The sequence below is a fragment of the Scyliorhinus torazame genome, chromosome 13 (genome assembly GCF_047496885.1).
Source record: "Scyliorhinus torazame isolate Kashiwa2021f chromosome 13, sScyTor2.1, whole genome shotgun sequence".
NCBI lineage: Eukaryota > Metazoa > Chordata > Chondrichthyes > Carcharhiniformes > Scyliorhinidae > Scyliorhinus > Scyliorhinus torazame.
Genome location: NC_092719.1, coordinates 176,624,417 through 176,695,312, shown reverse-complemented (window position 1 = coordinate 176,695,312; position 70,896 = coordinate 176,624,417). Strand labels below are relative to the sequence as shown.

Below are 70,896 nucleotides of genomic sequence, written 5' to 3'. Positions count from 1 at the left end.
CTTCATTGGCTGGGGCATTGAGTATAAGAATTGGCCAGTCATGTTGCAGCTGTATAGAACATTAGTTAGGCCACACTTGGAGTATAGTGTTCAATTCTGGTCGCCACACTACCAGAAGGATGTGGAGGCTTTAGAGAGGGTGCAGAAGAGATTTACCAGGATGCTGCCTGGTATGGAGGGCATTAGCTATGAGGAGCGGTTGAATAAACTCGGTTTGTCCTCACTGGAACAACGGAGGTTGAGTGGCGACCTGATAGAGGTCTACAAAATTATGAGGGGCATAGACAGAGTGGATAGTCAGAGGGTTTTCCCCAGGGTAGGGGGGTCAATTACTAGGGGGCATAGATTTAAGGTGCGAGGGGCAAGGTTTAGAGTAGATGTATGAGGCAAGTTTTTTACACAGAGGGTAGTGGATGCCTGGAACTCGCTACTGGAGGAGGTGTGGAAGCAGGGACGATAGTGACATTTAAGGGGCATCTTGACAAATACATGAATAAGATGGGAATAGAGGGATACGGACCCAGGAAGTGTAGAAGATTGTAGTTTAGTCTGGCAGCATGGTCGGCACGGGCTTGGAGGGCCGAAGGGCCTGTTCCTGTGCTGTACTTTTCTTTGTTCTTTGTTCTTTGAAGTGAAAAAAATCACTGCTTTAAAACTCATCTGAGCAATACAGCTGCTGGTTCAGGCAGAGGAAGCAGCACCTGTCAATTCCCGGAACTAGAAAACTAGTCAACTGGGTTTAAACTCCCTCAGATCTTTGATCTGCAAACCTTTCATTCATTTCTCCCAGGCCCATCGGAACCTGTTCGACCTGGTTCCAATGACCACAGTCCCTTCTCCCACCACACTCCTGTTCACTAGGCAACCTACACTTGCTAGTGTGGAGGCCCCTGCCCAGGCCCCCGCCTCCTCCTAATGCCCTCCCCCATGCCCAGTCCCTAAAGACACAAGACAAACAATTTTAACCAGTGCAAAATACCGTGCCCCTGAAAACCGCCATAACCCCAAATTTCATTAATCTCCTACCCGCTGTACCCCATACCGCAGGATGCACTACCCGTCCCCACCAACCCAAAAACCAAACCCCCACCTGTTCCCCTCCCTCATATAAAACAAATAAACATCCTTTTTAAAAAAATATATATATTTTATTCAGAATTTTGTGGCCAAACATAACAGTACATAGTTTTCTTTTGAACAACAACAAAGCAATATAAATAACCGTGGCCAATTTTAAACAAATAAATAAATAATATATAATCATAAACAAAACTGAGTGGCAACTGCCTTGTCAAAACTAGTTACTCTTCAAAGATACAATCCAACAATCCAATATACATTACCTATAACAAGTGTCTATACATATACAATGACATCCCTGAGAGTCCGTCCGGTTCCTCCCACCCCCCCCCCCCCCCCCCCCCCACCCCCCGGTTGCTGCTGTTGTCTTCTTCTTTTCCATTCCCTCTATCTTTCTGTGAGGTAGTCGACAAATGGTTGCCACCGCCTGGTGAACCCTTGAGCCGAACCCCTTAATACGAACTTGATCCGTTCTAACTTTATGAACCCTGCCATGTCGTTTATCCAGGTCTCCACACCCGGGGGTTTGGCCTCCTTCCACATTAACAATATCCTGCGCCGGGCTACTAGGGACGCAAAGGCCAAAACATCAGCCTCTCTCGCCTCCTGCACTCCCGGCTCTTCTGCAACCCCGAATATAGCCAACCCCCAGCTTGGTTCGACCCGGACCCCCACCACCTTCGAAAGCACCTTTGCCACCCCCACCCAGAACCCCTGTAGTGCCGGGCATGACCAGAACATGTGGGTGTGATTCGCTGGGCTTCTCGAGCACCTCCCACACCTATCCTCTATCCCCAAAAATTTACTGACCGTGCTCCAGTCATATGCGCCCTGTGTAGAACCTTGAATTGTATCAGGCTTAGCCTGGCACACGAGGACGATGAGTTTACCCTACATAGGGCGTCAGCCCACAGCCCCTCCTCAATTTCCTCCCCCAGCTCTTCTTCCCATTTCCCTTTCAGCTCATCTACCATGATCTCCCCCTCGTCCCTCATTTCCCTATATATATCCGACACCTTACCATCCCCCACCCATGTCTCTGGATCACTCTATCCTGCACCCCCTGCGTCGGGAGCTGCGGGAATTCCCTCACCGGTTGCCTCGCGAAAGCCCTCAGTTGCATATACCGAAATGCATTCCCTTGGGGCAACCCATATTTTTCCGTCAGAGCACCCAGACTCGCAAACGTCCCATCTACGAACAGATCTCTCAATTGTACTACCCCAGCTCTTTGCCATGCTCCAAATCCCCCATCCATTCTCCCCGGAACAAACCTATGGTTATTTCTTATCGGGGACCGCTCTGAGGCTCCCGTCCTTCCCCTATGCCGTCTCCACTGCCCCCAAATTTTCAACGTAGCCACCACCACCGGGCTTGTGGTGCATTTCTTCGGTGAGAACGGCAACGGCGCCGTCACCATTGCTTGTAGGCTAGTCCCCCTGCAGGACGCCCTCTCCAATCTCTTCCACGCCGCTCCCTCCCCTTCTCCCATCCACTTACACACCATTGAAACATTGGCGGCCCAGTAATAGTCGTTTAGGCTCGGTAGTGCCAACCCCCCCCTGTCCCTACTACGCTGCAAAAATCCCCTCACTCTCGGGGTCTTCCCGGCCCACACAAAACTCATAATACTCTTCTCGATTCTCTTGAAAAAAGCCTTCGTGACCACCACCGGGAGGCACTGAAACACAAAAAGGAATCTCGGGAGGACCACCATTTTAACCGCCTGCACCCTACCTGCCAGTGACAGGGACACCGTGTCCCATCTCTTAAAGTCCTCCTCCATCTGTTCCACCAACCGCGTTAAATTAAGCCTGTGTAATGTACCCCAATTCTTGGCTACCTGGATCCCCAAGTACCGGAAGTCCCTTGTTGCCTTCTTCAACGGTAAATCCTCTATTTCCCTGCTCTGCTCCCCTGGATGCACCACAAACAACTCACTTTTCCCCATGTTCAATTTATACCCTGAAAAATCCCCAAACTCCCCAAGTATCCGCATTATCTCTGGCATCCCCTCCGCCGGGTCCGCCACATACAACAACAAATCATCCGCATATAAAGATACCCGGTGTTCTTCTCCTCCCCTGAGTACTCCCCTCCACTACCTGGAACCCCTCAATGCTATGGCCAGGGGCTCAATCGCCAATGCAAACAATAAAGGGGACAGAGGACATCCCTGCCTCGTCCCTCTATGGAGCCGAAAGTAATCAGACCCCCTTCCATTCGTGACCACACTCGCCATCGGAGCCCTATACAGCAACTGTACCCATCTGATATACCCATCTCCAAAGCCAAATCTCCTCAGCAGCTCCCACAAATAATCCCACTCCACTCTATCAAATGCTTTCTCGGCATCCATCGCCACCATTATCTCCGCTTCCTCCTCTGGTGGGGGCATCACCATTACCCCTAGCAGCCTCCGTATATTTGTGTTCAGCTCTCTCCCCTTCACAAACCCAGTTTGATCCTCATGAACCACCCCCGGGACACAATCCTCTATCCTCATTGCCATTACCTTGGCCAGAATCTTAGCATCCACATTCAGGAGGGAAATGGGCCTATAGGACCCGCATTGCAGCGGGTCTTTTTCCTTCTTTAGGAGGAGCGATATCGTTGCCTCTGACATAGTCGGGGGCAGCTGCCCCCTTTCCCTCGCCTCATTAAAGGTTCTCATCAGTAGCAGGGCCAGCAAGTCCATATATTTCCTATAGAATTCCACTGGGAATCCGTCTGGTCCCAGGGCCTTCCCCGCCTGCATGCTTCCAATCCCTTTCACTACTTCCTCTGTCTCAATCTGTGCTCCCGTTCCCACCCTCTCCTGCTCCTCCACCTTAGGAAATTCCAGCTGATCCAGAAAGCACATCATTCTCTCCTTCCCTTCCGGGGGCTGAGCTTCATATAATCTTTCATAAAATGCCTTGAACACTCCATTCACTCTCTCCGCTCTCCGCTCCATCTCTCCCTCCTCATCTCTCACCCCCCCTATCTCCCTCGCTGCTCCCCTTTTCCTCAGTTGGTGGGCCAGCAACCTGCTCGCCTTCTCCCCATATTCATACTGTACACCCTGTGCCTTCCTCCATTGTGCCTCTGCCTTACCCGTAGTCAACAAGTCAAATTCTACATGTAGCCTTTGCCTTTCCCTGTACAGTTCCTCCTCCGGTGCCTCCGCATATTGCCTGTCCACCCTCAAAAGTTCTTTCAACAACCGCTCCCTTTCCCTACCCTCCTGCTTTCCTTTATGTGCCCTGATAGATATCAGCTCCCCTCTAACCACAGCCTTCAACGCCTCCCAGACCACTCCCACCTGAACCTCCCCATTGTCATTGAGTTCCAAGTACCTTTCAATACACCCCCTCACCCTTAAACACCCCCCCTCATCTGCCAATAATCCCATGTCCATTCTCCAGGGTGGGTGCTGTTTTTTTCCTCCCCTATCTCCAGGTCCACCCAATGTGGAGCGTGGTCCGAAATAGCTATAGCCGTATACTCCGTCCCCGTCACCTTCGGGATTAGTGCCCTTCCCAAAACAAAAAAGCCTATCCGTGAATAGACTTTGTGGACATAGGAGAAAAACGAAAACTCCTTACTCCTAGGTCTACCAAATCTCCAGGGGTCTACTCCTCCCATCTGCTCCATAAAGTCCTTGAGCACCGTAGCTGTAGCCGGCCTCCTTCCGGTCCTGGACCTCGATCTGTCCAGCCCTGGGTCCAGCACCGTATTAAAATCTCCACCCATTACCAACTTTCACGCCTCTAGGTCCGGGATGCGTCCCAACATACGCCTCATAAAATTGGCATCATCCCAGTTCGGGGCATATACGTTCACTAAAACCACCGCCTCCCCTTGCAATCTGCCACTCACCATCACGTATCTGCCCCCACTATCCGCCACTATGGTCTTTGCCTCAAACATTACCCGCTTCCCCACTAATATAGCCACCCCCCTGTTTTTTGCGTCTAGCCCCGAATGAAACACCTGCCCCACCCATCCTTTGCGAAGTCTGACCTGGTCTATCAGTTTCAGATGCGTCTCCTGCAGCATAACCACATCTGCCTTAAGTTTTTTTAGGTGTGCGAGTACCCGTGCCCTCTTAATCGGCCCGTTCAGCCCTCTCACATTCCACGTGATCAGCCGAGTTGGGGGGCTCTTTACCCCCCCCCCTTGTCGACTAGCCATCTCCTTTTTCAATCCAGCTCCTCTCCCGGTTCCCACGTAGCCGTATCTCCCCCCAACGGCGCCCTCCCGACCCGACCACCCCACCCCATACCAGCTCCCCCTTCTCCCCAGCAGCAGCAACCCAGTTAACCCCTCCCCCCCCGCTAGATCCCTTTCTAGCGTAATTGCACCCCCCATGTTGCTCCCAGAAGTCAGCAAACTCTGGCCGACCTCGGCTTCCCCCCGTGACCTCGGCCCCCACTGTGCGAGGCCCCCTCCTTCCTGCTTCCCTGTTCCCGCTATGATTACCATAGCGCGGGAACAAAGCCCGCGCTACCCATTTGGCCCCGCCCCCAATGGCCGGCGCCCCCAGCCCCCCATCTTCCCTCCCCCCCTCCCCCACGACATGGGGAAGAGAGAAAAGTTACAGGGTCACAGGATTAACAACTTCGGAAATCATCTCTTCCCCCATTTCCCCCCCCTTCACCCCACGTAATCACCCCACCACTTTGTCCCAAACGTTCTTTTTCTAGCCCGCTTGTTCCAGTTTCTCCTCGACAATAAATGTCCACGCCTCTTCTGCCGTTTTAAAGTAGTGGTGTTTCCCTTGATGTGTGACCCACAGTCTTGCCGGCTGCAGCATTCCAAATTTAACCTTCTTTTTGTGCAGCACCGCCTTGGCCCGATTAAAGCTTGCCCTCCTTCTCGCCACCTCCGCACTCCAATCTTGATATACGCGGATCACCGCGTTGTCCCACCTACTGCTCCGGGTTTTCTTTGCCCATCTGAGGACCATCTCTCTGTCCTTATATCGGAGAAATCTCACCACTATGGCTCGAGGAATTTCTCCAGCCCTCGGTCTTCGCGCCATAACATTATAAGCTCCCTCCACCTCCAACGGGCCCGTCGGGGCCTCTGATCCCATTAACGAATGAAGCATCGTGCTCACATATGCCCCGACGTCCGCCCCTTCTGCGCCTTCGGGCAGACCAAGAATCCTTAAATTCTTCCTCCTCGCATTATTCTCCAGCACCTCCAGCCTTTCCACACACCTTTTGTGTTGTGCCTCGTGGACCTCTGTCTTCACCACCAGGCCCTGTATTTCGTCCTCATTCTCAGCAGCCTTTGCCTTCACGACCCGGAGCTCCTGCTCCTGGGTCTTTTGCTCCTCCTTTAGCCCTTCAATCGCCTGTAATATCGGGGCCAACAGCTCCTTCTTCATCTCCTTTTTAAGTTCTTCCACGCAGCGCCGCAGGAACTCTTGTTGGTCAGGGCCCCATATTAAACTGCCACCTTCCGACGCCATCTTGCTTTGTGCCTGCCTTCCTGGCCGCTGCTCTAGAGGATCCACTGCAATCTGGCCACTTTTCTCTCCTTTTTCCATCCGTGTCCAGGGGGGATTCCCTTCTGGTTTACCGCACAGTGCTTTTAGCCGTTAAAATTGCCGTTGGGGCTCCTATTAAGAGCCCAAAAGTCCGTTCCACCAGGAGCTGCCGAAACATGCGACTTAGCTGGTCATCGCCGCACCCGGAAGTCCACAAATAAACATCCTTAAACAACAAGCAAGAAATGAAACTATATACAGAATTTCAACCCGCTTCCCTCAGTTCAAAGCCAAACCCCAGTCCCATTTCTCATTTTAACTCTAAACCTTCAGCCTTCACGGGTGCCTCCACCATCTCAAAGTAGAAGTCCCTCGAATTATAGGTCACCCTCAGCTTCACTGGGTAGACCACGCCAAGCCTCACACCTTTTCTGTAGAGTGCCGCTTTCACCCGACTGATCACCTTCTCGCCAGCTCCACAGTTAAATTAAATCCTGGAATATACAAATACCAACTCCTTCACACCTCATCTCATGCCTTTGTTTCTCCCAACTCAGGACCTTCTCCTTAACATGGTATTTATGAAAACAAGTTATGCCCGCCCTTGGCGGCTCATTTGTTATGGCTTAGGCCTGAGCGACCAGTGAGCCCTGTCCAGCTCGTACCGGGCGGGTTCTTCCCCCACCCCCAGTTACTCAGCCAGCATCTTTGTGAAGTACTCAGTTGGCCTCGGGCCCTCCACCAACTCGGGCAAGTCCACAATTCTTAAATTCTGCTGCCTCGACCTGTTCTCCATGTTCTCCACCTCGGCTCTCTGTCCTTTGTTGGCCTCCACCACCCTCCGCAGCTCATCACCCATCGAGGTGAACGGGTCACGATTTTGCTTCAGAGCTTCTTCCACCCTCAACTTCTCTCCTTGCTCCTGTACCTCGGCCGATGTCTTCCAACACCGCCGCCTTCACCGGAGCCATCGCCTCCTCCACCAACTCCTTCATCGCTGCCATCATCTCTTTACACATCGCCTCCATATGCTTGGCAAACTGCTTTTCGAACTCTCGAGCCATCACCTCGGCCAAAGTCTCTACTGTGAAGAGAGCGGCCCACCCAGCGACCCAGTAGCGACCCAGTCTCCGACACCTTTCCTGCAGCCGGGCTCGACGGTGAACTTTCTCTTGCCCATTCTTCCCGACGGCTTTTTTTCTGGTTCTTCAAATTTCCCCTCCTTCCTTATATCTTCCTGCACTAGCTGATCCAAAAACTGCCCATGGGACCGGGAATTAAATTAAAAAAAACAGCTTCGAGCAGGAGCCACCCAACATGGGATTGTCATCTATATGCTGTCACCGGAAGGCCCCTCATATTTCATCTTCTATCCCTTTTTGCTTTTTTAGTTGCCTTCTACTTGCTTTTAAAGGCGTCCCAATACTTTGGCTTTCCACTCGCCACATCGTACGCTTTTTCTTTTGTTTTTATGCTATTCCTGAATTTCTGCTGTGCCTCCCGAATAACCCCCAAAACCTTCTGCCTTTGCTGTTCCACCGTCTTCCCTGCTGGGCTCCCCTTCCAATCAACTCAGCAGCTCCTCCCTTATGTCTTTGTAGTTACCTTTATTCAATTGTAAAACCATTATATCTGATTCCAGCTTCCCCCTCTCAAACTTTAGGATACATTCTATCATATTGTGGTCAGTGCTCTTAAGGGTTCCTTCACCTTAAATTCCCCAATCAAGTCTGCCACATTATGCATCACAAAATCCAGAATTGCTTGTGTCCTCGTGGGCTCTACCACAAGTTGCTCTAAAAAACATCTCATAGACATTCCACAAATTCCTTTCCTTGGGATCACTACCAACCTGATTTTCCCCATCCATCTGCATATTGAAATCCCCCATGATTATTATAACATTGCCTTTCTTATATGCCTTTTCAATCTCTTGATTTATTTTCTACCCCACATCCTGACTACGGCTAGGTGGTCTGTACATAACTCTCATCAGGGTCTTTTTTCCTTCGCAATTCTTCAACTCTACCCACACAAATGTTACTCCTTCCGAACATTTCAGCAGTCAAGGGCATTCAGCCTCTGATCTCCGGGTAAGCGTTCTCCAAGGCGGCCTTCAGGACGCGCAACAAAGCAGAATCGCCGAGCAGAAACTTATAGCCAAGTTCCGTACACATGAGTGCGGCCTCAACCGGGACCTGGGATTCATGTCGCATTACATTCATCCCCCACCATCTGGCCTGCGAAATCCTACCAACTGTCCTGGTTTGACACAATTCACACCTCTTTAACCTGGGGTTATCCCATCTCTGGATCTGTAAAGATTTAATCACCTGCTAATGGTCGCATTCCAAGCATTGTTTGGCATCTTTGAATCTGGCTATATATGTGTTTCTGGAACATACCTCTTCATTCACCTGAGGAAGGAGCAGCGCTCCGAAAGCTAGTGACATCGAAACAAACCTGTTGGACTTTAACCTGGTGTTGTAAGACTTCGTACTGTGCTCACCCCAGTCCAACGCCGGCATCTCCACATCATGGCTACCATCCTTCCGACCCGATTTTGCTTCTTGCTATCGATTTCACTGTGCCCACTGTGTTTTCCCTTTGATGTTATTCAATCTAAATAACCCCTTGGACCAGGCTTTTAGCATATCAGTGTAAATTGTATTCTTATCTCTCCACTTTGAACTCACCTCTTCTACAGTTCTAACACCTAATTCATTGCTCTATTGTTCCCACTCCATTCACTTAGATAGACACTTGTTTTCCTGCTGTTCAGATAATCCACCTAACAAACCCTGTGCAAATAGATGCCCTCTTATCAATTTCTCTTTTGTCCCATTCTTCAAAATTTGTTTTACCCAAATATCTTTAAACCTTTATTTGACTCAATTCTTAAATCTTAGTTTTCTTCAAAGATCTTGACAGTGGTTAAGATAAAGAAGGCTCCTGGCAGGAAAGGCAAGTCCACGATTGTGGGGGGCTTTAGAAGAGCAAAGACCTGGACTCTTGTACCATCAGATCCTTTCCCCAAAGGAAGGCCTCTCTGGTTTAATGACTTCACCTGATGGAGTGATGCAGCAGGGGCATAAAAATTCCACTGGTGTCTCCTGTTGCCTCCTCGGTTATGAAGGGACAGGCAAGAAAGTGGAGTTGAGGCCACAATCATATCAGCCCTGCTTTTATCAAATGGTGGGGCAGGCTCGGTGGGTTGAATGGCTGACTCCTACTCCCATTTCTTACCATCTTATGAGCTTCTACAGGGAAAACTGTCTAGGCCTCCATTCATTTGCTGTTTGTGGGACCTTGCGGAGTTGTTGCCATGGTTGCCGAAAATGGGCAGCACAGTAGCACAGTGGTTAGCACTGTTGCTTCACAGCACCAGGGACCTGGGTTCGATTCCCGGCTTGGGTCACTGTCTGTGCAGAGTCTGCATGTTCTCCCCGTATCTGCGTGTGTTTCCTCTGGCTGCTCCGGTTTCCTACCACAAGTCCCGAAAGATGTGCATTTTAGGTGAAGTGGATATTCTGAATTCTCCTTCAGTGTATCCGAACAGGTGCCGGAGTGTGGCGACTAGGGGATTTTCACAGTAACTTCATTGCAGTGTTAATGTAAGCCTACTTGTGACAATAATGAAGATTATTATTATTATTATTAATAACAAAAGTGACTGCACTTGGAAACTACCTCACTAATTATAAAGTACTTTGAGACATCTCAAGAACAAGTAAGTCACTATATTTAATGCAAATTCCTTTCTTTGAAAGAAACAGTTGGTGATTACGGAACGGATAATAAGATTGGTTAGGATAAACATACAAAGTTGTAAAAAAGGAAATGAGAAAAGTTTAAAGAAGGGATGAGGGGAAAGTAAAAGCCAATTAAAAATTTTTTTTAATCAGCACATTTGCAGCAAGAGGATTGTCAAGGTAGAGGTAGAGCCACTAAGCAATGAAGGTGGCACATTTTTAATGAAGAATATAGGGACTAGCAGAAATAATAACTAAATATTTTCCCCAAGTATTCATAGAGGGGAGTGTGAAACTATCATTGCCTCTCTATTGAGTTAAATGTCTGGTTAACAGGGTAGCACGGTGGTGCCAGTGGATAGCATTGCTGCCTCATGGCACTGAGGTCCCAGGTTCGATTCCGGCTCTGGGTCACTGTCCGTGTGGAGTTTGCACATTCTCCCCGTGTTTGCGTGGGTTTTGCCCCCACAACCCAAAGATGTGCAGGATAGGTGGATTGGCCATGCTAAATTGCCCCCTTAATTGGAAAAAATTAATTGGACACTCTAAAATTTAAAAACAAATGTCTGGTGAACAGCCTACAAAGAAGAAATTTAACTGGGAACAAAACAGTATAAAGATGATTTTCGGAGGCATGATTTTGTCAATAGAGTATAGAGATTGTCGAAATAGAGTTAAGAGGGAAATCAGGAGGGCAAAAAGGGGACATGAAATTGCTTTGGCAAATAATGCAAGGGAGAATCCAAAGAGATTCTACAGATACATAAAGGGGAAAAGAGTAACTAGGGACAGAGTAGGGCCTCTTAAGGATCAACAAGGGCATTTATGTGCAGAGCCACAAGAGTTGGGTGAGATCCTGAATGAATATTTCTCATCGGTATTCACGGTGGAGAAAGGCATGGATGTTAGGAAACTAAGGGAAATAAATAGTGATGTCTTGAGAAGTGTGCATATTACAGAGGAGGAGGTGCTGGAAGTCTTAAAGCGCATCAAGGTAGATAAATCCCCGGGACCTGATGAAATGTATCCCAGGATGTTGTGGGAGGCTAGGGAGGAAATTGCGGGTCCCCTAACCGAGATATTTGAATCATCGGCAGCCACAGGTGAGGTGCCTGAAGATTGGAGAGTGGCGAATGTTGTGCCCTTGTTTAAGAAGGGCAGCAGGGAAAAGCCTGGGAACTACAGACCGGTGAGCCTAACGTCTGTAGTAGGTAAGTTGCTAGAAGGTATTCTGAGAGACAGGATCTACAAGCATTTAGAGAGGCAAGGACTGATTCGGGGCAGTCAGCATGGCTTTGTGCGTGGAAAATCATGTCTCACAAATTTGATTGAGTTTTTTGAGGGAGTGACCAAGAAGGTAGATGAGGGTAGTGCAGTAGACGTTGTCTACATGGACTTTAGCAAAGCCTTTGACAAGGTACCGCATGGTAGGTTGTTGCAGAAGGTTAAAGCTCACGGGATCCAGGGTGAGGTTGCCAATTGGATTCAAAATTGGCTGGACGACAGAAGGCAGAGGGTGGTTGTAGAGGGTTGTTTTTCAAACTGGAGGCCTGTGACCAGTGGTGTGCCTCAGGGATCGGTGCTGGGTCCACTGTTATTTGTGATTTATATTAATGATTTGGATGAGAATTTAGGAGGCATGGTTAGTAAGTTTGCAGATGACACCAAGATTGGTGGCATAGTGGATAGTGAAGAAGGTTATCTAGGATTGCAACGGGATCTTGATCAATTAGGCCAGTGGGCCGACGAATGGCAGATGGAGTTTAATTTAGATAAATGTGAGGTGATGCATTTTGGCAGATCGAATCAGGCCAGGACCTACTCAGTTAATGGTATGGCGTTGGGGAGAGTTATAGAACAAAGAGATCTAGGAGTACAGGTTCATAGCTCCTTGAAGGTGGAGTCGCAGGTGGACAGGGTGGTGAAGAAGGCATTCGGCATGCTTGGTTTCATTGGTCAGAACATTGAATATAGGAGTTGGGACGTCTTGTTGAAGTTGTACAAGACATTGGTACGGCCACACTTGGAATACTGTGTGCAGTTCTGGTCACCCTATTATAGAAAGGATATTATTAAACTAGAAAGAGTGCAGAAAAGATTTACTAGGATGTTGCCGGGACTTGATGGTTTGAGTTATAAGGAGAGGCTGGATAGACTGGGACTTTTTTCCCTGGAGCGTAGGAGGCTTAGGGGTGATCTTATAGAGGTCTATAAAATAATGAGGGGCATAGATAAGGTAGATAGTCAACATCTTTTCCCAAAGGTAGGGGAGTCTAAAACTAGAGGGCATAGGTTTAAGGTGAGAGGGGAGAGATTCAGAAGGGCCCAGAGGGGCAATTTCTTCACTCAGAGGGTAGTGAGTGTCTGGAATGGGCTGCCAGAGGTAGTAGTAGAAGCGGGTACAATTGTGTCTTTCAAAAAGCATTTAGATGGTTACATGGGTAAGATGGGTATAGAGGGTTATGGGCCAAGTGCGGGCAACTGGGACTAGCTTAATGGTAAAAAACTGGGCGGCATGGACTGGTTGGGCCGAAGGGCCTGTTTCCATGCTGTAAACTTCTATGATTCTATGATTCTATAATTGTGCCAATGCAAATATGGATGCAAAGCCCATGGAAGCACTGGCAAGTGAGAGGAGAAGTTTCAGATTTTAAACAAGAAGTGGCGGGTGTTTGAAAAATTCCATTTGAGGTTGAGACCCCAGAGTCAGTTATCAACTTATAGCTGACTCCAGGGCAGTACGGTGGTGCAGTGGGTTAGCCCTGCTGCCTCATGGTGCCAAGGTCCCAGGTTCAATCCCGGCTCTGGGGTCACTGTCTGTGTGGAGTTTGCACATTCTCCCCGTGTTTGCATGGGTTTTGCCCTCACAACCCAAAGATGTGCAGGATATTGGATTGGCCATGCTAAATTGCCCCTTAATTGTTTCCCCTGGTTGGGAGTATAGAACTAGAGGGCACAATTTCAAAATAAGAGGAACGCCACTTAGGACCGATTAAGGAGTAACGTTTTAATCAGAGGGTCGTGAATCTTTAGAATTCTCTATCCCAGAGTGCTGTGGAAGCTCAGTCATTGAGTATGTCCAAAGTAGAGATTGACAGATTTCTAACAACAAAGGGATAGTGTTGGGCAAAAGGCATTGAAGTGGACGATCAGCCATATTATAAATTTATTTTAAAAAACTTATAGCTGTCTACAAATTAAAAGACTACACTGCTGCAGCTGACCTGTGATACCACACTAAAAACATGCCAAAAGCCTATGAGCTGTCAGCATTCTAGAGTAGTATCTCCCAGCAGTATCCAGTGCTGAATAAAACAAGTATTATATTGCTATTGCCCTCCAAAGCGACCAAATGAATGTGCAAGGTTGGATCTTCTGTTTTCATTAAGATGAAGACTGCACCTGATATGCACATTGCCCTCTCCCCCTGTGAACCAGACTGGATTGAGATTGTGAGGACCAAGCAGGCTCCCCTTTCGGATTAAAGGTAAGTGAACGTGACGTGTGTCCCGAAGGTCAGCCAGTTGGCAAAAGTGGGTCCCGGGAAAAAAGTTTGAAAACTATGGCTTAGTGCCATTCCCTGTACCCCTGCATATTGTTTCTATTAAAGAAATCAGCTAATGCACTGTTGAATGCCTCGATTGAACCTGTCTCCACCACACTTCCAGGCTGTGCATTCCAGACCTGAACCACTCAGTGTGATTTGTTTTCTCAAATCACATTTGCTTCTTTTGCAAATCACTTAAAATCTTAGCATTCTTGTTCTTGTTCCTTTTCCATTTGGGAACAGTTTCTCTCTGTCTACTCTGTCCAGCCCCCTCATCATTTTGAACATCTCTCTCAAATCTCCTCGTAGACATCTCTCCAAGAATAACAACCCCAACCTCTTCTTGTAAACCTCTTATATACTCTCTCCAATACACTCACATCGATCCTACAACATAGCACCCAAAGCTGCGCACAATGTTTCAGCTGAGGTCGAACTAGTGACTTGTATAAGCTCAGCATAACCTCCTTGCTCTTGTACTCTATTCACTTATTAATAAAGCCCAGAATACCATATGCTCGCTCCACCAATTCTGTCACCTTCAATGATCTATGCACATAAACAACAAGATCCCTCTGCTCCGTATGAATTTTACCACTTACTTTATATTGTCTCTCTCATATTTTATAATGGGCAAGTGAGCTATGTTGACAGTATGTCGTGAGACATTCCTGTCTTTTGTTAATGAAACTTTTAGTGCCAAAAGTTAATTGTCTCTGAATAAGGATATATGCAAACCCGGAATTTTTCTTTGGTGGATACCTTTCGAGATGGTGCTAAGGGGACACTTAACCCCAACCCCTTCTTAGAGATCACTTGCAACATGGCCCTCTTTTCCTCTGGGAGCCATATGGGCATCATTTCAGTGCTCATCCTATAGAGAGAATACGCTCAGTGGGCTTATTGTGATCTCTGGAGGTAGTGTCGTGCAAGTGTCAATCTAGCATTTTGCAGCATCCTTGTGTGTGTCCACTGCACCATGCATGTGCCTCCTGACAGAGCTAGTTATTTCCTCCACCTGCTGGGCTCCGATGTTCCATCAAATGCACTTTCCATTTGCCTGTGACCCAAGGGAGACTGAGAGTTGTCACTCACTGTGGCAGAGTGAAGAGAGCACTGGATCCAGGTTCTCTGGATGATGCTATGGCTGCTGATCTCTCTGCGATATCTACCCAGGCTTTCTAGATTGGCTGGTGTGTCTGCTCCTTCATTCCTGAGGAAAGAGACATCTTGCCTTACCACAGCAGCTGGAAGGATACATTGGTGGCATGGTGGCACAGTGGTTAGTACTGCTGCCTCACAGCTCCAGGGTCCCAGGTTCAAGTCTGGCCTGAGGTGACTATGTGGTGATTGCAATTTCTCCTGTGTCTGCGTGGGTTTCCTCCAGGTGCTCCTGTTTCCTCCCACAATCCAAAGGTGTGCAGGTTAGGTGGATTGGCCATGCTAAATTGCCCTTTAGTGTCCAAAAGGTTAAGTCGGGTTACTGGGTTACATGGATAGGGTGGAAGCCTGGGCCGACTCAATGGGCCGAATAGCCTTCTTCTGCACTGTAAATTCTATGATTCAGTGATAACATGCAGGGGGTCATTACAGACCTGTGTGCAAGTTGTTGCACAGGCACAGCGGGTCCCTCAAGCATCAAATTATTCTTGGCGGGGGTGGAGGGGGAGGTGGAAGGGGAGGGGGGGGGGGGGGGGGGCTGTCGGGGAGGCATGCTGTGCTGTGGAGCCGGTGGGATGCTTGTGTTGTGATTGGTTAATAAGGGGATTGATCAAGTGGCCTGAAGGATGACAAAGGGTTGCTGCACTTTAGAAGGGGCCGCTCTGATTTTGCTGAGAAGGATTGCAATGCTCTTTTAACTCAAAAGTATTTCAGTACTTCGTACCGAGCTGACGCTGTATGGGCTGCGAGACTGCCAGCACTTTCTTCCAGGTCACATCCAGGTTTGATGCCCCTTAACAGAATCTGGGATTCAATATTTAAAGTAATTGTGAACAGTTTATATAACAGTTGAGACAAATAAATCCTGAAGGAGAAGTTGTAAAACCTAGATACTGGATTCACTGTTAAAAGTGGAGCGGAAGCTTTGTTTAGAAGAGTAATCTGGAAAACCTGGACTGGAATTTTGAATGCAAACCACTGATGGAAAGCATTGTTGTGAAGGAAGATTTTAAAGTGTGTTTTTGGAGTGGAGTTCAGAAACTCTCATGTGACAATCATCTAGGGAGACTTTGAGAAGAAATCCACGAACATTTACTTGGATTCAGAGTGGAGAGTATATTTGACTGCAGCCAATCTGTGTGCCTAAAGGGACTTTGGGTTACTGAAAATTGTCGTTTAAGATGTACTTTGTAATCCATGTTAATCTTAAAATCTACGTGCATTTGTTAAAATATGGGAGTATAATCCAACTTTTCATCTTTAATAAAATATTTGTTTCTTGTAATTAAAACTATTTAACAGCCCTGCGGCTCTGTTCCTCGACACTGTCTGAACAAAATGTAAATGTTAGTCTTTTGAACCAGGGTTCAAGTCTGGGATCTTCCAGTCCAGATTTACCATCAACTGGGATCATAACAATATAATTAGTCAAACCTTAATTCTCTTTGACAAGTTAAATGAAAGTTCTTGGGCGCAATTCTCTGATAATGGGGCTGTGTCCCCACCCCCGCAAGAAATCGGGCAAATCACTCTGGACTTTCTCCGTTTTGTCGGGGGCTTGCAGGGCCGTGGGGTAGTCCTTGTAGCTCCGTCTGCCGATACTGGGCCCTGCACTTTCGTCACGGGTCCGCGCAACATGGTGGACCCACACAGCGGGCCGGCCCCGACACTATAGGCCCCCCCAGATCACGCGTGCCCACCGACCAATGGCCTCCGATCGTGAGTCTGGCCGTCTTGGAGCCCCGGTGATGGATCCCCCCGCCACCCCCACCAGGGCGGCCGTGGACTGAGTCCGCAGCCGCCACTCCGAGTGCCCGCTGGGTGGTACCATGAGTAAACCTCACCGGTGGGAACTCGGCCAGTTGGCGGTGAAGAATCGCCATGGTGGCCTCTTTCAATGGCCCCGACCGGCGCCGCGTTGACTGCGGGTCTGACGCCCCATTCTCCGCCCCCGCGCTGAGCGCGATTACGGCACGGAGGCTCGGAGAATCCCGGCCCTTGTGTGGAAAGTCAGTACATACCTCCTCAACAATAAAGTAGTTGGTTTTCTGTACGTCTTTATTTGACATCGTCATTTTCAGGACTTATTTAGAATGACAGCAAAAACACGTCACTTCAAAGTATAAAGCAGATTATCTACAATATAATTTGAGATTTAATACAATTTATAATGTTACACCAGTGCGCTGTTTATATGACCAATATATCCAAAAATAGAAAATCTAATCACCTCCCATTGATATTCAGCGACATATCATCACTGAATCATCGACATATGGAGGTTAATGGTGATCAGAAGTATAACTGGGCGAGTTGAATAAGATGGTGGCTGCAAAAGTGGGTTTGAGGTTTGCAATTCTGTGGTGAACAACTCATCACCTGACTTCCCAAAGACTCCTGTAATGCACAAGTCAGAAGCGTAATGGAATACTCTATATTTTCCTGGATGAGTGCAACTTCAGCAATCAACAGGTTTGTCACCATCCACTCTCCAATTCATGCATTATCCTGATATAGGCCGGTTTAGCTCAGAGGGCTAGACAGCTGGTTTGTAATGCAGAACAAGGCCAGCAGCGCGGGTTCAATTCCTCTACCGGCTTAGGCGACTAGGGGCTTTTCACAGTAACTTCATACAAGTGGCAATAAAAAATTTGTTGTTGTTTGAAAGTTCCTTTGCAATCGCTGGGTCAAGTTCCTGGAGCTTCCTCCCTCAAAGGACTGTGTGTATACCTACACCATAAGCACTCCAGCAGTTTAAGAAGCGGCTCACTACCACCTGCGCAAGGGTAGTTAGAGATCGCAATAAATGTTGGCATTGGCAGTGAAACGTGCCCACATCCCATGAATTAGTTAAAAAATAATTAAGTGCACCAATATGAAATTAGTCTGTTAAAAATATTATTTTAGAAGGTTGTGCTACGATTATGAGGGGCATAGAGTAGACAGGAAAAGACTTTCCTCCTTGGTGGAGGAGTCAATGACCAGGGAGCATAGATTTAAGGTAAGGGGCAGGAGGTTTAGAGGGAATATCCAGAAGGTGGTGGGAGTTTGGAATTCGCTGCCTGAAAGGGTGTTGGAGGCAGTGACAGACCCTCACAACATTTAAGAAGTATTTAGATGTACGCTTGCGATCCCAAGGCTATGGGCCAAGCGCTGGAAAATGGGATTAGATTAGTTAGGTAGTTGCTTTTGACCGGCACAGGGTCTTTTCTGTGCTGTATGAGTCTGTGACTGATTACAGGAGTGAAGTTTCTAACTAACTATACAATGGTTCCCTCTAGTGGCACAGGAGTTAAAATGATCCCAAACAACAAGGTTAATGAGAAAAGGAATGGGAAAATAAATACAAACAGCATAACATTGTACTAAGTGTCAATGTAAACTGGTATAATTCATAAAAGGTATTTTAAGATGCCCCTTGAAAGAAAATTAGGATCAATGCCCCATCAAAGAATATCACAGGCACCAGACTAACCCAGAACTCCTGGTCAAGGAATCATTGGTTCATAACCAAGTAGGATCATAAAATCAGCTTGCTGAACTGACTTACATCATCAAACAAGGATTATATATATATATATATACTAGTACTTACATTAGCAATCTCCCATTAGGATGTGAACAAGTTACTGAGAGTGAATTTAATAATAATTTCTCGCCAATTATCAAAGAAGAAGTCAGACCTCTTCTACTTAACTTAATTATAGAATAATCATTGTCTGCACTTAAACATCGAGGCCTCGAATTTCCTGTGATGGTTTAATTAATAAGTAATACCAAAATTTAGTTTTTTTGCGTATCTTATTAATATTATGAAATGTAAAAAGCAGCGTAAGCAAGTGGGAATCAGTGTAAACAATTAGGGCCTGAGGAAAATGCAAAACTCACACCATATATTCCTCCAAGTGTGTAAATTAAAGCTTAAAGCCAGCTAAGCATCATTTATGTCCATCAGACATTGTGGGATAGAGGTTTTGCTTATTTTCACTAACAAAATCAGCACAATCAATGGCGTAATTGATGCAAAAGGTTCATGAATATTAAACAATAAGTGAGTTACATTGTGTTTTCCACAATATTCAATGCTGGTTTGGGATCAAAATCACCCACAAATTGATATGCCCATCAGTTAAGCAAGGTATGACTTATCCAGGAGTTAGACCAAGATTTTTCCATCCAACTATCCAGGTACGGCAGGACGGTCTGAAGTCTCCAACTCTAATTCCTTTTACAGAGGGTTCTGGGGAGCAAGGGAACTGTCCTCTGAAAGTTTAAACGTCTTGGGCATTCCTGATTATGGAGTCATTGTGCCTCTGGGTTACCAGGTTGGCTGAACAGGGCTATTGTATTAGGCTCTTTGAGAGCTTCATTCAGCATTGATTTTCCTGTGGCATTGTCTGTTGCTGTCGCTGCTTTGGGGCTGCATTGATGTTGATCACAGAATGGATTAGATGGTGACCCATCCAGCAATCGTCGACTCCTGTCATGGTACGGGTGATATACAAGTCCTTACCGTAACTCGCTTGGACAATGATGCAGTCGAGCAGGTACCACTGCTTGGAGTGGGGATGTTGCCATGAGGCCTGGTACTTGTTTCTCTGACAGAACAAGGTGTTGGTTATGACAAGGCTGTGTTCTATGCATTTTGCCAGGAGCAGGGTACCGTTGGTGTTGGATTTACCTTTCCCCTCTCTGTCTATTACACCTCTCCAGAGATCTTTTTTCTTTCCCACTCTGGCATGGAAGTCGTTGTGGAGGAACAGCTTGTTGCCCATTGGTACTCGGCCAAGGATTGTTCGAGACTGGAGTAAACTTCGTCTGCAGCTTCCCATGTTGGGGTGTATGCATCGAGGTTGGTAGTGCACAGGCTGTAGGCTAGGTTGAGCTGAAGGGTCATGAGGCGTTAGTTTATCCTTCAAGGGGAGTCTCTGAGCCAGCCAACTAGTTTGTTCTTAATGGTGAAGCCAACCCTGTGGAGGTGGCGATATTCTTCAGGTCTACCTTTCCAGAAGAGGGTGCAACTGTCACCTTGTTCTTTTAGCTGGCTTTCCCCTGCCTGCAGGGTCATACTTAGGGTGGTGATGTCAAACCGCCTGATTTCCCGGGCAAAGCTAGCAGTATACTGTTCCAGTCTGTCGCGGTTGTTGTCCTGATATTTCAGGTCCTGAACTTTACTTTAAGGGGTGGAAGATGTCGGTGCTTGAGTTCTTTTAACATGGGCTGGCCACTGCATCCCAGCTACCACATGGGCTTAACGGTGACTCGGGGTCCAAAACAACTGGAGACCAACCTCCGCTGTATGTACAAGCATACATACTCCTACTGTCTTTCTTTCTCCTTCCCGCAGGACCTCTCTCCCTGGGAATCATGAAGTGCAGTGGCATGAACTCAAGCCAGTTAGGGAAGGAAATCTGCCATCCTTACCTGGTCAGGCCATTTGGGCAAAGGTTTGGCAGATGGAGTATGATGTGGGAAATTTGAAGTTCTGCACTTGGGCAGGAGCTATAATGGAGCTGAACATTATGTAAATGGATAGACTGCAGAAAGCTACAGTACAGAGGGATGGATTTTGAGGTCCTCAGGCATAAATCACAAAACGCTAGCATGCTGGTTCAGCAAATAGGGAAGGCAAACGGAATGCTGGCCTTTATTTCAAAGGGAAGTTTGCTAAAACTATAAAAGAGCAGATCACACCTGGAAATACTATGACGTTTTGGTCCCTTTGTCTAAAGAAAGATATACTGGTATTGGAGGCAATCCAGAAAAGATTATCTCGCTTGTTCCCGGGTATGGAGGGATTTTCTAATGGGGAAAGGTTGAGTAGGATATGATGGGGAGATGAGATAAGGATCTACCCCAATTCTTCAATGGTAAGAGATTAGAAAGTGTAGATGTACAAAGGGACCTGGTCTAGTCGCCAATATGAAAGCAATTAAGAAGGCAAATGGAATGTTAACTTTTGGTCGGAACAGGATTTGAATACAGGATTATTGAATTCTTGCTTCAATTATATAGGAGCCTGGTTGGACCACAGCTGAAGTAGTGTGTGCAGTTTTGGTCCCCTTACATCAGAAAGGATATTGTTGCCATAGAGGGAGTGCAACAAAGGTTTACCAGACTTGTTCCCAGAATGGCAGGACTGTCCTACGAAGAAACATTGAGAAAACTGGGCGTGTACTCTCCAGAGTTTCGAAGGATGAGAGGCGATCTCATTGAAACCTACCAAACAATTTAAAGTACTGATGGTGAGGGCAGCACGGTGGCGCAGTGGTTAGCATTGCTGCCTCACAGCGGCGAGGTCCCAGGTTCGATCCCAGCTCTGGGTCACTTGCGTGTGGAGTTTGCACATTCTCCCCGTGTTTGCATTGGTTATTCCCCCACAACCCACAGATGTGCAGGGTAGGTGGATTGGCCACGCTAAATTGCCCCTTAATCGGAAAAATGAATTGGGTACTCTAAATTCTTTTTTTTTTTTTTAAAAGGACTGATGGTGGTTGCAGGTATGGTGTTACCCCTGGTTGGGAGTATAGAACTAGAGGGCACAATTTCAAAATAAGAGGGATGCCATTGAGGACCGATTAAGCCGTAACGTTTTAATCAGAGGGTCATGAATCTTTAAAATTCTCTATCCCAGATTGCTGTGGAAGCTCAGTCATTGAGTATGTCCAAAGTAGAGATTGACAGATTTCTAACTACCAATGACAAAGGGATGTGGGGATAGTGTTGGGCAAAAGGCATTGAAGTGGACAATCAGCCATGATCATATTGAATTGTGGAGCAGACTCGATGGGCTGAATGGCCTTCTTCTGTTCCTATGCACGTGGATCCTATGGACTTTGCTTCTCCAACACCAGCACAAAGCTTTGTATAATGCCACTGCATCTTGACACAAGTATATTTCCAGCCAGTTGTCTTCAAAATGAAGATGGGAATAATGTTTTATTTGTAACCTGATTGTTTTACCCATAGCTTAAAAAAAAAAGTAGCTAAACTCTAAGCCAAGACCCCATAAGTGGACTGGGAGTATGAACAAAAATAACCTGCAGCTGCTGGGATATTGGTACTTCATTGCAAGATATCCCTTGTCTGCCGAAGGAAAACTAAAGGCTATCTGGTTGAAATCATTTCAAAGAGGGCAGCACTGTAGCACAGTGGTTAGCACTGTTGCTTCACAGCTCCAGGATCCCAGGTTGGATTCCTGGCATGGGTCAGTGTATGCAGAGCCTGCACGTTCCCCCTGTGTCTGCGTGGGTTTCCTCCGGGTGCTCCAGTTTTCTCCCGCAAGTCCCGAAAGAAATGCTGTTAGGTAATTTGGACATTCTGAATTCTCCCTCTGTGTACCCGAACAGGCGCCGGAATGTGTCGACTAGGGGCTTTTCACAGTAACTTACAGTAATGTAAGCCTACTTGTGACAATGAAGATTATTATTATATGGGTGTCTGAAACAACAAAACAGCAAATCATCTCTTCCAACACAGTAATTTTAAATATAAATAATAATTCGTAAATAGTTTGATAAATGCGCTTACATTTTTTAAATTTAGGACAAATGTGAGTTAGGCAAACCTTTATTTATAATGAATACAAAATATACAAATGGAGTTTGGTAGAAGCTGCATATATTCATTTGCAGGATCTGGTGTGTTGCAAACAAAAATAACTTGTCTAGGCATCGTGCCTTTTTTTCCAACTAAACAAAAGCTTAAGAGATAACTGTTCCCTTTTGCATTATCCATGGCAATGCCTCTACCAGAGTCCACTTGCCCATCAATAAAGCACGCTTTTCTCATACAGTATAAATTTTTTGTATCTGTTGAAATTTGGTATTCTTACGATTCTGTCCTGACGAGTGAAAGACAAAGAGCTTAGACAGCACGGGTGGGATTCTCCGCCGTGAGTTCGCCTCGCTACCGCTGTCAGCGAGGACGGAGTTTGGCACCCAGCCAAATCTCCATTCACTGCAGCGGGAACGGAGAATCCCACCGGGGTGAATCTCCGTGTCTCTTCTATCAGCAATACAAAATATTTGCACAGTAACAGCATCATCGGGAAAATGGTTTTGTAGCAGTGACATGACTTTGGATAAACTCTTCCTCTTCATTTTAAAAAAAATACTGTACATATAACTGCAGACCTTTTAATAAATTCAGTAACAATTTTACAATTGTATCATTTTCTTACAATAAAAGGACAACAAACAAAATTAATATATGTCCAAGCTTTCAGAAAAATCAGTCACAAACATTTATTTTGTCAGGGTCATTATGGATAGGACCTTTCACCATACAAATGGTGCTCTCTCCCGCAGCATGCGCACTCCAAACCGTTGCCACTCACGCTGATGTACCCACAGTTCCTGTGTTGTATCTAGACAAGCCAGAACAGCACCACCTTTCCATGCTATCAAGCGTGGATCCATGTCCTAATGATAAAAGATAAAAGACTCAGCTTAAGAATCTCTCCAACAGATTGGTGAAAGGCATCTTAAAACTGTACCGTATTGCTCTGCATTTTCTAGAAACACTTTTGGAATGTTTTAAAGCTCAGTGAATGTCAAAGAGAATAAAAATAACAGAGTAAACAGAGATGCAGATTTTCCAACAAATTCTATTTTGGATATGCAACTTAATTCCTAAAGACCAACATATTTTCACCAGAGGATGATAGAAAGGCTGCTTTTTCTTCTTGAGACAAAGCACAGGATTTGCTCCCACTAATACATCCACTCAGACTCTCAAAATTAAAAAAATCCTCCAAAACTAAGATTGTGCATATTAACCTCTCGTGTCGCATCTTATTTTAAAAAATTTATTGTACCCAATTCACTTTTTCTAATTAAGGGGCAATTTAGCATGGCCAATCCACCTACCCTGCACATCTTTTGGGTTGTGGGGGCGAAACCCACACAAACACGGGGAGAATGGACAGCACGGTAGCATAGTGGTTAGCACAATTGCTTCACAGCTCCAGAGTCCCAGGTTCGATTCCCAGCTTGGGTCACTGTCTGTGCGGAGTTTGCACGTTCTCCCCGTGTGCGCGTGGGTTTCCTCCGGGTGCTCCGGTTTCCTCACACAGTCCAAAATTAGAGTTCCTAACGGAAGCTTGACTTTCATTTACCCCATTGGCAGTGCTAAATTGCCCTTAGTGTCCAAAAAGTGCCCTTAGTGGGGTTACTGGGTTATGGGGATAGGGTGGAGGTGTGGACTTGGGTAGGGTGCTCTTTCTAAGAGCCGGTGCAGACTCGATGGGCCGAATGGCCTCCTTCTGCACTGTAATTCTATGAATGTGCAAACTCCGCACGGACAGTGACCCAGAGCCGGGATCGAACCTGGGACCTCAGTGCCGTGAAGCAGCCATGCTAACCACTGTGCCACCGTGCTGCCTTCGTCCGGCATCTTGAATGCCTTTTGGAAATCTATGTATACTACATCTACTGGCTGTCATTTATCTCTGCTACTAGTTGCAGATTCAAAAACCTCCAACAAATTTGTCAAACAAAATTTCCGTTTCTTAAAAAATATTGACACTATGATTTTCTAAATGCACATTAAGACTTCCTCCATAATAGATTCTTGAGATATTACCTAGGGCAGTCATTTTTTTCATGAGTTAACTTACACAACAAGAGTATTTAGGAAGAGTTAGTAGGGAGGGACTGACAAAAGCAAGAACAGAAATGGGAAGACAAAAGATAAGACACGGTACAAAAGGGAAGAAAAGGGCACAACAAAGATGATAACAGTGGAAAGCGAGGTGTGGAGGGTATTAAATGCAGGAATCATTCTACAGACAAGAATGATTTATTTGTATTTTGCTCAGGTTTGTAGAGGTGCTGGAGAAACTGCTCTGGGTGCAGAGCATTATTCTATTCTTTTACAGCATCAGGCTGCAAAATTTAGAGTGGGGAGAGAAAACTAAGATTATTGGATGTAGCATTTGTAACAGAGGGCTCAACTTTGAGATGAGGAGATGGTAACCAATATAGATGATTATTTTACACCATCAGGATGCTCGTTACAATCGTCTCAAAATACATGGGGTAAAAACTTAGGATTTAATGCTTCAGAATGCATGACAAACGTGTATACAGAGGTGGAATATGCATTAATTGAAGTCGACAGGATTTTCCATCCTCTAAATTGGATGAATGTGGTTCTCCGTAAAGCCTGTGTGCAGGTAGGCTAGGTACAAATGATAAAGTAATTTCTAAATTTTAAAATGAGGTTTCCAGAAGTCCAAATGGGTGCTGCTCTGTCCTTAGGTTTAAAGTGCAACATTGGGGCACAATTTGCATATTTAAAAAGCTCCACTCAAACTCTTGGTGGATATTCTTGCTGCCAATAACTTAAAATTTAGGCATATCAGAGCAAGGAAGGATGGGTAAAATTCCCACTCCATTTTAATTGCCCCACACGCCACATAGTTTCCAATAGGTGGGCAAGTTAAAGTAGATTCTGTCACTGAGATGAGCTGGCATGTGGGCAACTAAATTCACTGGGAGTGCTGATTTGCGATATCATTAGGTACATTCTGCAGAACATTCAAAATTATGCAGTGGGGTAAATGAAAGTCAAGCTTCCGTTAGGAACTCTAATTATTGATGCAGTTGGATTCATTTAGAAATGCTGTTCCAGTAAAATTAATCTGTATCCAAGACAAGAAATACATTTCAGAATAATCTGTGATTCTACAAGCTGGAGTTGTGGAACTTGGCATTAAATTATAGTGGATTAAAGGTCCTCAAATATGGGCAGCAGTCTGCTTCACGCGCCGAGGTCCCAGGTTCTATCTCGGCCCTGGGTCACTGTCTGTGTGGAGCTTGCATATTCTCCTTGAGTTTGCATGGGTTTCACCCCCACAACCCAAATATGTGCAGGGTAGGTGGATTGGCCACGCTAAATTGCCCCTTAAAAACATTGTTTTAAAAAGAAAGGTCCTCAAATATTTAGAAATATTCATATGTGAGATTCAAAATGATCAAAGATTTTTTTAAAGAACATGGAACTTTTTGTTCACTGTATATTTAACAAGGGAGTAGCAATGACTTCCCTCACCAGCCAAAACCTGCAGGGTGCATCAGCCAAAGCCAAAAGAAGCCGAATGCGGTACATTTTAGATATTTTCCTCAAGATTTCCTGATGTGTCAGGAGGATTCGCCAGCCATAACTCTGACCTTAAGCAAGGGATGTTCCTTAGAATCTCGGCTGCTGACCTCCTGCTGTTAGGACAGCTGTTCTCTGATATTTTGATCGGGAAGTCAGCAAGCAGAATGCTAACAGGAGTCATGCCTGCTTGCTGTGTGTCGCTTGTTTTGCCCAGGAGTTAAAATGATTCTCACCTTTTCACTTGCGGGTGACTCTATAGGACAAATGCTGAAGTCACCATCGGTCAGCTGAAGACTTTGATGACGTTATGGGAAGACAGTGGCGTAATGTTAATTTCACCGGACGAGTAGTCCAGAGGCTGAGGCTAATGATCAGGGGCCAGGGGTTCAATTCCCACCATGGCAGCTTGTGAAACTTAAATTCAATTAATAAATCTGGAATTATAAAACTAGTCTCAGTAATGTTGCCCATGAAATCATTGTCGGTTATTGTAAAAGCCCATCTGTTTCAATAATGTCCGTCTGGGAAGGAAACCTGCCATCCTGAGACTCCAGATCCACAGCATTGTGGTTGACTCTTAACTTGCGCCTCAGCTCAAGGGCAATTAAGGATGGGCAACAAATGCTGGTGTTGCCAGCGGCACCCACATCCTATTAAAGAATAAATGTAAAACTGTGCGTCTTTGATGGCCTTCTCACCTGTCGGTAATCTAGATCAGCCAGAGATTTAATCTAACCTCTTAATAACAATACCATATTGGTACAACATTATTTTTCTCACCTTGGGTCTTGTGATAACTTCAACATTCTCTACTATTCTGCGGAATGAAGGTGGCATCTTATTGAGAATTCTGTGTTGTAAAAATTCTTGAGTCCCATGGAACATTAGGCCTCCTCCAACCACCAAAATGGAACTGTACATTTTCTTTTTTGTTTCATCCGAGCCTGAAAGTGTACATGGTTTTCTTATGTAATGCACAGTAACAAGATAATATTAAGATAGCACGGGGTTTTGATTGATTCTTTCCCAAATTATATAAGGAGCTTGTTCAAAATAACCTTATCGAATTAATCCATTAAACTTGAGATGTCAGACAGAATCCGGAGCTTGATTGCTCCATAAGACAGCATCTACAAGAAGAGAGTATCACTCATTTCGATAAGTCAATTTAAACATACTTAAATGACTCCAACAGCTCTTTGTTGAAGTACAGAATCATAGAACCACCCAGCACAGAAGGTGACCATTTGGTGCATTGGCAACAAAAAGCATGACCACCAATGTTGGAGCATGGTCAACAGCTGGAATTGGAGAAGCGGAGATACCTTGTAGCATTGTGGGACTGGGGGGTGTCGCCATCTCAGATGGCCACCTGCAAAGGACCATGGGAATTATGGCCAACCCAGGAGTCAGACACACTCAGAGCTTGTGTGTGTATTTACAACCCAGATAGCTAGACGCGATCGAAACCCCTGCTCGTTTGCATTCTAATGGTCCATTTCCCCAGAACAAAAGGACTGTACTCAGGTAACCGATACAGATGCAGACTAACCGGCGCCACTCCCTTTGCTAAGAAAGCCCAAACAGCCAAGGTCAATGACCGCTCAGGACATGCCCAGCCATCAAGGCATCCGCCCCTTTATTGGCCAAAATTGAAGGCAGTGACCGAAGCCTGTCAAATTATTGGGTCCAAAGCTGAGGACCGCCCCAAAGAGCGCGAAGTCCCAGAGGGATAAAAAGAGACACAGCCACGTGTTCGGTCTCTCTTGGCCCCGGCCTACGCCTAAAACCAAGTGTATCATTACGACCAGAAGACAAGTTCAAGACCAACGATCGCTACCAGACGGATGAGCCCAGCAGAAACGAAGCCACTTCTTCTACCCAGCCACGCAAGATCCAAACAAAAGCCTTGTTCATCTGCAAAGAGCCGGTTGCCCTGAAGTCAAGTGGGATCAAGTGGATCCCTTGAAGAGTATAGAGATTGTCGAAATAGAGTTCAGAGGGAAATCAGGAGGGCAAAAAGGGGACATGAAATTGCTTTGGCAAATAATGCAAGGGAGAATCCAAAGAGATTCTACAAATACATAAAGGGGAAAAGAGTAACTAGGGACAGAGTAGGGCCTCTTAAGGATCAACAAGGGCATCTATGTGCAGAGCCACAAGAGTTGGGTGAGATCCTGAATGAATATTTCTCATCGGTATTCACGGTGGAGAAAGGCATGGATGTTAGGAAACTAAGGGAAATAAATAGTGATGTCTTGAGAAGTGTGCATATTACAGAGGAGGAGGTGCTTAAGTCTTAAAGCGCATCAAGGTAGATAAATCCCTGGGACCTGATGAAATGTATCCCAGGGTGTTGTGGGAGGCTAGGGAGGAAATTGCGGGTCCCCTAACAGAGATATTTGAATCATCGGCAGCCACAGGTGAGGTGCCTGAAGATTGGAGAGTGGCGAATGTTGTGCCCTTGTTTAAGAAGGGCAGCAGGGAAAAGCCTGGGAACTACAGACCGGTGAGCCTAACGTCTGTAGTAGGTAAGTTGCTAGAAGGTATTCTGAGAGACAGGATCTACAAGCATTTAGAGAGGCAAGGACTGATTCGGGGCAGTCAGCGTGGCTTTGTGCGTGGAAAATCATGTCTCTCAAATTTGATTGAGTTTTTTGAGGGGGTGACCAAGAAGGTAGATGAGGGCAGTGCAGTAGACGTTGTCTACATGGACTTTAGCAAAGCCTTTGACAAGGTACCGCATGGTAGGTTGTTGCAGAAGGTTAAAGCTCACGGGATCCAGGGTGAGGTTGCCAATTGGATTCAAAATTGGCTGGACGACAGAAGGCAGAGGGTGGTTGTAGAGGGTTGTTTTTCAAACTGGAGGCCTGTGACCAGTGGTGTGGCTCAGGGATCGGTGCTGGGTCCACTGTTATTTGTGATTTATATTAATGATTTGGATGAGAATTTAGGAGGCATGGTTAGTAAGTTTGCAGATGACACCAAGATTGGTGGCACAGTGGATAGTGAAGAAGGTTATCTAGGATTGCAACGGGATCTTGATCAATTAGGCCAGTGGGCCGACGAATGGCAGATGGAGTTTAATTTAGATAAATGTGAGGTGATGCATTTTGGCAGATCGAATCAGGCCAGGACCTACTCAGTTAATGGTATGACGTTGGGGAGAGTTATAGAACAAAGAGATCTAGGAGTACAGGTTCATAGCTCCTTGAAGGTGGAGTCGCAGGTGGACAGGGTGGTGAAGAAGGCATTCGGCATGCTTGGTTTCATTGGTTAGAACATTGAATACAGGAGTTGGGACGTCTTGTTGAAGTTGTACAAGACATTGGTATGGCCACACTTGGAATACTGTGTGCAGTTCTGGTCACCCTATTATAGGAAGGATATTATTAAACTGGAAAAAGTGCAGAAAAGATTTACTAGGATGTTGCCGGGACTTGATGGTTTGAGTTATAAGGAGAGGCTGGATAGACTGGGACTTTTTTCCTTGGAGTGTAGGAGGCTTAGGGGTGATCTTATAGAGGTCTATAAAATAATGAGGGGCATAGATAAGGTAGATAGTCAACATCTTTTCCCAAAGGTAGGGGAGTCTAAAACTAGAGGGCATAGGTTTAAGGTGAGAGGGGAGAGATGCAGAAGGGCCCAGAGGGGCAATTTCTTCACTCAGAGGGTAGTGAGTGTCTGGAATGGGCTGCCAGAGGTAGTAGTAGAGGCGGGTACAATTGTGTCTTTTAAAAAACATTTAGATAGTTACATGGGTAAGATGGGTATAGAGGGTTATGGGCCAAGTGCGGGCAACTGGGACTAGCTTAATGGTAAAAACTGGGCGGCATGGACTGGTTGGGCCGAAGGGCCTGTTTCCATGCTGTAAACTTCTATGATTCTAAGTATAGGTTATTGTAGTTGTTAGGTGTAGTTTAACTTGTCGTGTTTTATGTTGCATGTCGAAGTAATCCTTGTGTGTAAATAAACTATCTTTGAACTTGAACTGACTAACTGGTTGTTTGGTCTTTGATCCATATCCGGTAAAGCCTTGTGGTGGTATCCTTTGATACCTGGCGACTCTAAAGAGCATCATTACGAATTAGCAACCTTACTCTGGTGCCGATTGGCAACATTATTGGTGACTCTGGTGGGACAGTATTCCACTCATTAAAAAGAGCAACAGGGGCTATTACAAAAAAAGGGGAATGAGGATTTTGAAAAAAAAGATGAGAATGATTAAAATCAAGATGTTGTTTGATCAGGAGTCAATGTAGATTAGAGAGCACAGGAGTCATAGTGGAACAGGGCTTGCTTGCTGTGAGGTAAGATATGAGCAGCAGCATTTTGGATTACTTCCAGTCGATGGAGGGTAGAAATTAGGAGACCAGCCAAGAGTGCATTGGAATAGTTGAGTCTAGAGGCAACAAAGGCAGAAATTAGGATTTAAGTTGAGACAGGAGGTAAAGACAGACGATGTTACAGATGTGGAAATGAACGGAGATAACAATAATACTCACTTATTGTCACAATTGGGCTTCAATGAAGTTACTGCGAAAAGCCCCTAGTCGTCACATTCCGGTGCCTGTTCGGGGAGGCCGGTACGGGAATTGAACCCGCGCTGCTGCCTTGTTCTGCATTACAAGCCAGCTATTTAGCCCAGTGTGCTAAACCATCCCCTAAATGGTCTTAGCAATGGCACGAATATGAAGCTCATCTCTGATGCAAAGGTTGCAAATAGATGCTTAATCTCAGCCTGTTGCCAGGGAGAGAGATGGAGTCAGCAGTTGAGGAATGGCTTTGGAACAGGGACCGAAAATAATGGCGTCAGTCTTCCCAATATTTAATTGGAGGATTCTTCAGCTCATCCAGTAATTATTATTATTCAAACGTTTTTCCTCACAAGTCTGATGGTCTTTGCTTTAACCATTCTCTCTGACAAAGTATTCTATATGCCACCAATGCTCTACATAAATCATTTTCTCTAACATCTGCCCTCATTCTGTGATCATTTTAAACTGATGATCCCTCGTCATTGACTTCCTCGCCAAAGGAAATGATGTTTCTCCAACCACTCAAAAAAATCCTTCAAATCTCTGAACCAAAACTATTATTAAATCTCCTCTTAGCTTCTCTGTGCATTGATAACATTCAAAACATCTCAAGTTTCTCCTTTTAACTCTAGTTTCCCATTTCAGGAATCATTCTAGTGAATGCTGGAAAATCTTTAATGTCCTTCCTATGAGATACCCAAAACGACACACAATTATCTTTATTCTTGCATTTGATGACCCAAAATGCTATTTATCTTTTGTTTTAAAGTATACACACTGCCCTGTAAATGTAACAAGGATTGAAAGCAGTTTTCAAATGAATGCCCATCACTTATTTTTATAAAACTACAGTACATTTCATAGTTAATCTTACCACAGCAATCAATACTGTGCAGTATTGATTTGTCGAGCCCCAAAGCCTTTCCTTCAAATTGTGACACAGTTGTTTTTCTGGCCATCAGAGCAGCTGGGAGATCCTCAGAATCAATTCCTCCCAATAGGCAATCATGCTGAGACATTCCAAGTTCTAGTTCATGAGAATGACTCTTCTCTGCACTGTCGGTGTTCTGAATGCCTGATTCTCCTTCAAATCCAGCATACTTGGCTAATGCTTTCCTCTCGGCAATAGCTTTGGCAGCCTACGGCAATAGCAGTGGTAACATATTAAGCGGCTCGGTATAAAATGTGTAACTAGTTCTAAGATTTTACAAGCACAAAGCCATTATTGTCTCTGCAGATTATATTGTTTTGCAACGATTAATGATTTACTTGCGTCTCTTCCATTTCGCTACATATCTGTCAATTTAAAGAGACTTTTCTGCTAAGTATTATCAAATTAGTCACCCTCACCTGCTCCTGTTTACTTTGGGTTGCCACTAAGTAATGCTCATCATATGGATCTTCTGAATCACCATGAGATCGGTGTTGCAACGAGGTTATCTTCTGTCCCACAATTCCAAAAGTAGTTGGATAAAACAGTGCCATCGGTGCCTATCGTGAGCAAATATTAAATTTATTAACCAGCATTCATAGCTCAAAATAGTTTTTATCTGGTTCTGAATTAGCATCTGAATGGCAGGCTAAAATTCCCAAGTGCCTATCAAAGATTTCAAGTCCTCATTTTTGACCAAATTAATTCAAGTCTAAAGGCCGCCCGATCTGAAATAGACTTATCCTGGAATTATTAATAATGCAGAGAAATTATGGCTCATTAAAAAATTTGCAAGCCTCTTTAGTTTCTTCCCAATCATCTCAATTATTTGTTGCTGCAATGCCCAAGAAAGGTAATAATACACTTTTTCATCATCAGAAGATACTGCTGGTTTTTCTTTAGACTGCATTCAGGAACAGTATGATGGCTAGTTTGTTCTTTACAATTACCTTTGGCTTTGACTGAATTTTGGTGGATAAAAATCGAATTCACCTTTACCCACAACGGACAATGAAAACCAGTGGTAGCTGTCTGGACAGAAAAATTCAATATTCCTGTTTCTTCAAATACAGCATTGAGCTCAGACTGAACTCAAAATTCTTATTTAGAAGAAAGACTGCAAATTCTTCATTGTTTACAAATTATAATGTTACTCAAAGAAAACATCTTTAAAATACACGTTTCAGTCACCTGCAGCTTTTCATCTCCTTGTCGCAACTGGAATAATAATGCTGGAGAATCTGGTTGACGGACCTTGAATTCATGATCCTGAATTCCAGAAATGTCCTGTTTAGTGAAATGGAACAAGTGTAACATTTTACTCTACACCTTTATAATGCTTTCAACTTAACATCATCATTCAAGGTGGGGGAGGGGGGTGGAAAGAGATGACTGAAGGAATGAAATAAGATCAGAGATTCCCATTTTAATCTGGTTTACTGACTTGTATACTGATTACTTGTAAGTTATTTTTTAATGTAAGGCATGGGACGTTAGGTGAAAATGATTGAGTATTTTAAAAGTTATTCTTGACTATTCCACTGCACTCCTGCCTATTCTCCCATGTTCAAATCCTCTGCAAACTCCTAACCTTCACACATCCTGTTCACCCACAACCCCCATTCTCACTAACCTACACTGGCTCTCAATGCCCTAATTTAAAATTCTCATCCTCATTTTAAAATTCCTCCATAGATTCACCTCTTCCTATCTCTGTAATCTCCATCAGTTCTATAACCACCGAGATCTCTTCTGCTCTTCCAACTCTAAACTCTTGAGCATCCCTAATTTTAATCGCTCCACAATTGGAGGTCGTGCTGCCAAGGATGCTTAATCCTTAAACCTCTGCTTCTCTACCTCTCTTGCATCGCCTTTTGGGGCTCCATATCAAATTTTGTTTGATAACATTCTTGTGAAGTACCTTGGGTCGCTTTACCAAGTGTAAAGTGCTGAATAAATGCAAATTGTTGATATTTTTGCTGCAGAGTGCAGCGAAGGTTTACCAGGCTGATTCCTGTGATGGCGAGGCTGTCATATGAGAAGAGCCTAACTTGGTTAGGATGGCTAGGGCAGCACGGTAGCACAGTGGTTAGCACTGTTGCTTCACAGCTCCAGGGCCCCGGGTTTGATTTTCAGCTTGGGTCACTGTCCGTGCGGAGTCTGCACGTACTCCCAGTGTCTGCGTGGGTTTCCTCTGGGTGCTCCGGTTTCCTCCCACAAGTCCCGAAAGACATGCTTGTTAGGCGAATTGGGCATTCTGAATCCTCCCTCAGTGTACCTGAACAGGCGCCGGAGTGTGGGACAAGGGGATTTTCAGAGTAACTTCAGTGCACTGTTAATGTAAGCCTACTTATGACACTAATAAAGATTATTATTATATTTATTGGAGTTTAGAAGAGTAAAAAGGGATCTCATAGAAACTTACAAAATTCTAACAGGCTAGACAGGGTAGATTCAGAAAAAATGTTCCCAATGGTGGGGGAGTCCAGAATTAGGGGTCATAGTTTGAGGATAAGGGGTAAACCTTTTAGGACTGAGGTGAGGAGAAATTTCTTCATCTAGAGAGTGGTGAATCTGTGGAATTGGCCACATAAAGTAGTTGAGGCCAAAATGTTGTGGAATTCCAAAAAGGAATTAGATAGAATCATAGAATCAGTGCAGTTCAGGAGGCCATTCGTCCCATCAAGTCTGCAATGACCCTTCAAAAGACCACCCTACCTAGGCCCAATCCCCCCCTATTCCTGCAACTCCACCCCAAAGGGGCAATTGATCATAGCCAAACCACCTAACCTGCACATCTTTGGACTGTGGGAGGAAACCAGAGCACCCGGAGGAAACCCACACAGACAAGGGGAAAATGTACAAACTCCACTTACTTGTGAGGCAGCAGTGGCTAAAGGGATCAAGGGATATGGCGGGGAGGGGGGGTGGGATCGGGGTATTGAACTCGATGATCAGCATGATCATAACGAAAGGTGGAGCAGGCTTGAATGGCCGAATGCCCTCCTCCTGTTTCTATTTTCTATGTACGTTTCGGTGCATGTTTCTACAGAAGACTAAAGCGATGCTTGACAGGTGTACTTACAAAAGGCAGGATATTTTAAAAATGTATATTTTAACTTTATTCCAATGCAGACCCATACACAGAATGAAAGCAGTCCTCCAGCCCTGCATTTATGTTAGGGGAATAGAATATTGGACCCAAGGGAAGATTTTAGTGGGTCTCAGTAGACACCTTGGTGCAGACCACGGAAAAACACTCACTTGCACCCAGCACTCTCTTTGCTGATTTTATTTATCAACTTAGGAAAGGTGTCTGGGCAGGCAGCGCACCAACAGAATGAAATTGTGTCAATTCTTAATTCACAGTGGTTGAAGAGTCTGTCACTCCTTTATCAATCTGTAATTTCAACTGTTCCTGAAATTTAGTGCAATAGGCATTGGTTGCACTTTTTATAACTCGTGGGCTGGGATTTTGCACACTCATTTGTGGTCATGAATTGCAACGGGAGCACAAAAAGTTCACCCAAACGATCAGATTACAGGTTACAATTGTCCCCGCCCCCACCAGTGACGTATCGGAATTCTCGATGTTCAATGTCGGGAATCCCAATAGAATAAATTTAAATAGGGCAGCATGGTGGTGCAGTGGTTAGCACTGCTGCCTCAAGGTGCCGAGGTCCCAGGTTCGATCCCCCTGGGTCACTGTCCGTGTGGAGTTTGCACATTCTCGCCGTGTTTGCATGGGGTTTGCCCCCACAACCCAAAGATATGTACGGTAGGTGGATTGGCCACGCTAAATTGCCCCTTAATTGGAAAAAATGAATTGGGAACTCTAAATTTATTTTTTAAAAGAATAAATTTAAATCTAATTACCAGGCCTCTGTGCCTGATAATACCCCCATTACATTACTGATTCGCCTCAGTGTGAGGGGACGCCAATTTGAATTACAAATAGTGTCCCACGGTGTGCATCTGGTAGACAGATCCTCTGCATAGGAGCTCAGGTGGGAGTGTGCCCCGGGGCGGCTTTTAAAAACTGTGGCCCGACTTCCGGTTGCGGTGATGCCTAGCTAGCCGCACGTTTTGGCGGCTCCAGCTCCGACGGACCTTCGGGCTCTTTTAAGAGCCCCAACGGGGAATTTTTTGACGACGCAACCCGGTGTGGGGTGTGTGAGAAGGGAGTCCCCCCCCAAACGAAGGAGGAAAAAACCGGCGGCGGCGGCTGCAGCGCGAGGAATCGTCGACCAAAGGGTCAGAAAGAGAGAAGTACAAGATGGCGGCGGAGAAAGCGCAGGCGACATGGGGGCCTGAGCAGGATGAAATTGTGAGACGGTGCGTGGAGGTGCTGACCCCGATGCTACAGGCAATTGAGGGGCTCAAGGAGACACTAAAGACCCAGGAGACAGAGCTCCGCGTGGTGGAGCAGGTGACAGATATTGAGGACGAGATCCTGGGCATGGCGGTTAAGACACAGACGCACTTCATAAAAAGTGTACTGAAAGGATCGAGGCCCTAGAAAACGGAGCGCGAAGGAAGAACCTTCGGATACTGGGTCTCCCTGAGGGTGTGGAAGGAGTGGACTGTGGAGCGTATGCAAGTACGATGCTGAGCTCACTGATGGGTGCTGAGGCCCCTACGGGCCCCTTGGAGGTGGAGTGGGCAAATCGGATTCCGGCGAGAAGACCAAAAGCGGGAGAACCACCCAGGGCGATAATCATGCGATTTTACCGCCTTAAGGATAGAGAAGAGGTCCTGAGATGGGCTAAAAAGGTGCGGAGTAGCAGATGGGAGAATGCAGTGGTACGGGTGTACCAGGATTGGAGTGCGGAGGTGGCGAGAAGGAGGGCGAGCTTTAACCGAGCCAAAGAGGTGTTGCATAAAAGGTGAAGTTCGGGATGCTGCAGCCGGCAAGACTATGGGTCACGTATCAGGAGAGACACCATTATTTCGAGTCGGCGGAGGAAGCATGGACCTTCATCAAAGAAGAGAAATTGGATCGGAACTGAGGGACTGATGCTGCAGGAAATGTTATTGTTAATGTTATGGTTGAAGTTAATTGAGAAGTAAATTGGGAAGGGGGGAGACATTGGGGAAATGTGGGCGCCGGTGAGGGGGGAAAGACGGGACATAGTTGGAGAATGGGGATGGGGAGGGGGAGGGGAAAGGGATCTGCGCCATAAGAGGCGGGTCAGGTAAAGGGATGTTCCCGCGCCAGAAAGAATAAGGCGGGAAGACAGGCGCAAGGCGGATGGGAGTTCCCCACACGGGGGGGGTCGAGGAGTGAGCAGGAGTAGCCGGAGTCAGTTGAAGTCAGCTGACTTACGGAAGTAATATGGGGGGGAGCAATCATGCTAGAAAGAGATCTAGCGGGGGGGGGGGGGGGGGAACAACTGGGTTGCTGCTGCGGAAATCCAAAAGGAAATGGCTAAAGAGTGGGTGGGCGGGGATGGTGTGCGACGCTGGGGGAGCGAGCGGGAGCGCGGAGGCGGGATATGGGACTGGCCCAGAGAAGGTAATGGCTAGTCGACACGGGAGGGGGGCAGGTAGCCCCCTAGTGAGGCTGATCACGTGGAACGTGAGAGGCCTGAACGGACCGATAAAAAGGGCCCGAGTGCTCGCGCATTTGAAAGGACTAAGGGCAGACGTGGTTATGCTCCAAGAGACGCACCTAAAGGTGGCGGACCAAGTTAGGTTAAGGAAAGGATGGGTGGGACAGGTGTTCCACTCAGGACTGGACGCAAAGAATAGAGGGGTGGCCATTTTGGTGGGGAAACGGATAGCATTTGAAGCAAAGAACATCGTAGCAGATAGCGGAGGTAGATATGTAATGGTGAGTGGCGGGCTGGAGGGAATGGAGGTCGTGTTGGTTAATGTGTATGCCCCAAACTGGGACGATGCGGGATTTATGAGATGGATGCTGGGGCGTATACCGGACCTGGAGGTAGGAAACTTGATTTTAGGAGGGGACTTTAATACGGTGCTGGACCCGGGGCTAGATAGATCCAGCTCAAGGACCGGAAGAAGGCCGGCAGCGGCCAAGGTACTTAAGGGGTTTATGGACCAAATGGGGGGAGTGGATCCATGGCGATTTCTTAGACCTAGGGCTAGGGAGTTTTCCTTCTTCTCCCATGTGCATAAAGTGTACTCCCGGATAGATTTTTGTGTTTTGGGAAGGTCGTTGGTCTTTAGGGTGGAAGAAGCTGAGTACTCAGCCATAGCGGTTTCGGATCATGCCCCACATTGGGTGGACCTGGAATTAGGAGAGGAAAGGGAGCAGAGAACACTCTGGCGATTAGATGTGGGACTGATGGCAGATGAGGGAGTGTGTGCAAGAGTGCGGGGGTGTATTGAGAGATACCTGGAGGTCAATGACGACGGCGAGGTCCCTGTGGGAGTGGTATGGGAAGCACTAAAAGCGGTGGTCAGAGGAGAGCTGATCTCCATTGGGGCCCACAAAAGGAAAACAGAGGCCAAGGAAAGGGAAAGATTACTGGGGGAGATTTTAAGGGTGGATGGGGAATTTGCAGAGACCACGGAGGAGGAATTGTACAGGGAGAGGAGACGACTCCAGACGGAGTTTGTCCTTCTGACCACCAGAAAGGCGGAGGTACTGTGGAGGAAGGCACAGGGGAGGAGGTATGAATATGGGGAAAAGGCTAGTCGCCTGTTGGCCCATCAATTGCGAAAGAGGGCAGCAGCGAGGGAGATAGGAGGAATTAGAGACGAAAGGGGAGACACGGTGCGAAGGGCAGGAAAGATAAATGAGGTGTTCAAGACCTTCTATGAGGAACTGTATAGGTCTCAACCCCCAGAGGGAGAGGAGGGGATGCGGCAGTTCCTGGACCAATTGAGGTTTCCGAAAGTGGAGGAGCAGGAGGTGGTAGGCCTGGGGGCACCGATTGGGGTGGACGAGGTTATTAAGGGACTGGGAAGCATGCAAGTAGGGAAGGCCCCAGGACCAGACGGGTTCCCGGTGGAATATTACAGAATATATGTGGACTTGTTGGCCCCGTTGATGGTGAGGACGTTCAATGAGGCCAGGGAAGGGGGGACTCTACCCCCGACGATGTCGGAGGCGACGATATCGTTAATTTTGAAGAGGGATAAAGATCCGTTGCAGTGCGGGTCCTATAGACCTATTTCATTATTGAACGTGGACGCCAAATTGTTGGCAAAGGTACTGGCATCGAGGATAGAGGACTGTGTCCCGGGGGTGGTGCACGAAGACCAGACAGGGTTCGTAAAAGGGAGACAACTGAATGTTAACGTGCGACGACTATTAGGGGTGATAATGATGCCCCCAGTGGAGGGGGAGGCAGAGATAGTGGCGGCAATGGACGCAGAGAAGGCATTTGATAGGGTGGAGTGGGAGTATTTATGGGAAGTGTTAAGGAGGTTTGGGTTCGGGAACGGGTTTATTAGCTGGGTTAGACTTCTTTATGGGGCTCCAACAGCAAGCGTAGTTACAGGTCGACATAGATCGGAGTATTTCCGACAATATAGGGGAACAAGACAGGGATGTCCGCTGTCTCCATTGTTGTTCGCGTTGGCAATTGAACCTCTGGCCATGGCGTTGAGAGACTCCAGTAAATGGAGAGGGGTGATTAGAGGGGGAGAAGAACACCGAGTCTCGTTATACGCAGATGACCTATTGTTATACGTGTCGGACCCAGCGGGGGGGATGATAGAGGTTATGCGAATTTTGAGGGGGTTCGGGGATTTCTCGGGGTATAGGCTAAACATGGGGAAGAGTGAATTATTTGTGATACATCCAGGGGACCAGAGTAGAGAGATAGAAGGCTTGCCTCTAAGGAAAGTGGAAAGAAACTTCCGATACCTGGGGATTCAGATCGCTAGGAGCTGGGGAACCTTGCACAGACTTAATCCGACATGGCTGGTAGAACAAATGGAGGAGGACTTCAAGAGGTGGGACATGCAGCCTCTATCGCTGGCGGGCAGGGTGCAAGCAATTAAGATGATGGTCCTCCCGAGGTTCTTACTTGTATTTCAATGTCTCCCTATACTAATCACCAAGATCTTTTTTAATAAAATAGACAGGAGCATCACGAGCTTCGTGTGGGCAGGGAAAGTTCTGAGAGTAAGGAGGGGGTTCCTTCAGCGTGGTAGGGACAGAGGAGGATTGGCACTACCGAACTTGGGCGATTTCTATTGGGCCGCCAATGTGGCAATGATACGTAAATGGATGATGGAGGGTGAGGGAGCGGCGTGGAAAAGACTGGAGCGAAAGTCCTGTAAAGGGACGAGTTTAGAGGCGCTGGTGACGGCGCCGCTACCGTTCTCACCTAAAAAGTTTACCACGAACCCGGTGGTGGCGGCAACATTGAATATCTGGGGACAGTGGAGGCGACAGAGAGGGGTGCGGGGAGCCCTGGTGGGGTCCCCAATCAGGAATAACCATAGGTTCGCCCCAGGAAGAATGGATGGAGGATTTAAGAGCTGGTACCAGTTGGGAATTAGGAGGGTGGGAGATTTATTTATAGATGGGACTTTTACGAGCTTGGGAGCATTGGAGGAAAAGTATAAGTTGCCCCGGGGAAATTTCTTGAGATATATGCAGGTGAGGGCGTTTACTAGACAACAGGTGAGGGAATTTCCGTTGCTCCCGACACAGGGGATACAGGACACGGTGCTTTCAGGGGTGTGGGTCGGAGAGGGCAAGGTGTCAGAGATTTACGGAGAGATGAGGGAAGAGGGGGAGGATTCGGTGGGCGAACTAAAAGGAAAGTGGGAAGAAGAACTAGGGGAGGCGATAGAGGAGGGTATGTGGGCTGATGCCCTAAGCAGGGTAAATTCCTCTTCCTCATGCGCCAGGCTTAGCCTGATTCAATTTAAGGTGCTACATAGAGCACACATAACGGGGGCAAGATTGAGCAGGTTCTTTGGAGTGGAGGACAAATGTGGGAGGTGTGGCGGGAGCCCGGCAAACCACGCACATATGTTTTGGGCGTGCCCGGCACTGGAAGGGTATTGGAAGGGAGTGACGGGAGTGATTTCGAAGGTGGTGAAGGCCCGGGTCAAACCAGGCTGGGGGTTAGCTCTATTTGGAGTTGCGGATGAGCCGGGAGTGCAGGAGGCGAAAGAGGCCGATGTTGTGGCCTTTGCATCCCTAGTAGCCCGGCGCAGGATCCTACTCATGTGGAAGGAGGCAAAACCCCCCGGACTGGAGGCCTGGGTAAATGATATGGCGGGGTTCATTAAACTGGAGCAGATAAAGTTTGCCCTGAGAGGATCGGCTCAAGGGTTCACCAAGCGGTGGCAGCCATTTCTCGACTACCTAGGGGAACGTTAGAGGGAAGACAGATGACCAGCAGCAGCAACCCAGGGGGAAGGGGTTTTTAGTTTAGTTTAGGTCAAAAGATAATGGGGTTTTGTTACTTGTGTATTGGTTAAAATTTCTGTATTGTTACGTTTGTTTTGTAAGAGGGGAAAAATTGTTGTTTGGGAAAAATATTTCAATAAAATATATTTAAAAAAAATAAAAACTGTGGCCCGATCTTTAAAAAATAAAGTTGCTGGTGGCCGGGTTCAATCAGAGCATTACGTCATGGAACCTGGCCCTTGCATTTTCTTTTCCAATTTGCTACCGATACAGCAGAGAAATCTGCAATGAGGCTGGCAGCTTCAATCTGCATTTCCTATTCACTGTGAAATTGCAATAGGAAAATTTAAATATGGGTTCACTTCAAAATGCAAATGTTCATAGATTCATAGAATTTACAGTGCAGCAGGAGACCATTCGGCCCATCGGGTCTGCACCAATCCTTGGAAATAGCCCCTACTTAAGCCCTTACTTCCACCCTATCCCAGTAACCCAGTAACCTTTTTGGACAGTAAGGGCAATTTAGCACACGGCCAACTCACCTAACCTGTACACCTTTGGACTGTGGGAGGAAACTGGAGCACCCGGAAGTAACCCACGCAGACACGGGGAGAACGTACATACTCCACACAGACAGCGACCCAAGTCGGAATCAAACCTGGGATCCTGGAGCTGTGAAGCAACAGTGCTACCACTGTGCTACCGTGCCGCCTTCTTACCAAACATCTGAAACTAGGATTATCCGACAATTTAGAAGGATTATTCAATCAATTTTTGCGCATCTTTCCCCAAAACAGACCTTCTAAAACACCATAAACTATTATTTTACTTAAGATTACAAGATTTAGAATTTAAATTTTCACTTGCTTTCCTAGAGTTTTCCTACTTTAACTTTTGTTGGAGCCATGTTTGACCTGATCTAGATGGCAGAATGTCTCTTTAAGCTGCTGAAGGAGAAGACAGTCCATTCGATTGAATAGTTGGCAAGTTCTATAAGGGAAACCAGACCGCTGCATAAGCCAGAAGAAACATCTGGTCACATCAGATCCTCCATATGCCAAACGCAATCTGCCAGACATAGATAAATCAGTCAACAATACCGGCCGGTATCCATGTGTATTACTGGCATAACATGAAATAAAAATGTACAAATCTAATCAAACTGATTCTGAAGAAATTTCACCTTGAAGTTATGCGGGTTCGTTAAGGTTTGCTTACGTACCTGTAAACCCAATTGCATCACTGCTTCAGTCTACCAATCAGGAACTGTGCCTTTCATCCTCATGTTCTAAAATTACTTCCCTGAACATTGCCACCTCATCACTTCCCTCTCTTCAAGATCCTCCTTAATACCCACCCTTTGACCACACTTCAAATCACCCCTCCTTTGTCTCCTAATCTGGCTTAGTATCTATTTTTGGCTTGATAATGCTTCTATAAAGCACGTTTCAATGTTAAAAGGACTATGTAATGCTATAGACAGAATTCATTGATTCCACAACCAATGGATCAGATCAAAGGTGCAATCGTGCCACATCCAGTTGTGAATGGTGGCGGACAATTAAATAACTAACCGGAGAAACAGGCATACAAATTTCCACATCTTCAATGATGGCGGAGCCTAGCGTGTCAATGTAAAACACAAGACTGAAGCATTTGGAACCATCTTCAGCCAGCAGTACTGTGAATGATCCATCTTACTCTCCTTATGAGGTCGCAAGAGTCATAGGTACCAGTCATTTTAAGGTGGGTCTTGAAGGAAGAAAGGCAAGAAAAGAGGTTGTTTAGGGAAAGAATTGCAGTGTGTGGGGCTGAGGTGGTCGAAGGCACAGATGGTGTTGGAGTGAAAGGGGGGAGCAATTAGGATTTGACTCATTAAACGTATTATCAAGAAAGAGCTGGATACAGGAATGGTTATGGACCCTCATCTATTAGGCAAATAGTACAGACAATTTGTACTCCAGAACTAGTCATGCTCCAAGCCAAGCTGATCTTGTACCACTACAATGCTAGCATTTACCCAACAATGTGGAAAATTGGCCAGCTATGCCCTAAACGAACAAATGCAATCCGGACAATTTCCTCTCCATCAGTCTATTCTCGATCATCCGCAAAATGATGGAAGGTGTCGTTGACAATACTATCAGGTAACGTTTGCTCAGAAATAACCTACTCCCTCATGCTCAGTTTGGGTTCTGCCAGGATGACCCAGCTCCTCACCTCATTATAGCCTCGGTCCAAACCGGGAGAAAAGAGAACGCTAAGTGGTGAGATGAGAGTAGCTGCCCTTGACATAAAGGAGCATTTGACTGAGTGTGGCACCAAGGAGCCCTCATAAAACTTGAGTCAATGGGAAGCAGGGGGGAAAACTCTCCACTGGTTGGAGTCACACCTAGCACAGAGGAAGATGGTTGTGGTTGTTGGAGGCCAATCATTTCATCCCCAGGACATCATTGCAGGAGTTCCTCAGGTTGATATCTTCGGCCCAACCATCTTCAGCGGTGTCATCAATGAATTTTCATCCAACGCAAGGTCAGAAATGGGGATGTTTACTGCTCAGTAGCATTCACTTAGATACTGAAGTAGTCCCTGACCACCTCCAACAAAAGAGAATTAAATCATCATCTCCTGCTGCTTAACAACATCACCGCTGCTGAATCCCCACAATGACAATATCCGGGGAGGGGGCTATCATTGACCAGAAACTGAGCTGCAGCGGCCATATAAATACAAGAGCAGGACAGAGGCTCGGAATTCAACAGCAACTACCTCACCTCCTGACTCACCAAAATCTTTCCACCATCTTTAAGGGACTCCATTTGACAAGATGCATGCAACTCCAAGACACAAAAAGCTTTACACCATCTAAGACAAAATGGCCCGGTTGATTGGCGCCCCTCCAACACCTACAATATTCACCTCTATCACTGGCACACATTGGCGGCATCACTGTAGACCAGATACAAGATGCAACATAGAAAATCGCCAAGACACCTTCAATAGCACCGTCTGAAGTTGGAGCTTCTACCACATAGAAAGACAAGGACATCAGATGCCTGGGAATCTCTCCACATGCAAGTATTCTCCAAATCAAACAGCATCATGGCTTGGAAATATATCACCTTCACTGTCACGGAGTTGAAATCCTAGAACTCCCCAACAGCGCTGCATATGTACCCCCACCACATTGACTGCAGCCGTTCAAGAAGGCAGCTCACCACCACCTCCTCAAGGGTAATTAGGGACAGATGCCAAATGCTGCCTTGTTAGTGATGCTCACATCCCACGAGCAAATAAAAAAAATTACAAAAATATCCCTTTAAGAATAAAGCCTGTAAGAACTGCATAAAAATAGAGCCAAATAAGTTTTTTAAAAAATGAAAACACATTGAAGAACAGCCAAGAACACATGGCTCCATGGACAGTAGTGTATATGCACAGAAGTATCAATGTGCACTTCAGTCCCAATGATATTTACTTTCTTGCCCCCATCCCAGATCTATACCTTCACCCTTTGTTGCACGGTCAGAATAATCCAGTCATGGAAACTCCTTGCACAGGGTTAAAAGTCACACACATATTTATCCTCAAATGTCTCAGACCAGACTGGCAAATGTGACCTTCTGAGCAAAGTTCAACTGAAAATTTCAGTCCCCACTGGAACGTGAAAGTCCCCTGCAACCGCCCAATACGTTTGCTGCTGTGCCACCTGTAGCAGATTTCAAACAAGGTTTTCTTTTGATATTACGGTAACTCTGGAGCAGCTACTATTTATCAATTGCCATCATTGTGACTTAAAGCTGTAAGTTGTGGCAGTGCTGTTAATATCAGGAAAATATTAGGAGGACACTTCATGATCAAAAAAGTCAGTCAGATTGCGAAACTATATGAAGCTGTATTTCATATATAAAGTGGCATATATTAAATTGTTTGCATATCAGACTAATATTTTGAGATGCACACCAAATGAATGAGACCTGAAATATCGGGATTGCAGATATTTCCCTTCTATAGTTTGTAACTGATTTAAAAATGCCACACTTCAAACACTTCTTTTGCCTCAGATGTAATGCACAGCAAGTTCGGATATCCCACTGGTTACCTTGGTTTGGACCTATGAATCAAAAATCTTTAATCCACCTTAAAAAGTGAAGCCTGACCTGGTATTTCGTTGCGACACTCCATCCTCTACACAACATACACTAGTCTTCTGTTCTCCTACATCTACAACACAGGCACTGCTTAAGCCACTTCCAAATGTAGCACAGATTGATTCCTGCTGGACAACAGCACCTGGAAAACATTATAGAAGGAATGAAGGCAAAGAATAACTAAAAACATTCAGTCAAAAGTTCTTAAAATTGAATAATCTCCTGCATTTATTTCTTATCTTATGCATGATTGAGCAAATGTAATTTTTTATATATTCTTGATTAACCAACCATTAAATACCTCATTTAAAAATAAGCAGCTATTAACTTCTACAGATGCAGTATCTCAAATCCGGCTGTCCAAAGATCAGAACTGCCTGAGAATTGAACATTTTTAGAATGTGCCATACATCCATTTTAATTGAGTAAAAAAAAACTGAGCTGCACAATTTATCTAAGTGCTGCATTGGCATGGTGTGGCATTCAACTAGTTATCCAATTCATCGCTTGCACACCAGGCTATTCCTGCGCTCCGAGTGCCCCTGACCTGACATGGTCCGAACCACCCAACCTAAAGTCCGTCAGGATCCAAAGTCTGGCAAGGCCTCTCTCTCTGCCCAAGGTTTTGAGACATTGTATTTCTATTAATTTTAATAGGTATTCTAGACTTAAAGTGGAAAATCATAATTGTGAAATGAAACAGGCTCTGCATGGCAGATTCATCAGCGTGTGAAAGAAGGGAAAGTAAAATTAAATTTTGAGATTCTGAGGAGACATTTTTACCCCAGATGGGTGTGGATGAATATATTTATGGTCTGATAGACTGATTTTTGGTCTCTTGGAGAACCTAGAGGTATGGGGATCAGTGGGAAAATGGTGTTTTAAGCCCAAGATCAGCTTGATCATACTGAATGAAGCAGGATCCATGTGCTATATTGTCTTCTGCATTATTTCTTATGTCATGTTCTAAAAATGTACTCTTTTTCTAAATATGATTTGGAGCATTCCTTTGCTGAATATTTCGAAACAAGTCCACATTAAAATTACATTTGTGCAACCAGATCCCCTGCAATAATAAATATACTATGTATGCTTACCTGAAAATCCTATATTGTTCAAAAGGATGTTTATCAGCTCTTTAACGTGTTGTCTGTTATAGATATCTGGGATTAGCAGAATGCACCTGTAATACTTGTGTAGTCAAAACAAAACAATTAAATAAATTCCAGAATGAGCAAAATATTTTTTTTAAGTTCAATGCAAAAGGAAAATGTGTCTGAATGTATGTATTATACGTTAAAAATCTTGAATTGAGGACAGCACGGTGGCACAGTGGGTTAGCCCTGCTGCCTCACGCGCTGAGGTCCCAGGTTCGATCCCGGCTCTGGGTCACTGTCCGTGTGGAGTTTGCACATTCTCCCCGTGTTTGCGTGGGTTTCGCCCCCACAACCCAAAGATGTGCAGGTTAGGTGGATTGGCCACGCTAAATTGCCCCTTAATTGGAAAAAATGAATTGGGTACTCTAAATTTATACAAGGAAATCTTGAATTGGTTCAATATTCTACCTCAAAATGCTTTGAATGCTCCTATGTCAGGTTCTACCTGGCCATGGCGAAATACATTTGAAAATTTCAAAGCAATATTTTACCACCAAACGTTCTCCATGGAGTTCAATGCATAATCAAGACTGACTTCAGCGCAGGAGTAAAGTGTTGCACGAAAGTGAACTAAAACAAGAATTTCTGGAAAAGCTCAGGAGGTCTGGCAGCATCTGTGGAGAGAGAAACAGAGTTAATATTCTGAGTCTAATACGACTTCTTCGGAACCTGAAGAGGAGTCATGTTGGACTCAAAAATGCTAACTCTGTTTCTATGTCCCAGGTGCTGATCTCCGGCATCTGCAGTATTTTGCTTTCATTTTATTACAAAACAGTGAACATTATTATTCTCTGTTGCTCCCGCTCACAAGATGGCTTCCCAATTATAGATGTAGGTGCAGCATTTGTGAAAGCTCCATTCTTGCTGGATTAGTGGCTGCCATTAAACATTCCGTCAGTTTGAAGAAAGATTAAGTTTACTTGCACACATGTGAAATTTAGATAAATTGAAGAATACGCAAATAATGCCATGGAATAATTTACATTCACCTAAACAGGCAGATGAGAACTTAGTTTAACATATCAACTGAAAGCAAAATCCTGATGAGTCTAATCCCAAGCAGAGTTTCGTATAAGCCAAAGCTGCCCCATTCCCACATGAACGTGTCTCCACATAGACCAGGTTTGTAGGCATATCGGGTTATGTCAAAGGCAAGATTCAAATGCCAAATGAAAACACAGTAAACGGGTGAAAAAGTCTTTATTCAATTTGTGCACACCTTACAATGACTTGACGTAGCTAAATGCCAGGACTTTGCACTGGAAAAAGCCGGAGGTTATCAGGCAGTTTTATTAGCCTCGGACTGCATGGTCAGTGTCCCAAAGCAAAGTAGTTTCTTCGACTTGCATATCACAAGAAATGGCAGCTGTTCGGTGCCATCACATTGCTGCAGACCATTGTAGTGACTTGTTTCATGCTCCGCTTTTCACCATTACACGTTTCACCATGAAACATCAAAGAGTGTTGTTACACGTTCAAGACATGGGTAAGACCATTATGGACCTAATCATCCGTCACTGCGTGGAATTCGATGCTGTGCCCTGTCTTGAATCAGTCCAGCCAATGTCACAGCAGATGAATTCCATGTGTCCCAGCTTCTTTTCCAGGGTAACTCCCCTTTTCTCCAGGATTGGACTGGAGATGGTCATGTTCTCTGCTTCTGCTGCCGTGAATCACAACAGCAGAGCATCTTCAACTTTGGGATAAGCAGCTGTTCCCATCCTGTTTGTGCTGGGGAGAATTCTATTTCAAACTGTTCAACTATGTTTGTTTTGTACTTCATAATGGTGGATACACCTGATGGCAGGATTGCCCACTCCTCTGAGGTGACCGCTTTCTGCCAAATGATGGGCTTGCCTTGCCATCCATCATTTTGTCCTCTTTTGTGGTCTAACTCTGCTTTGATTGTTTTGCACAATCATATGAGAAGCTTAGACAAATTACCAGCGTGGAATTTTGGCCTATCATCGTTAGGCATCGTTCTACGGGAATTGATGTTCCGCCGGCAGAAACGGTTGACGATTTCAATATAACGAGAATTTTGTGTCATCTAAGTTTAACTCAATGTGGTTTCACTGTATTCTACGCAACACAATACCTTCTCTGACCAGAAATCCATCCGATAATAGCAACTTGATAGGTTTGAATAGTGGAGATAAATGTTCATGGATATTTTTATTTTTACTGGACTGTTTTAGGGTCAGAGAGAAATCTCTGCAGACTTTCCATTCTGAAATTAAACAGATCAGAATTCATGGTCAGACTGAACAAGAACATCCTGATAAACCAAACAGCATTCGTTGCCCATCCCTAATTGCCCTTCAAATGGTGGTGTTGAGCAGCCTTCTTGAAAAGCTGCAGTTCATGTGGTGTAGGTACACCCACAGTGCTGTTAGGGAGGGAGTTCCAGGATTTTAACCCAGCAACAGTGAAGGAATGGTGATATATTTCCAAGTCAGAATGGTGAGTGGCTTGGAGGGAAACTTGCAGATAGATGGTGGTGTTCCCATGTGGCTGCTGCCCTTGGCCTTCTAAATGGTAGAAGTTGCGGTTTTGGAAGATGTAGTTGAAGAAGTTGCTGCAGTGCATCTTGTAGATTGCTGTGTCAATGTCCTTCAATGGTGCAGGGCGTGAATGTTTAAGATGGTGGGTGGAGTGCCAATTAAGAAAACTGCTTTGTGTTGGATAGTGTCAAGCCTTTTGAGTGTTATTAGAGCTGTACTCATCCAGACAAGTGGAGAATATTCCATCACACTCCTGTCTTGGGCCTTGTGGATGGTGGACAGGCTCTGGGGATTCAGGTGAGTTACTCTCCTCAGAATTCTTAGCCAATGACCTGTTCTTGTAGCCACAGTATTTATATGGCAAGTTCAATTTATTTTCTGGTCAATGGTAACCCCCCAGGGGGCTCAGCAATGGGAATGCCATTGATTGTCAAGGTGAGATAGTTCAGATTCTCTCTTGTTGAAGATGGTCTTGCCTGGCACTTGGGGGTGGAACAGATGTTACTTACCACTTATCAACACCAGCCTGAATGCTGTCCAGGATTTGCTTCATTTGGATACAGACTGCTTTGGGGCAAAGAGTCGCGAATGGTACTGAACATAATGTGCAATTATTAGCGAATATCCACCCCCCTCCCAATTCCCATTGACTTCAGTTTGACCTGGGCACCTGTATGCCATTCTTTGTCAAATGTTACCTTGATGTCAAGGGCAGTCAGGCTTGCCTCATCTCTGGAGTTCAGCTCTTTTGCCCAATTTTTGGACCAAGGCTTTAATAAGATCAGGAGCTGCGTGGTCCTGTCAGAACACAAACTGACTGTCAGTCAGCAGGTTATTGCTGAGGAAGTGCCGCTTGATTGCACTGTCTTCCATCACTCTGCAGATGACTGAGAGTAGACTGATGGGGCAGTAATTGGCCAGGTAACACTTGTACTGTTTTTTGTGGACAGACTATACTAACATTTCCTGGCTTACATTAGACAATTACTGAATGGATGATGGAAACAGGAAGAAACAATTAGAGAAAAGATAAACGAGGTTAGATTAACGGGTTGAGTTTTTTTTTTAAAAGAGTGAGGAGAAAGACGAGGAATTACAATTCGAACGATTTAAATTGATCGTTGGTAGAAGGTCATAATGGACTTGTAGCGCAGTGACAAGGCAATTTTTCACCAGGCCTAAATGCTTCCATAATATGAAAGTTTTAATTATTTTTGGAGACTCAATTCCTCATCTCGCTGTTGCTTTCACTTGGTTTGAAATTAAAAATCTTGGTAACATTTTGCAAGTCAATGAGGATAAACGCAGGTGCGGGGCAAAATCAGTTGTTGATTTGCTGTGAGCTTGCTTTGTGCTGTTGCACAGGCTAATTTCACCCCCACACTGCCCTCCCAAGTGTTTATTTTTAATCCAAATTCTATTTCTCTATTGCAGCGTTAATTTTATTCCTGGAAATTGTATTAGTTAGCGTCTGTCCTACCCTCACCGTGCATTATTTCCCTGGATTTGCTGAGAGTCTTTTGGGACGACCACGGTAGCAGTGGTTAACACTGTTGCTTCACAGCGCAAGGGTCTCAGGTTCGATTCCTGGCTTGGGTCACTGTCTGTGCGGTGTCTGCACATTCTCCTTGTGTTTGCGTGGGTTTCCTCCCGGTGTTCCGGTTTCCTCCCACAAGTCCCGAAAGGCATGCTTGTTAGGTGGATTGGACATTCTGAATTCTCCCTCAGTGTATCCGAACAGGCGCCGGAGTATAGCGACTAGGGGATTTTCACAGTAATTTAATTGCAGTGTTAATGTAAGCCTACTTGTGACAATGATAAAGATTATTAATATCATTAAAAGTGGAAAAGGTACACTATTAGCAAAAGCACGGGTCACAGTAAAAAGTATAAATTTTACCCTAAAGAATCCTAACTATTGTTTCATTGAACTTCTCGTGATATTGACAATTTTTGGTAATGGCTCATCAGTAATTAGTTGTATAACATAATTAGAGAATTGTGAAACAAATGTGAATAGCTTACAATTCATTTGATTTCTTAATTTAAAGTTTAAATGCAGTTTTATAACAAACTGTTTACACTATGCGTGATAGCAAAACAATCAATAAGTGAAATATTTAATTATAGAATAATGCCTAAAGCATTTAAGAGTTTTACTGTGTTCATCAGGAAATTTGTTATTAACCTTTAAATCTTTACGGGGAATCTCTAGGAACTTCTGAATAGCGAACGTCCATATAGTCTCCAGATCGGCAAGCACTGCAGTGAGAGAGCCTCCGGGTCCTGCATGAAGATTAAACTGGCCTCTGCGAATTGGCCAATGTACATTGTAGCAGTCTGATGGATTTACATACAATGCCTGTTGGAAGAGAATGAGATGAAATTACCATTCATTCTGCTTAACTTTGGATTGTACAATTTCAACTTCTATTATGACACAATTGCTGCTTTATCCATTATTAAACTAACTCAAAAAGTAGACAGATCAAATTCTAGCAGCAGCGGCAGATACTAGGTTGGTCCAAATGGCCTGTTTCCGTGTCATAAATTGTGTAAAAATAATAGAACGAACAAGAACCAAAGAGAGATTAATACCATCATGGATTAAAAAGCTAGTGAATCAGGTGCTGCAGTGGTTGGGATAGGCTGTAGTCCTTTCACCTTTAAAAATACAATGTCAGTTTGCCTAATGATTAATTTAATTGGCAGTGCAGAAAATGGCACCATTTTTCATTGGCCAAGTTACACAAAGTATCCTGGAGCAAGTACAAAATAGTTTCACAAGATTGGGCGTTTAACCGAAATGAAAGTGTTAACATTTTCTGTTTTTATCCAGTTTTCTTGTTGACTCAATTAAATTTAGATGCAAAAGAACATGCATTTATAAAGTGTTGTTCATGACGTAAAGATGCCCAAAGCACTTTTCAATGCACACAAGGTTCCACAAATAGCAATGATGTAATGATCAGGTAATCTGCAACAGTGCTCTAAGATGATGGTGGAATATTGGCTAGGTCATCAGGGAGAACTGTCCTGCCCCTCTTCAAGCAGTGTCCTCAGATCTTTTACATCTTTCAGTGAGGGCAGATGGAACCTTGGCTTACTGCCTTACCCAATACAACGTGCACCCTCACTCCACTTCAGAGTGAACTTAAGCCATATGCTGATTTTTGAATGGGTCACCTTACTGACTCAGAGGCAAGGCTGAAACTTGTACAAGCCACAATTTATATTGGGCTTTTCATGCCTTTAGAATGTTACATTACATTTTACAGCGAATAATTACTTTTTGAAGTGCAGTGACTGTTTTCTACTCACACAGTTTAATAACTATGGTTTGAATTGTGTGAAGTTTCAATGTTGATGTAATATCCAACTGTTTTTATTTGACAGATTGGTGCCCAGCTATCTTGTTCCCAATATAAACAAAAGGCTAGATTTGAAGAAACAGCAATGCTGAGGTTCACTTCCCCTTCAGACTTTGTGTAGGATCGATAGGGTGTTAGGTAATTTCTTGGCGTCTACGGTATTTCATATCAATGATAGAATTTTTCTTGTAAAGAATATGCATGCACATCAACACAAAGTTTACTTATCAAGTTAAAGAAATACCTCTTCTCCTACAAGAAACTCGGGCTGATGTGAAGTGTTTGTCCACCTGACCCCAGAATTGGTGTCCAAGACTGCAGATCTCATCTGTTTGTTGTATGCCCTCACCTGAAAAGTATGTAAAATGTCATCATGTGTCATTCATTAGTCACAAAGCTCTCAAATTCATTATGTATTGAGGAAACATTTGCCCTGCCACCTGTATTTTTTAAAACTATATTGGGTTTCGAAAAGTATCTTCCCATATATTAAAGTTTAATGCAAACTCTGTGGAAAATGTCCAACTATAAAAAGTTTAACAATAATATATGATCTTCTGATTGTCGATCATGCTTGATTGGACCAAAGTAATATTGCAATGAAGAATGAAAGTACAATCCATGTTTGTTTTAAAGAGAAAAAGATCCCCCCACCATTCCCGATGTGTAAAATTGATGCCTTGATAAAATCTTACTCCAGAAAACTGTATTACTGTACCTGATCTGGAGGAGCTGGTATTCGCCTTGCACCATTAGACATCTTTTTGGACCAAATGGCTTGATCCACCATTTTAAGACCATTCTGTCTTTGCTCATTACTTTCTGGTTTCTTAAAAAAAAAATCATGGATTTATTGATTTCCAATTTTAGATTATCTTCACATTAGCAATTTAAGTTGATCATTAGATGAAAAACACATTACTTCAATGAAAACAAAGATGAAATTTGCCTCCTTGGACAAAAACATTGTCCGATAGTATTTAATCCTAAACATGGGTCCAGATCTTGCAGTGTAATGCAGCAAATCTGTCAGTGTTCCTCTGAAACAAACAGTAACCTGCAGAGTCCGCACATGTCAAGTTAAACACAAAATCGAGAGGTTGCAAATCAAGAAGTGCTTCTCCACAGGGTGCACGGGTTAATGTCCCTCCAGACTGCAATCAAGTATAAATCATTAAACTGACAGGAATTGCCCTCTTACGCTATCAATCTCACTTTAAACACCCTTGAAAAAAAAACCTTGTTGAATGAGGTGTGACTGGGCTTTTAAATGGCACATTAAGCTCATAATTATTTCTGAAAAACCTCTCTGACCATTGAAAACTAATTTTATATTTGTGGAATGTTAAATCTCTAAATTATGATTAAAATTTCACATTTTAAAAATAATACTGTGAAAATTGTTATTTTAGTCTCTAACCTAACACTGCATGCCTTAGTCATCTATTTCACTCACTGTAAAATTGAATTAAAAGTGAAGGAAAATCAGTGCACTTTACTTCCTAGCTTTCCGTCTGCGGGAGTACAAACAAAGAACAAAGAAATGTACAGCACAGGAACAGGCCCTTCGGCCCTCCAAGCCCGTGCCGACCATACTGCCCGACTAAACTACAATCTTCTACACTTCCTGGGTCCGTATCCTTCTATTCCCATCCTATTCATATATTTGTCAAGATGCCCCTTAAATGTCCCTATCGTCCCTGCCTCCACTACCTCCTCCGGTAGTGAGTTCCAGGCACCCACTACCCTCTGCGTAAAAAACTTGCCTCGTACATCTACTCTAAACTTTGCCCCTCTCACCTTAAACCTATGCCCCCTAGTAATTGACCCCTCTACCCTGGGGAAAAGCCTCTGACTATCCACTCTGTCTATGCCCCTCATAATTTTGTATACCTCTATCAGGTCGCCCCTCAACCTCCTTCGTTCCAGTGAGAACAAACCGAGTTTATTCAATCGCTCCTCATAGCTTATGCCCTCCATACCAGGCAACATTCTGGTAAATCTCTTCTGCACCCTCTCTAAAGCCTCCACATCCTTCTGGTAGTGTGGCGACCAGAATTGAACACTATACTCCAAGTGTGGCCTAACTAAGGTTCTATACAGCTGCAACATGACTTGCCAATTCTTATACTCAATGCCCCGGCCAATGAAGGCAAGCATGCCGTATGCCTTCTTGACTACCTTCTCCACCTGTGTAGCCCCTTTCAGTGATCTGTGGACCTGTACTCCTAGATCTCTTTGACTTTCAATACTCTTGAGGGTTCTACCATTCACTGTATATTCCCTACCTGCATTAGCCCTTCCAAAATGCATTACCTCACATTTGTCCAGGTTAAACTCCATCTGCCATCTCTCCGCCCAAGTCTCCAGACAATCTAAATCCTGCTGTATCCTCAGACAATATGATTGGCTATCTACCCTACTTGATGATCCCTTGACTTGGCACCTGAAGCTGAGAAAGGGGAAATCCACATCACAGAGCTCACTAAATCATTGTAGACAGCTTTCTTTGATATTGGCATGGAATGTGGATGGTTGCAGCTGCCTGGAAAATCTACAATACAAATGTTGGCAAGCTAAAAGGCTCAACTCAGGCAATAAAAAAGGACACAACAAAAAACAAAATCAAGCTTACACTGAGACCATCCCTGTGTAACCATGGATCTTCATATCGAATCTGTCCTTGCTGTTTATGTCGTCGGGCGATGACATGAGGTACACCAACAGGAAGTGTATCTGCAGCTCGACCAATCCTTAGAGTAGATGAACCAGGATGAATAACCACAATGAAGTTACTCTGGATTGGCTTCAAAATTAAATCGTAAAAGATTCAGTTTATAACCCATCATTAGAACATACACAAGAAAAGTCAGGATGAGAAACTAATTTAACTTAAAACCTTTCTGATCCTATTTTCCTGGCTTAAATAAGGCAAACTGAAAGTGGTTAAGTATAACCTACCTTTTCTGTCTTCCTTTTAGACCTTATAGCTCAAGTTTAAAGCAATTTGAATAACTTGTATTATGTTGAAATTGGTAGGTAAGTGTTATCCTCAGACATAACTCATCCCATATGCATTATGAAACTATTTGTCACTTGCCTATAAACCCTCTACAATACCTATGCTGTTTCCTTCAAAATTAGCTCAGTAGGAGAACGGTTTGTTGACAATTCCAGTATTCAGCTACTCTGATGATGAAGCAAATAAAAAGGAACATGAAGGCTGTACATATAAATGGCAAGCAACAACCATCACGAAGAAGCTCAAAATGGCACCATCACAGACAAATCCCTTATCAATATCTTGGAGATGGTAAGGGGGCCATCACTGACTAACAGCTTAGCTGGATCTACTGTATCAATGACAGGGTGCAGTGTTGGACTGGGATGGGCACAGTAAGAAGTCTTACAACACCAGGTTAAAGTCCAACAGGTTATTTGGAATCACGAGCGCTCGTGATTCGGGCGGGCGGGGGTAGTAGATGCTGCTTATTTATTATGTGGTATAATTTTAATTCTGTTTTCATTTGTTTCGCTTGCTAATGCAAATGCCTGAATAAAACATTTTAAGAAAAAAAAGAAACGTAAAAATAAATTAAAGCACTCTTGTGTGTTAATTTCATTTCTCAACAATCACAGGTCAACCCCATTGGGAGGACAGTCTGTTTTTTTTAGCTTATTCGGTGTCATAGAATTTACAGTAGAAAAGGAGGCCATTCAACCCATCGAGTCTGTGTTGGCCCTTGGAAAGAGCACCCTACCTAAGCCCACACCTCCACCCTATCCCTGTAACCCCAACCTTTTTAGACACTAAGAGCAATTCACATCTTTCGGGACTTGAGGGAGGAAACCGGAGCACCCGGAGGAAACCCCCACACACACGGGGAGAACGTACAGACTCCGCACAGACAGTGACCCAAGCCGGGAATCGAACCTGGGACCCTGGAGCTGTGAAACAACTGTGCTAACCACTGTGCTACCCACTAATGTTCTTCATTATTTTGATTCTAATTATAGCAATTATTTTATTTACATTGCCGCACCAAGAAGCCAATCGTGCCCAGTCTACAGATCAATAATTTAACCAGTGCGAACGCACGGGGGGGGGGGGGGGGGGGGGGCTGCAGGCGACAGAGAGGCCCAGCGAGCCGGGCCTCCCCGCCCCGGGCCGCAGCTCAGAGCCGGGCCTCCCCGCCCCGGGCCGCAGCTCAGAGCCGGGCCTCCCCGCCCCGCAGCCTCCCCATCCCGGGCCGCAGCCTCCCCGCCCCGGGCCGCAGCAGCTCAGAGCCGGGCCGCAGCCTCCCCGCCCCGGGCCGCAGCTCAGAGCCGGGCCGCAGCCTCCCCGCCCCGGGCCGCAGCCTCCCCGCCCCGGGCCGCAGCTCAGAGCCGGGCCTCCCCGCCCCGGGCCGCAGCCTCCCCGCCCCGGGCCGCAGCCTCCCCGCCCCGGGCCGCAGCAGCTCAGAGCCGGGCCGCAGCCTCCCCGCCCCGGGCCGCAGCTCAGAGCCGGGCCGCAGCCTCCCCGCCCCGGGCCGCAGCCTCCCCGCCCCGGGCCGCAGCTCAGAGCCGGGCCTCCCCGCCCCGGGCCGCAGCCTCCCCGCCCCGGGCCGCAGCCTCCCCGCCCCGGGCCGCAGCTCAGAGCCGGGCCTCCCCGCCCCGGGCCGCAGCCTCCCCGCCCCGGGCCGCAGCCTCCCCGCCCCGGGCCGCAGCAGCTCAGAGCCGGGCCGCAGCCTCCCCGCCCCGGGCCGCAGCAGCTCAGAGCCGGGCCGCAGCCTCCCCGCCCCGGGCCGCAGCAGCTCAGAGCCGGGCCGCAGCCTCCCATCCCGGGCCGCAGCAGCTCAGAGCCGGGCCGCAGCCTCCCCGCCCCGGGCCGCAGCAGCTCAGAGCCGGGCCGCAGCCTCCCCGCCCCGGGACACAGCTTATAGCCGGGGCTCCCGGTCCTTGGGTCAGAGCCGGGCCGCAGTTCAGAAGCAGCCCGTAACCAGGTTGTGAAAACGGCTGCTGTCGGCTGAAAGCCGCTCCTCGGCCTTCGCTCCGACCCACTCACCTCCAGCACCGACTCTGGGATGGCGGCGGGGACGATCGGACGCTTCACCCCGCGCTGATCCTTCTCCTTTTCTTTCTCTTTTTCTTTGCCATTCTCCTGATCGACTTGAGTCATTTTACCGACCGCGAGATGGGAAGCCGGTCACTACCCTGGAGCACTGCTGCTCCCTATGTGTGTGTCTGTAATCCTGTGGCAGTGCTGCTCCCTGTGTGTGTGTCTGTAGATCCTGTGGCAGTGCTGCTCCCTGTGTGTGTGTCTGTAGATCCTGTGGCAGTGCTGCTCCCTGTGTGTGTGTCTGTAGATCCTGTGGCAGTGCTGCTCCTGTGTGTGTGTCTGTAGATCCTGTGGCAGTGCTGCTCCTGTGTGTGTGTCTGTAGATCCTGTGGCAGTGCTGCTCCTGTGTGTGTGTCTGTAATCCTGTGGCAGTGCTGCCCTGTGTGTGTGTCTGTAGATCCTGTGGCAGTGCTGCTCCCTGTGTGTGTGTCTGTAGATCCTGGAGCACTGCTGCTCCTGTGTGTGTGTGTCTGTAATCCTGTGGCAGTGCTGCTCCTGTGTGTGTGTCTGTAATCCTGTGGCAGTGCTGCCCTGTGTGTGTGTCTGTAGATCCTGTGGCAGTGCTGCTCCCTATGTGTGTGTCTGTAGATCCTGTGGCAGTGCTGCTCCCTGTGTGTGTGTCTGTAGATCCTGTGGCAGTGCTGCTCCTGTGTGTGTGTCTGTAGATCCTGTGGCAGTGCTGCTCCCTGTGTGTGTGTCTGTAGATCCTGTGGCAGTGCTGCTCCCTATGTGTGTGTCTGTAGATCCTGTGGCAGTGCTGCTCCTGTGTGTGTGTCTGTAGATCCTGTGGCAGTGCTGCTCCCTGTGTGTGTGTCTGTAGATCCTGTGGCAGTGCTGCTCCCTGTGTGTGTGTCTGTAATCCTGTGGCAGTGCTGCTCCCTATGTGTGTGTCTGTAGATCCTGTGGCAGTGCTGCTCCTGTGTGTGTGTCTGTAGATCCTGTGGCAGTGCTGCTCCCTGTGTGTGTGTCTGTAGATCCTGTGGCAGTGCTGCTCCCTATGTGTGTGTCTGTAGATCCTGTGGCAGTGCTGCTCCTGTGTGTGTGTCTGTAGATCCTGTGGCAGTGCTGCTCCTGTGTGTGTGTGTCTGTAGATCCTGTGGCAGTGCTGCTCCTGTGTGTGTGTCTGTAGATCCTGTGGCAGTGCTGCTCCCTGTGTGTGTGGCTGTAGATCCTGTGGCAGTGCTGCTCCCTATGTGTGTGTCTGTAATCCTGTGGCAGTGCTGCTCCTGTGTGTGTCTGTAATCCTGTGGCAGTGCTGCTCCTGTGTGTGTGTCTGTAATTCTGTGGCAGTGCTGCTCCTGTGTGTGTGTCTGTAATCCTGTGGCAGTGCTGCTCCTGTGTGTGTGCCTGTAATGCTGTGGCAGTGCTGCTCCCTGTGTGTGTGTCTGTAGATCCTGTGGCAGTGCTGCTCCTGTGTGTGTGTGTCTGTAATCCTGTGGCAGTGCTGCTCCCTATGTGTGTGTCTGTAGATCCTGTGGCAGTGCTGCTCCTGTGCGTGTGTCTGTAATCCTGTGGCAGTGCTGCTCCTGTGTGTGTGTCTGTAATGCTGTGGCAGTGCTGCTCCCTGTGTGTGTGTCTGTAGATCCTGTGGCAGTGCTGCTCCTGTGTGTGTGTGTCTGTAATCCTGTGGCAGTGCTGCTCCTCTGCGTGAGTGTGTAGATCCTGTGGCAGTGCTGCTCCCCCTGTGTGTGTGTCTGTAATCCTGTGGCAGTGCTGCTCCTGTGTGTGTGTCTGTAGATCGTGTGGCAGTGCTGCTCCCTGTGTGTGTGTCTGTAATCCTGTGGCAGTGCTGCTCCTGTGTGTGTGTCTGTAATCCTGTGGCAGTGCTGCTCCTGTGTGTGTGTCTGTAATGCTGTGGCAGTGCTGCTCCCTGTGTGTGTGTCTGTAGATCCTGTGGCAGTGCTGCTCCTGTGTGTGTGTGTCTGTAATCCTGTGGCAGTGCTGCTCCCTATGTGTGTGTCTGTAGATCCTGTGGCAGTGCTGCTCCTGTGCGTGTGTCTGTAATCCTGTGGCAGTGCTGCTCCTGTGTGTGTGTCTGTAATGCTGTGGCAGTGCTGCTCCCTGTGTGTGTGTCTGTAGATCCTGTGGCAGTGCTGCTCCTGTGTGTGTGTGTCTGTAATCCTGTGGCAGTGCTGCTCCTGTGCGTGAGTGTGTAGATCCTGTGGCAGTGCTGCTCCCCCTGTGTGTGTGTCTGTAATCCTGTGGCAGTGCTGCTCCTGTGTGTGTGTCTGTAGATCCTGTGGCAGTGCTGCTCCTGTGTGTGTGTCTGTAGATACTGTGGCAGTGCTGCTCCTGTGTGTGTGTCTGTAATCCTGTGGCAGTGCTGCTCCCTGTGTGTGTCTGTAGAACCTCTGGCAGTGCTGTCCTCCTGTGTGTGTCTGTAGATCCTGTGGCAGTGCTGCTCCCTATGTGTGTCTGTAATCCTGTGGCAGTGCAGCTCCTGTGTGTGTGTGTGTAGATCCTGTGGCAGTGCTGCTCCTGTGTGTGTGTCTGTAATCCTGTGGCAGTGCTGCTCCTGTGTGTGTGTCTGTAATCCTGTGGCAGTGCTGCTCCTGTGTGTGTCTAATCCTGTGGCAGTGCTGCTCCTGTGTGTGTGTCTGTAGATCCTGTGGCAGTGCTGCTCCTGTGTGTGTGTCTGTAATCCTGTGGCAGTGCTGCTCCTGTGTGTGTGTCTAATGCTGTGGCAGTGCTGCTCCCTGTGTGTGTGTCTGTAGATCCTGTGGCAGTGCTGCTCCTGTGTGTGTGTCTGTAATCCTGTGGCAGTGCTGCTCCTGTGCGTGAGTGTGTAGATCCTGTGGCAGTGCTGCTCCCCCTGTGTGTGTGTCTGTAATCCTGTGGCAGTGCTGCTCCTGTGTGTGTGTCTGTAGATCCTGTGGCAGTGCTGCTCCTGTGTGTGTGTCTGTAGATCCTGTGGCAGTGCTGCTCCTGTGTGTGTGTCTGTAGATCCTATGGCAGTGCTGCTCCCTGTGTGTGTCTAGATCGTGTGGCAGTGCTGCTCCCTGTGTGTGTGTCTGTAATCCTGTGGCAGTGCTGCTCCCTGTGTGTGTGTCTGTAGATCCTGTGGCAGTGATGCTCCCTGTGTCTGTAGATCCTGTGATGTGGAGATGCCGGCGTTGGACTGGGGTGAGCACAGTACGAAGTTTTACAACACCAGGTTAAAGTCCAACAGGTTTTCGAGATATGTGTTTCTGGAACATACCTCTTCATTCACCTGAGGAAGGAGCAGCGCTCCGAAAGCTAGTGACATCGAACCAAACCTGTTGGACTTTAACCTGGTGTTGTAAAACTTCGTACTGTAGATCCTGTGGCAGTGCTGCTCCTCCAGTTTGTGTCTGTAGATCCTGTGGCAGTGTTTTCCCCCGTGTGTCTGTCGATCCTGTGTCAGTGCTGCACCCAGTGTGTCTGTAGGTCCTGTGGCAGTGCTGCTCCCTGTGTGTGTCTGTAGAACCTGTGGCAGTGCTGCTCCTCCTGTGTGTGTCTGTAGATCCTGTGGCAGTGCTGCTCCCTGTGTGTGTCTGTAGATCCTGTGGCAGTGCTGCTCCCTTTGTGTGTCTGTAGGTCCTGTGGCAGTGCTGCTCCTCCTGTGTGTGTCTGTAGGTCCTGTGGCAGTGTTTTCCCCCGTGTGCCTGTCGATCCTGTGTCAGTGCTGCACCCCCTGTGTGTCTGTAGGTCCTGTGGCAGTGCTGCTCCTCCTGTGTGTGTCTGTAGGTCCTGTGGCAGTGCTGCTCCTCCTGTGTGTCTGTAGATCCTGTGGCAGTGCTGCTCCTCCTGTGTGTGTCTGTAGATCCTGTGGCAGTGCTGCTCCTCCTGTGTGTGTCTGTAGATCCTGTGGCATTGCTGCTCCCTGTGTGTGTCTGTAGAAACTGTGGCAGTGCTGCTCCTGTGTGTGTCTGTAGGTCCTGTGGCAGTGTTTTCCCCCGTGTGTCTGTCGATCCTGTGTCAGTGCTGCACCCAGTGTATCTGTAATCCTGTGGCAGTGCTTCTCCCGTGTGTGTCTGTAATCCTGTGGCAGTGCTGCTCCTGTGTGTATATAGATCCTGTGGCAGTGCTGCTCCCGTGTGTGTCTGTAATCCTGTGGCAGTGCTGCTCCTGTGTGTGTGTCTGTAGATCCTGTGGCAGTGCTGCTCCCTGTGTGTGTGTCTGTAATCCTGTGGCAGTGCTGCTCCCTATGTGTGTGTCTGTAATCCTGTGGCAGTGCTGCTCCTGTGTGTGTCTGTAATCCTGTGGCAGTGCTGCTCCTGTGTGTGTGTCTGTAATCCTGTGGCAGTGCTGCTCCTGTGTGTGTGTCTGTAATGCTGTGGCAGTGCTGCCACCTGTGTGTGTGTCTGTAGATCCTGTGGCAGTGCTGCTCCTGTGTGTGTGTGTCTGTAATCCTGTGGCAGTGCTGCTCCCTATGTGTGTGTCTGTAGATCCTGTGGCAGTGCTGCTCCTGTGTGTGTGTCTGTAGATCCTGTGGCAGTGCTGCTCCCTATGTGTGTGTCTGTAGATCCTGTGGCAGTGCTGCTCCTGTGTGTGTGTCTGTAGATCCTGTGGCAGTGCTGCTCCTGTGTGTGTGTGTCTATAATCCTGTGGCAGTGCTGCTCCCTGTGTGTGTGGCTGTAGATCCTGTGGCAGTGCTGCTCCCTATGTGTGTGTCTGTAATCCTGTGGCAGTGCTGCTCCTGTGTGTGTCTGTAATCCTGTGGCAGTGCTGCTCCTGTGTGTGTGTCTGTAATCCTGTGGCAGTGCTGCTCCTGTGTGTGTGTCTGTAATCCTGTGGCAGTGCTGCTCCTGTGTGTGTGTCTGTAATGCTGTGGCAGTGCTGCTCCCTGTGTGTTTGGCTGTAGATCCTGTGGCAGTGCTGCTCCTGTGTGTGTGTGTCTGTAATCCTGTGGCAGTGCTGCTCCCTATGTGTGTGTCTGTAGATCCTGTGGCAGTGCTGCTCCTGTGCGTGTGTCTGTAATCCTGTGGCAGTGCTGCTCCTGTGTGTGTGTCTGTAATGCTGTGGCAGTGCTGCTCCCTGTGTGTGTGTCTGTAGATCCTGTGGCAGTGCTGCTCCTGTGTGTGTGTGTCTGTAATCCTGTGGCAGTGCTGCTCCTCTGCGTGAGTGTGTAGATCCTGTGGCAGTGCTGCTCCCCCTGTGTGTGTGTCTGTAATCCTGTGGCAGTGCTGCTCCTGTGTGTGTGTCTGTAGATCGTGTGGCAGTGCTGCTCCCTGTGTGTGTGTCTGTAATCCTGTGGCAGTGCTGCTCCTGTGTGTGTGTCTGTAATCCTGTGGCAGTGCTGCTCCTGTGTGTGTGTCTGTAATGCTGTGGCAGTGCTGCTCCCTGTGTGTGTGTCTGTAGATCCTGTGGCAGTGCTGCTCCTGTGTGTGTGTGTCTGTAATCCTGTGGCAGTGCTGCTCCCTATGTGTGTGTCTGTGGATCCTGTGGCAGTGCTGCTCCTGTGCGTGTGTCTGTAATCCTGTGGCAGTGCTGCTCCTGTGTGTGTGTCTGTAATGCTGTGGCAGTGCTGCTCCCTGTGTGTGTGTCTGTAGATCCTGTGGCAGTGCTGCTCCCCCTGTGTGTGTGTCTGTAATCCTGTGGCAGTGCTTCTCCCGTGTGTGTCTGTAATCCTGTGGCAGTGCTGCTCCTGTGTGTCTATAGATCCTGTGGCAGTGCTGCTCCCGTGTGTGTCTGTAATCCTGTGGCAGTGCTGCTTCCTGTGTGTGTGTCTGTAGATCCTGTGGCAGTACTGCTCCTGTGTGTGTGTGTCTGTATATCCTGTGGCAGTACTGCTCCTGTGTGTGTGTGTCTGTAGATCCTGTGGCAGTGCTGCCTCCTGTGTGTGTCTGTAATCCTGTGGCAGTGCTGCTCCTGTGTGTGTGTCTGTAGATCCTGTGGCAGTGCTGCTCCCTGTGTGTGTCTGTAATCCTGTCGCAGTGCTGCTCCTGTGTGTGTGTCTGTAGATCCTGTGGCAATGCTGCTTCCTGTGTGTGTGTCTGTAGATCCTGTGGCAGTGCTGCTCGCTGTGTGTGTCTGTAGATCCTGTGGCAGTGCTGTCCTCCTGTGTGTGTCTGTAGATCCTGTGGCAGTGCTGCTCCGTGTGTGTCTGTAATCCTGTGGCAGTGCTGCTCCTGTGTGAGTGTGTGTAGATCCTGTGGCAGTGCTGCTGCTGTGTGTGTGTGTCTGTAATCCTGTGGCAGTGCTGCTCCTGTGTGTGTGTCTGTAATCCTGTGGCAGTGCTGCTCCTGTGTGAGTGTCTAATCCTGTGGCAGTGCTGCTCCTGTGTGTGTGTCTGTAGATCCTGTGGCAGTGCTGCTCCTGTGTGTGTGTCTGGAATGCTGTGGCAGTGCTGCTCCCTGTGTGTGTGTCTGTAGAGCCTGTGGCAGTGCTGCTCCTGTGTGTGTGTCTGTAATCCTGTGGCAGTGCTGCTCCTGTGCGTGAGTGTGTAGATCCTGTGGCAGTGCTGCTCCTGTGCGTGAGTGTGTAGATCCTGTGGCAGTGCTGCTCCCCCTGTGTGTGTGTCTGTAATCCTGTGGCAGTGCTGCTCCTGTGTGTGTGTCTGTAGATCCTGTGGCAGTGCTGCTCCTGTGTGTGTGTCTGTAGATCCTGTGGCAGTGCTGCTCCTGTGTGTGTGTCTGTAGATCCTATGGCAGTGCTGCTCCCTGTGTGTGTCTAGATCGTGTGGCAGTGCTGCTCCCTGTGTGTGTGTCTGTAATCCTGTGGCAGTGCTGCTCCTGCGTGTGTGTCTGTAATCCTGTGGCAGTGCTGCTCCTGTGTGTGTGTCTGTAATGCTGTGGCAGTGCTGCTCCCTGTGTGTGTGTCTGTAGATCCTGTGGCAGTGCTGCTCCTGTGTGTGTGAGTCTGTAATCCTGTGGCAGTGCTGCTCCCTATGTGTGTGTCTGTAGATCCTGTGGCAGTGCTGCTCCTGTGCGTGTGTCTGTAATCCTGTGGCAGTGCTGCTCCTGTGTGTGTGTCTGTAATGCTGTGGCAGTGCTGCTCCCTGTGTGTGTGTCTGTAGATCCTGTGGCAGTGCTGCTCCCCCTGTGTGTGTGTCTGTAATCCTGTGGCAGTGCTTCTCCCGTGTGTGTCTGTAATCCTGTGGCAGTGCTGCTCCTGTGTGTCTATAGATCCTGTGGCAGTGCTGCTCCCGTGTGTGTCTGTAATCCTGTGGCAGTGCTGCTTCCTGTGTGTGTGTCTGTAGATCCTGTGGCAGTACTGCTCCTGTGTGTGTGTGTCTGTATATCCTGTGGCAGTACTGCTCCTGTGTGTGTGTGTCTGTAGATCCTGTGGCAGTGCTGCCTCCTGTGTGTGTCTGTAATCCTGTGGCAGTGCTGCTCCTGTGTGTGTGTCTGTAGATCCTGTGGCAGTGCTGCTCCCTGTGTGTGTCTGTAATCCTGTCGCAGTGCTGCTCCTGTGTGTGTGTCTGTAGATCCTGTGGCAATGCTGCTTCCTGTGTGTGTGTCTGTAGATCCTGTGGCAGTGCTGCTCGCTGTGTGTGTCTGTAGATCCTGTGGCAGTGCTGTCCTCCTGTGTGTGTCTGTAGATCCTGTGGCAGTGCTGCTCCCTGTGTGTGTCTGTAATCCTGTGGCAGTGCTGCTCCTGTGTGTGTGTCTGTAATCCTGTGGCAGTGCTGCTCCTGTGTGAGTGTCTAATCCTGTGGCAGTGCTGCTCCTGTGTGTGTGTCTGTAGATCCTGTGGCAGTGCTGCTCCTGTGTGTGTGTCTGTAATCCTGTGGCAGTGCTGCTCCTGTGTGTGTGTCTGGAATGCTGTGGCAGTGCTGCTCCCTGTGTGTGTGTCTGTAGAGCCTGTGGCAGTGCTGCTCCTGTGTGTGTGTCTGTAATCCTGTGGCAGTGCTGCTCCTGTGCGTGAGTGTGTAGATCCTGTGGCAGTGCTGCTCCCCCTGTGTGTGTGTCTGTAATCCTGTGGCAGTGCTGCTCCTGTGTGTGTGTCTGTAGATCCTGTGGCAGTGCTGCTCCTGTGTGTGTGTCTGTAGATCCTGTGGCAGTGCTGCTCCTGTGTGTGTGTCTGTAGATCCTATGGCAGTGCTGCTCCCTGTGTGTGTCTAGATCGTGTGGCAGTGCTGCTCCCTGTGTGTGTGTCTGTAATCCTGTGGCAGTGCTGCTCCCTGTGTGTGTGTCTGTAGATGCTGTGGCAGTGCTGCTCCTGTGTGTGTGTCTGTAGATCCTATGGCAGTGCTGCTCCCCCTGTGTGTGTGTCTGTAGATCCTGTGGCAGTGCTGCTCCTGTGTGTGTGTCTGTAGATCCTGTGGCAGTGCTGCTCCTGTGTGTGTGTCTGTAGATCCTATGGCAGTGCTGCTCCCCCTGTGTGTGTGTGTCTCTAGATCCTGTGGCAGTGCTGCTCCTGTGTGTGTGTCTGTAATCCTGTGGCAGTGCTGCTCCTCATGTGTGTCTAGATCCTGTGGCAGTGCTGCTCCTGTGTGTGTGTCTGTACATCCTGTGGCAGTGCTGGTCCCCCCGTGTGTGTGTCTGTAGATCCTGTGGCAGTGCTGGTCCCCCTGTGTGCTAAGATCCTGTGGCAGTGCTGCGCCTGTGTGTGTGTCTGTAATCCTGTGGCAGTGCTGCTCCTGTGTGTGTGTCTGTAGATCCTGTGGCAGTGCTGCTCCCTGTGTCTGTAGATCCTGGTATGTGGAGATGCCGGCGTTGGACTGGGGTGAGCACAGTACGAAGTTTTACAACACCAGGTTAAAGTCCAACAGGTTTGTCGAGATATGTGTTTCTGGAACATACCTCTTCATTCACCTGAGGAAGGAGCAGCGCTCCGAAAGCTAGTGACATCGAACCAAACCTGTTGGACTTTAACCTGGTGTTGTAAAACTTCGTACTGTAGATCCTGTGGCAGTGCTGCTCCTCCAGTGTGTGTCTGTAGATCCTGTGGCAGTGTTTTCCCCCGTGTGTCTGTCGATCCTGTGTCAGTGCTGCACCCAGTGTGTCTGTAGGTCCTGTGGCAGTGCTGCTCCCTGTGTGTGTCTGTAGGTCCTGTGGCATTGCTGCTCCCTGTGTGTGTCTGTAGAACCTGTGGCAGTGCTGCTCCTCCTGTGTGTGTCTGTAGATCATGTGGCAGTGCTGCTCCCTATGTGTTTCTGTAGATCCTGTGGCAGTGCTGCTCCCTTTGTGTGTCTGTAGGTCCTGTGGCAGTGCTGCTCCTCCTGTGTGTCTGTAGATCCTGTGGCAGTGCTGCTCCTCCTGTGTGTGTCTGTAGATCCTGTGGCAGTGCTGCTCCTCCTGTGTGTGTCTGTAGATCCTGTGGCATTGCTGCTCCCTGTGTGTGTCTGTAGAAACTGTGGCAGTGCTGCTCCTGTGTGTGTCTGTAGGTCCTGTGGCAGTGTTTTCCCCCGTGTGTCTGTCGATCCTGTGTCAGTGCTGCAGCCCATGTGTGTCTGTAATCCTGTGGCAGTGCTGCTCCTGTGTGTCTATAGATCCTGTGGCAGTGCTGCTCCTACTGTGTGTCTGTACATCCTGTGGCAGTGCTGCTCCCTGTGTGTGTCTGTAGATCCTGTGGCAGTGCTGCACACCCCCCCTCGTGTGTCTGTAGTCCTGTGGCAGTGCTGCTCCCGTGTGTGTGTGTGTCTGTAGATCCAGTGGCAGTGCTGCTCCCCCTGTCTGTGTGTCTGTAGAACCTGTGGCAGTGCTGCTCCTGTGTGTATGTCTGTAGATCCTGTGGCAGTGCTGCTCCCCCTGTGTGTGTGTCTGTAGATCCTGTGGCAGTGCTGCTCCTGTGTGTGTGTCTGTAATCCTGTGGCAGTGCTGCTCCTCATGTGTGCCTAGATCCTGTGGCAGTGCTGCTCCTGTGTGTGTGTCTGTAATCCTGTGGCAGTGCTGCTCCTGTGTGTCTATAGATCCTGTGGCAGTGCTGCTCCTCCTGTGTGTCTGTACATCCTGTGGCAGTGCTGCTCCCTGTGTGTGTCTGTAGATCCTGTGGCAGTGCTGCACACCCCCCCCCTCGTGTGTCTGTAGTCCTGTGGCAGTGCTGCTCCCGTGTGTGTGTGTGTCTGTAGATCCAGTGGCAGTGCTGCTCCCCCTGTCTGTGTGTCTGTAGAACCTGTGGCAGTGCTGCTCCTGTGTGTACGTCTGTAGATCCTGTGGCAGTGCTGCTCCCCCTGTGTGTGTGTCTGTAGATCCTGTGGCAGTGCTGCTCCTGTGTGTGTGTCTGTAATCCTGTGGCAGTGCTGCTCCTCATGTGTGCCTAGATCCTGTGGCAGTGCTGCTCCTGTGTGTGTGTCTGTAATCCTGTGGCAGTGCTGCTCCTGTGTGTGTGTCTGTAGATCCTGTGGCAGTGCTGCTCCCTGTGTGTGTCTGTAGATCCTGTGGCAATGCTGCTTCCTGTGTGTGTGTCTGTAGATCCTGTGGCAGTACTGCTCCTGTGTGTGTGTGTCTGTAGATCCTGTGGCAGTACTGCTCCAGTGTGTGTGTGTCTGTAGATCCTGTGGCAGTGCTGCTCCCTGTGTGTGTCTGTAATCCTGTGGCAGTGCTGCTCCTGTGTGTGTGTCTGTAGATCCTGTGGCAGTGCTGCTCCCTGTGTGTGTCTGTAATCCTGTGGCAGTGCTGCTACTGTGTGTGTGTCTGTAATCCTGTCGCAGTGCTGCTCCTGTGTGTGTGTCTGTAGATCCTGTGGCAATGCTGCTTCCTGTGTGTGTGTCTGTAGATCCTGTGGCAGTGCTGCTCGCTGTGTGTGTCTGTAGATCCTGTGGCAGTGCTGATCCTGTGTGTGTGTCTGTAGATACTGTGGCAGTGCTGCTCCTGTGTGTGTGTCTGTAATCCTGTGGCAGTGCTGCTCCCTGTGTGTGTCAGTAGAACCTCTGGCAGTGCTGTCCTCCTGTGTGTGTCTGTAGATCCTGTGGCAGTGCTGCTCCCTGTGTGTGTCTGTAATCCTGTGGCAGTGCTGCTCCTGTGTGTGTGTCTGTAGATCCTGTGGCAGTGATGCTCCCTGTGTCTGTAGATCCTGTGGCAGTGCTGCTCCCCCTGTGTGTGTGTCTGTAGATCCTGTGGCAGTGCTGGTCCCCCTGTGTGTCTAGATCCTGTGGCAGTGCTGCTCCCTGTGTGTGTGTATGTAATCCTGTGACAGTGCTACTCCTGTGTGTGTGTCTGTAGATCCTGTGGCAGTACTGCCCCTGTGTGTGTGTCTGTAGATCCTGTGGCAGTATTGCTCCTGTGTGTGTGTCTGTAGATCCTGTGGCAGTGCTGCTCCTGTGTGTGTCTGTAATCCTGCGGCAGTGCTGCTCCTGTGTGTGTGTCTGTAGATCCTGTGGCAGTGCTGCTTCCTGTGTGTGTGTCTGGAGATCCTGTGGCAGTGCTGCTCCCTGTGCGTGTCTGTAGATCCTGTGGCAGTGCTGCTCCTGTGTGTGTGTGTGTAGATCCTGTGGCAGTGCTGCTCCTGTGTGTGTGTCTGTAATCCTGTGGCAGTGCTGCTCCTGTGTGCGTGTTTGTAGATCCTGTGGCAGTGCTGCTCCTGTGTGTGTCTCTGTAGACCCTGTGGCAGTGCTGCTCCCTGTGTGTGTCTGTAGATCCTGTGGCAGTGCTGCTCCTCCTGTGTGTGTCTGTAGATCCTGTGGCAGTGCTGCTCCTCCTGTGTGTGCCTGTAGATTCTGTGGCATTGCTGCTCCCTGTGTGTGTCTGTAGAACCTGTGGCAGTGCTTCTCCTGTGTGTGTGTCTAATCCTGTGGAAGTGCTGCTCCTGTGTGTGTGTACATCCTGTGGCAGTGCTGCTCCTGTGTGTGCGTCTGTAGATCCTGTGGCAGTGCTGCTCCTGTGTGTGTGTCTGTAATGCTGTGGCAGTGCTGCTCCCTGTGTGTGTGTCTGTAGATCCTGTGGCAGTGCTGCTCCTGTGTGTGTGTCTGTAATCCTGTGGCAGTGCTGCTCCTGTGCGTGACTGTGTAGATCCTGTGGCAGTGCTGCTCCCCCTGTGTGTGTGTCTGTAATCCTGTGGCAGTGCTGCTCCTGTGTGTTTGTCTGTAGATCCTATGGCAGTACTGCTCCTGTGTGTGTAACTGTAGATCCTGTGGCAGTGCTGCTCCTGTGTGTGTGTCTGTAGATCCTGTGGCAGTGCTGCTCCCTGTGTGTGTAACTGTAGATCCTGTGGCAGTGCTGCTCCTGTGTGTGTGTCTGTAATCCTGTGGCAGTGCTGCTCCTGTGTGTGTGTCTGGAATGCTGTGGCAGTGCTGCTCCCTGTGTGTGTGTCTGTAGAGCCTGTGGCAGTGCTGCTCCTGTGTGTGTGTCTGTAATCCTGTGGCAGTGCTGCTCCTGTGCGTGAGTGTGTAGATCCTGTGGCAGTGCTGCTCCCCCTGTGTGTGTGTCTGTAATCCTGTGGCAGTGCTGCTCCTGTGTGTGTGTCTGTAGATCCTGTGGCAGTGCTGCTCCTGTGTGTGTGTCTGTAGATCCTGTGGCAGTGCTGCTCCTGTGTGTGTGTCTGTAGATCCTATGGCAGTGCTGCTCCCTGTGTGTGTCTAGATCGTGTGGCAGTGCTGCTCCCTGTGTGTGTGTCTGTAATCCTGTGGCAGTGCTGCTCCCTGTGTGTGTGTCTGTAGATGCTGTGGCAGTGCTGCTCCTGTGTGTGTGTCTGTAGATCCTATGGCAGTGCTGCTCCCCCTGTGTGTGTGTCTGTAGATCCTGTGGCAGTGCTGCTCCTGTGTGTGTGTCTGTAGATCCTGTGGCAGTGCTGCTCCTGTGTGTGTGTCTGTAGATCCTATGGCAGTGCTGCTCCCCCTGTGTGTGTGTGTCTCTAGATCCTGTGGCAGTGCTGCTCCTGTGTGTGTGTCTGTAATCCTGTGGCAGTGCTGCTCCTCATGTGTGTCTAGATCCTGTGGCAGTGCTGCTCCTGTGTGTGTGTCTGTACATCCTGTGGCAGTGCTGGTCCCCCCGTGTGTGTGTCTGTAGATCCTGTGGCAGTGCTGGTCCCCCTGTGTGCTAAGATCCTGTGGCAGTGCTGCGCCTGTGTGTGTGTCTGTAATCCTGTGGCAGTGCTGCTCCTGTGTGTGTGTCTGTAGATCCTGTGGCAGTGCTGCTCCCTGTGTCTGTAGATCCTGGTATGTGGAGATGCCGGCGTTGGACTGGGGTGAGCACAGTACGAAGTTTTACAACACCAGGTTAAAGTCCAACAGGTTTGTCGAGATATGTGTTTCTGGAACATACCTCTTCATTCACCTGAGGAAGGAGCAGCGCTCCGAAAGCTAGTGACATCGAACCAAACCTGTTGGACTTTAACCTGGTGTTGTAAAACTTCGTACTGTAGATCCTGTGGCAGTGCTGCTCCTCCAGTGTGTGTCTGTAGATCCTGTGGCAGTGTTTTCCCCCGTGTGTCTGTCGATCCTGTGTCAGTGCTGCACCCAGTGTGTCTGTAGGTCCTGTGGCAGTGCTGCTCCCTGTGTGTGTCTGTAGGTCCTGTGGCATTGCTGCTCCCTGTGTGTGTCTGTAGAACCTGTGGCAGTGCTGCTCCTCCTGTGTGTGTCTGTAGATCATGTGGCAGTGCTGATCCCTATGTGTGTCTGTAGATCCTGTGGCAGTGCTGCTCCCTTTGTGTGTCTGTAGGTCCTGTGGCAGTGCTGCTCCTCCTGTGTGTGTCTGTAGGTCCTGTGGCAGTGTTTTCCCCCGTGTGCCTGTCGATCCTGTGTCAGTGCTGCACCCCCTGTGTGTCTGTAGGTCCTGTGGCAGTGCTGCTCCTCCTGTGTGTGTCTGTAGGTCCTGTGGCAGTGCTGCTCCTCCTG

General features: G+C 47.4%; 1 protein-coding gene across 3 annotated transcripts; it reads right to left on the bottom strand.

The window, feature by feature from the left end:
- Window positions 1-22,572: 22,572 nt before the first annotated feature.
- actr8 (actin related protein 8) lies at window positions 22,573-57,416 on the bottom strand. 3 transcript variants are annotated; one of them, XM_072472483.1, is made up of 13 exons: window positions 57,165-57,416; window positions 54,756-54,926; window positions 52,839-52,949; window positions 52,365-52,469; window positions 50,938-51,111; window positions 46,186-46,279; window positions 45,098-45,230; window positions 41,852-42,005; window positions 32,786-32,881; window positions 32,014-32,154; window positions 31,538-31,802; window positions 26,906-27,069; window positions 22,573-23,442 (listed from the first exon to the last, which is right to left on the bottom strand). In XM_072472483.1, the coding sequence occupies exons 1-13, from the start codon at window positions 57,276-57,278 to the stop codon at window positions 23,299-23,301; spliced, it is 1,866 nt and encodes a 621-aa protein (XP_072328584.1). In that variant the 5' UTR covers window positions 57,279-57,416; the 3' UTR covers window positions 22,573-23,298. The 3 variants fall into 3 exon arrangements, with proteins under 3 accessions (XP_072328584.1, XP_072328586.1, XP_072328585.1); XM_072472485.1 differs by having other exon boundaries at window positions 54,756-54,873; window positions 57,165-57,406; XM_072472484.1 differs by lacking the exon at window positions 57,165-57,416 and adding an exon at window positions 55,082-55,976.
- Window positions 57,417-70,896: the final 13,480 nt, after the last annotated feature.

Excerpts from the sequence above, each read along its gene's own strand:
- actr8 (XM_072472483.1), bottom strand. The coding sequence starts at position 57,278 with ATGACTCAAGTCGATCAGGAGAATGGCAAAGAAAAAGAGAAAGAAAAG. Across the intron at positions 45,231-46,185 it reads GAACAATATAGGATTTTCAG|GTGCTGTTGTCCAGCAGGAA; the intron begins GTAAGCATACAT and ends AATGTTTTCCAG. Across the intron at positions 32,155-32,785 it reads AAGGAGATGAAAAGCTGCAG|GCACCGATGGCACTGTTTTA; the intron begins GTGACTGAAACG and ends TGCTCACGATAG.